The sequence below is a fragment of the Ochotona curzoniae genome, unplaced genomic scaffold (genome assembly GCF_017591425.1).
Source record: "Ochotona curzoniae isolate NIBS_2020 unplaced genomic scaffold, NIBS_Ocur_1.0 scaffold_2453, whole genome shotgun sequence".
NCBI classification, from domain to species: Eukaryota; Metazoa; Chordata; class Mammalia; order Lagomorpha; family Ochotonidae; genus Ochotona; species Ochotona curzoniae.
This window is the reverse complement of record NW_024467094.1, coordinates 5193-68979: the sequence shown is the minus strand read 5'-3', so window position 1 is coordinate 68979 and position 63787 is coordinate 5193. Positions and strand designations below refer to the sequence as shown.

The following is a 63787-nucleotide window of genomic DNA, read 5'->3' as shown; positions in this document are numbered from 1 at the left end:
AGGTGCACTGTCCCCCATCACTCAGTGGGGGGCAGTGATTGAGTTGGGAGGTGAGTTAGAAGCCAGTGCTAAGACACATTTGCTGATTCTCCATGTGCAAGGCAGGATCCAGGGTCCCCTGTCCCAAGGGCAGGAACACACACATGACCTTGAGCGACACAGCATGTTCCTGCACAGGAGTCCCATGCTGTCCCTGAGGTGTAATATCTTCCAGCTTCTGAATATCACCCCATGAAGGAGCCAACCACCAGGTCACACACACCCATCCACATCCGCTGTGGCCTGCAGGGGCCGGCTCCTGACCGTGCCTCTGCTCAGCCCCTCCTGTGGGAAGGACAGAGACTCCCAGCCCCTTGATTTTCAAGCAAGAGTTTATTGCTAGAGAGAACCGCCTGGTGCACTGGGATGAGAGCAGGGTGCTCACCGGCAGGCCAGGAATCTTCCAGCACATCAAGGCAGCCAGTTTCCCTCTGGATGGAACGACGCACCCCAGTCTCTAGTGTGGCTCCCCTTGCCTTGTTACAGAATCCATGAAAACGTACATGAATATAAACCCACAACAGCACAGGTGACCCTGGGACGTGATCTGAGGCAATGGCACAGACTGACCCTTGGGTGGTGCACCTGTGTCCCAGGCCCAGCTTGTGGTCCAAGCCCTGTGGTGACAGGGAGGGGATGCCCAGTTCTTGAGAGATGCCCACAGGAGGATACTGACAGCACCTCTCTCACATGGGAGGTGGATGAGACAGCTCTCAGGAGCTACAGCAAACACAGGAGGTGCCGGGCTTAGAAAGTGTGGACGGGAACGCCCTCACGAGCGGGGCAGGGAAGTGCTCATTGCACTATTTTTTTGATTTTAAGATTAAATGTATTCAAAGTATGGAGCTGGAGCTGTGGCATAGCCAATTAAGCCATCACCCGCAGTGCTGGCATCCTATACCGGGGACAGTTCAAGTTCTCGTTGCTCCACTCCCATCCAGCTCCCTGCCAATATGCCTAGGAAAGCAGTGGAGGATGGCTCAAGTGCTTGAGTGCCTGCAACCAAATGGGAGACCTGGAAAAGGCTGCTGGTTTCTGCGTGGCCCAGCGCAGGGCGTTCCTATCCTGTTGAAAGTTAACCACTGGATGGAAGACTCTCTCTCTCTCTCTCTGTGACTCTGCCTTTCCAATAAATAAACATATTTTTTGTGGTAAAAGAATGCATCTTTAAAAAGTATACAAAGAAAAAAGAATTCAAGAAGTGAATATGTTTCATATTACAGTGGCAAGTTTCTCCCCTTCTATTCCCGGTGCTTTAGCACATAGTGGACAAGCCTGCAGCTTCCCCCCATTTCCCAGCAGCAGCAGCACCGATCACATGAGCATTATGTTGAATGTCGGCCCCACATCCGGACAGTCAGCTCACAGAACACACACCCACGCACGTGGAGCATCCTAGCAGCAAGACCAGCAAACCCGAGCTCAACCAATAGCCAAGGAGTTCTCGCGGAATTGTGCCTTTTGTTCAATGTCTCCTACACAACTTCCTGTTGCGGGCTTGAAGCGAGACCTCCCCTGGAGCAGGTAGGAGTGTACACATGTTACCCAGCTCCAGCTCTTCCACTCTCTTTCTCTGTTCCAACAATAGTCTGACCATGGTGCAGGTTTTCACAGCCCTGCACCCACGCCAGGACCTTGAACTTTCCCAGGCAGTGATGGACTTGCTTAGGTTGTCTGCAAACACAGAAAAAGCAAACACGTTGCTGAACTCACAGAAACCAGCCCTGAGCCCAGCACCTGAAACCCCCTCCTAACCCAACCTCCCACCCCTGTTGCAGGACAGACAGCCCTGAGCTCTGCCCGACTCACCCAGCATTCAATGCAACCCCAGGTGTGGATGCTCGCGGGTGTGTCCCCTTGTGGGAACACCATGCAAAAGATGGCCCATGGTGCTAGCATCCTATATGGGCACTAATTCAAGTCCCAGCTGCTCCACTTCTGATCTAACTCACTGCTAACGTGTCTGGGAAAGCAGTGGAAGATAATCCCAAGTGTTCGAGCCCCTGCATCCATGTGGGAGACCCGGAAGAAGGTCCTGGCTTCTGGCAGAAACAGGCCATTTTGGGTGTAAAACAGAAGATGAAAGATGTCTTTCTCTTTTTCTCTCTGTAAGTCTGCTTTCAAAGAAAAAAATGTTAGGCGCCACCATGGAGGTGTACTGGGTTAAGCAAATAAATACAGCGTTAAAAATTGTGTCTAACTTCAGTGAATTGAAATGGAAAACCTGGAGCAGTGGGAGGGTGTGGGTGGCGCTCACCATGCCACGCAGCCACATAGGGGTGACTGCTGGCCACCACCCACAGCCCCTGCTGCACCCATGGCAGGCAGGGGTAGACCTCATGAACTACGTCACCAACCCAGGGTCTTCCACTTTGGATCATGCAGCCACTGATGAGCACCGGAGCTGCGGCTGGGGTTCACCCATCAGCAAAGGTGCAAACTGGGGCTGGGGTAGACTTGGCAGGGCTTCTTTGGGGTTGCCTTGGATAGGCCAAGAGTCAGGTCTTGGGGTGGGCCAGGCCAGGTTGAGCCTCAGTATCCATTGACTCACCAGGGAGACAGGGCTGGTCGAAGGGGGGGCTGGGTCAGACTGCTACGCCAGCTAGCGCACACAAGGAGCAGATCTGGGGTCCTCCCAGCTGAGGCCCCTGACCTCAGGGAAGATCACACCTTCATGTGGTCCCATCCTGGAGCATTTGCTGCAGGACTGGGCCATCTCATTTGCTGATCCCTCATACAACAATGCTTTTGAAGTTACTGCTATTTTCCAGTTCCAGGGCTGTCTTGCTCCCCCAATTTTGGCAGCCTTGCTGGGCTCCCACGGATGACCACTGGTCACTCCAACATTGTATCACTCCATAGAAAAATCAGCAATTTTTGTAACCTAACATGCTCACTTCCAGCTGCTTCCTGCGCTTTGTGCCATGTGTGTCCAATTACAAACCTTCTAAAAACAGTGTTACAACTTTGGCTTTCAGGAAGGCGGCAGGACTGCCACTTCACATCCCATGCAGCTCCTCGTTAAGGCACCTGCAAAAGCCGCAGAGGATGGCCCAAGTCCTTGGGCCCTGCACCCACGTGGAAGACAGGCCTGGATGTGGCTCCTGGGGTGGTGTGGTCCAGCCTCTGGCTGGTGCCGCCATTTACGAAGCGACCCAGGAGATGGAGGCTCTCTTTGCCTGACCGCCCCCCCCGGACCCCCCCCCCCGTTAACTCTGCCTTTCAAACAGATATTTTAAAGCGCTATGCATTTTCACGCCTGAGAAAATGTCGACTTTCAGCTTGAGCCAGTGGAGTGTTCTGGGTGTCGAATCCACCCAGCCTGTGGAAACGGAGCTAACAACACAAAGGCGTAGCTGGAAAGATGTCTACCCCGAGGGGGAAGGCGGGCTCCCCGTCAGCACAGGAGGGCCGGGGGTCGCCATCTCGGGCCCGCTTGCAGGCCCAGCCTCCCGCACCGCCCTCAGCCCCGCACCCCGCCGCTCTGCGGCAAAGCTCAGGCCGGTGCAAACCGGTTCGCAATCCCTCACGAACGTCCCGCCCCTCCCCTGGTCTCCAGCGCGAGGCCGGGAGCCTCCAGTCCCCGACTTCCCGGCAGGCGGCGCTGAGCCGGACAGACAGTCCGCGCAGCCTATGGAAACAGCTCCAGGGGCCGCGGGGCTAAGCCTCTGACCAATAGCAAGGGCCTTAGCGGGCTTCGCCCCGCCCCTCCTCCTCGCCCAGCCCCAGCTGGGCGGGGTGACGTCATCTCCGCCCCGCCCCGCCCTGCGCGCGCGGGGCTCGGGGGCGGCGCCTGCGCAGCCGCGTCTTTGTCCGGCCGCGCCGCCGCTTTGTTCCCTGCTCCCGTGTCGCGGCCGCCTGGGCGAGCGCCGAGCAGGACAGCCCGGGACCCCGCCGCGCTGGCGTCGTCCTCGCCCCCCTCGCCTCCTCCGCCGCCGCCACCCCCGCCGCCCCCGGTGCGCGGCCGGGCCCTGCCTCCCGCCATGGTGTCCCGGCCGGAGCCCGAGGCCGAAGCCATGGATGCCGAGCTGGCCGTGGCGCCGTCGGGCTGCCCGCACCTGGGCAGCTTCAAGGTGGACAACTGGAAGCAGAACCTGCGCGCCATCTACCAGTGCTTCGTGTGGAGCGGCACGGCCGAGGCCCGCAAACGCAAGGTGCGGACGTGCCCCGGGGCGCGGAGGCCGTGCGCGCGCCTGCGGGAGCGGCCAGGGGACCCTCCCCGTGCCCTGGGCCCTGTCGGGGCAGTCCGCGCACCGGGGACCCCTGGCCACCGCGACTGGGGAGGGGCGGGTCTGCTGGAGCCCCAGGGAGACACCCCCACGTCCGCCAGGGCTGGGGCGGTGGGTGGGCCCGGGGGTCCCGCGCGTCGCAGGTCTGGCCTGTGCGGGTGCCCGCACGCTGCACCCCAGCCTGGGTGCGTGGGGAGACCCGCTGGGCGGTTGCGTGGCGGCCCGAGAAGGTGGGGATTTCGCCTTTCTGCCCCTAGTGGCCTCCTCCTGGAGAAGGAGCGAGTGGGGCGCAGGAGGTGGTGCCCCGTGTCTCGCGCGTTGCCTTCCCCCCACCCCCACGAAGTCGTAACCGGTTAGTGTGTTGGCATTCTGGAAACAATGTCATTTTTTTTTTTTTAAGTCGTCCTGGCCCGGGATGCGTTTCTTTGCTACCTTGCAGCGCTGTTTTGCAGTGGCGCCTCTGGATGGGGTGACACTTGGTTGAGAATGGCAGGGAGGGTTCGCGCTGCGTCCCTTTGTTGTTGTTGATCAGTATTGGTTGGGGAATGGACTGAAATCGGAAGCCGGTCGGGGTCCCTGTCAGCAGCAGAGCGGAAGTCTTGCAAATGAGCACCCTAAAATGGAGCGGTCTGGTGACTGTGGGTATAGGAGCGCACCGCGGGGAGCTAGAGGCCAGTTCTCAGTTTCTGGGGAGGGGCTGTGAAGACGCTTGGTGTGGGGAACGTCTCCCTCCTTCTCCTTTCCTGGAGTCCGAGAGTCGGCTTGCCTAAGGAAGAAGTTGCATTGCTCTGGTTGTTTTGCTGGTTGGTTGGAAAGTGAAGCCACTTCCGGGTGGCTGGTTGGGCAGGGCCTGGGGGGTCGCGCCCGCAGGACCCTCCTCTGTGGCGCTCTGGGGAAAGAGCTTTGAGAAGCCATCTCTGTGAGAAAACCCGAGTGCCCTGGGAGGTTGGCATGTCAGTTAAGTGTTGACGTCTCAGGAGAGATGGGCTTTTGTCATACCCCGTGACAGGTTTTGAATGCGACCGAGGTCTTGCCCCTTCAAGGCTGGCTGGTGGAGAAAGGGCAGGAGCCTGACGCCAGCTGCTTGGGACCACTTACACTAAAACACTTTTAGGGGCCGGCGAATTCTAAAGATGTGTTTCTTACTTAAAAGGTGGTTTTACAGAGAGAGAAGGAGAGACACGGAGACCATCCATCTGCTGGTTCACACCCACAGTGGCTGGAGCTGAGCCCGTCCAAAGCCAGGAACTTCCTTCAGGTCTCCCACGTGGGTACCGGGTCAGCATCGGTCACTGCTTTCCCAGGCGCATTAGCAGGGAGCTGGAGCAGAAGTGGAGCAGCTGGCTGATCCTCTGTTAGCAAGGCATCCCAGATAGGCATCAGTTCTGGTCCCAGCAGCTCCACTCCCCATCCAGCTCCCTGCTTGTGGCCTGGGAAAGCAGTGAGGACGGCCCAAAGCCTTGGGACCCTGCACCCGCGTGGGAGACCTGGAAGAAGCTCCTGGCTCCTGGCTTTGGACTGACACAGGTCCTGTCATTTTACATCCATTTGGGAATGGTCCAGCAGATGGAAGATCGCTCCCTCCCTCCCTCAGTAACTCCTTCAAATAAAATAAATACATTCTCTGGTATTTTTTCTAGATTTTTTTTTTAAGATTTATTTATTTATTTATTGGAAAGTCAGATACACAGAGAGGAGCAGAGACAGAGAGGAAGATCTTCCGTCCGATGATTCACTCCCCAAGTAAGCGCAACGCCCGATGCTATGCCGATCTGAAGCCAGGATCCAGGAACTTCTTCTGTGTATCTCACACAGGTGCAGGGTCCCAAAGGCTTTGGGCCGTCCTCGTCTGCTTTCCCAGGCCACAAGCAGGGAGCTGGATGGAAAGTGGAGCTGCCGGGATTGGAACTGGCGCCCATATGGGATCCTGGTGCGTTCAGGCGAGGACTTTAGCCGCTAGGGCACGCCGCCGGGCCCTAGATTTTATTTTTAATATTTATATAGTTGAGTGGGCTGCATGCCCATGTGGGCCTCTGATTAGGGTACTGAAGTTTCGATTTTTCACTTTTTCTCCTGTGTCTGCGGGAGAGGGGAGCACTGCTCTTTGGGGTCAGACTTCATCAGCACCTGGAAATGGAGAACATAAGTAAATCTTGAAAAAGACAAGAAAATGCAGCTGCTGGAGCATGAGCTGGAACCCGTGTGGGATGTCGGTGTTGCTGACAGAGGGCTGGCCCAGCTGCCGGCCCTGGTAGAGTGTCTTCCCCTGTCCCTCATCTCTAAGAATTCTGCAGTTGTGACTTTTGGTACCTACCGCACTTAGAATGTTCTTGCAAAGCGCACTTTGTTGCTGCGGGACAGGTGTCGACCGCGGCAGCGGTCAGGCTGCTTTCCTGTCCTTAGCGGAGTGTTTTTGATGGAGGAGGGGAGGGCTAGAGAGAAGAGAAAGCGCCTGGGCTGGGGCTGGGGAGGGGCTGGAGGGCACTGTCCTGGATCTGTCCCCCTCAGCATGGGAAGCGGTGGGCGTGTTTCTGAAGAAGGTGCAGGCTCCACGTGGCTTGCGGACCTGCCCTGGTGGGGGAGTTGGTGGAGGCACCTGGGTATTCCCCAGCCCTCTGGCGGCTTGTAAAGAGCAGGTGTCTCCCAGTGGGACAGCTGGAATGGGAGCCTGGCATTCCCTTGTGAGAAGGGAGCGGGTCTGGCCAGAGCTTTCTGCCAGGGCCTTGATTTGCTGCAGGCCGGAGTGGACTCGGTCCACTGTGCGCTTTAATCTGGAGGAACCCTAGGGATGCATGGGCCCGGGGCAGGGGGTGTGTAAAGGCAAAAAACCGAGACGGGTGGTTGAGGTTCAAAAGAGTGCCTACAACCACCAGTCTGGCTCCCAGATTGTGAGTTTTGGGGGTGTTGGTTCGGGGGCCAGGCCAAGGAGGTGGCCTCTGCTTCGGTTCTAGGGCTGTTCCGTGTGGAAGGGGAGGTGGGTTTACGTGGGAAATGGCTTCAGTGTTGCTGTCTCAAGGCGGGGCTCTGGGGATGCATTTCTGGGAACGGATACTGCGGGGTGTGCTGCCAGGCGCCTGCATTTTCTGGCCAGCTGCACTGTGGGTCGGAGACCTTGCTCTTACCCCAGTGTGCCCTCTATGGAGAAATGTCCATCACAAGTGTACCAGAGAGTTGCCCATGAACGACACAACAAAAGCAGTGCCTCTGGGAGTGGAGACCCTGACACTGTGAGCTGTGGAGTGGGATGGTCCCCAGGAGGCTGGTGCGCCCTGGGAAGGTGGGTGTGTCGGTTAAAGTGATAGGGATTGGCTCAATGGCTAAATCTTAGTCTCACAAGTGCCCGGATCCCATGTGGGCACTGGTTTGTGGCCTGGGAAAGCAGTCAAGGACAGCCCGATGCCTTGAGACCCTGCGCCCATGTGGGAGACCTGGCTCTTATCTTTGGATTGGCTCGGCTCCAGCCATTGCTGCCACTTGGGGAGTGAACCAGCAGACAGAAGATCTTTCTGTCTCTCCTCCTATCTGTAAATCTGATCTGCCTTTTTATAAAAATAAATACATACTTAAACAAAAAGAGAGGGAGAGCGCTAAGGTTCTGTTGGGCTGCCCACATTCCCGCTCAGCAGGGATGCAGCTGGCGGAGAGCCGCCATCACACGCTCATTGCCCAATGGCTGCAGCAACTGCTGGGGCTGGAGCAGGCGGCAGGGAGGGGCCCAAGCCCAAAGCCCCTACCAGCTGCCTCCCAAGACACAGGCCACTGGCTGCCATGACCCTGGGCTAACCCAGGCTTCCGCCAGGAACTCATCCTGTGCGAGAGCCCAACCACTCGCAGGGCGCTGGATAAAGTGGAGCAGCTGGAATTCAAACTGGCCCCATGTGGGATGATGGCAGCTTAACCGGTTAGACCACAATACCGGGCCCTGGTTTTTTCTTGTTTGTTTGTTTTTAAGATTTATTTAATTATTTAAAAGGCAGAGTTACAGAGAGAGGGATCTTGCACGCACTGGTTCAGGCCCCAAGTGACCACAGCAGTCAGTGCTGGGCTGGTGTGAGGCAGCAGCTCCTTCTGGGTTTCCTGTGTGGCTGCAGGAGCCCAAGCATGTGGCTGCCTTCTGCTGCTTTCCCGAGCCGAGCAGTCACGGGAGATGCCTGCACTGTACGTCCCGTGCCACAGCACCGGCCTTGTACTGATGGTTTCAAGTGTGTTACTGTAAAGCTTTTCTTCTCACCCCTCTAATAGATGGGTGGGTGGGTGGATGGATGGGAGAGTTCTTACAATTTGGCTTTGAAAAGCTTGGGCCTTTTGACTTACTAACTTTCCCACAGTCTGAATTTTGCTGATGGCAGAAATGGTGCAAGTTCAAAATGTTTTGACATTTTTAGTTTATTTGAAAGGCAGAATGACAGTGAGGGAAAAACCTTCTATCCGCTGGTTCGGTTCATCCCCCAAGTGGTTGCAGCAGCCAGGGCTGGCTGAGCCAAGAGCCTGGAGCTCTGTCTGCATCCCCACATGGGGGCAGGGGTCCAAGGGCTTGGGCCATCCTCCACTGCCCCCCACATGATGCATCAGCAGGTGAGGGGGATGGAAGCAGAGTGACCATGACCCAAACCAACACCCACATGGGATGCCAGTCTTGCCAGTTATAGCTTAGCCTGCTGTGCCAAACCGTCATGCCCTCTAAGTTATCTTTTACCCCTGCCCTGTATTTCCAGTAGAGTGGCAGTCCGGCTGGAGGCCAGGTCAGCCTTGGGTTGACCTCCTGAGCAGGCTCTGAAGGCTGCCTTATGCGGTCCTGATGTGATGGGCGGCCAGAGGCTTGGATGGAAAGGGGGATGGTTGGTCTTGAGGGCCAGAAGTGACCTTCGAGCCTTTTCCTTGCAGCAGAGGCTGCCAGAGAGACAAGAACAGGGAGGGGGTGCTGCCCGTGTGAGCAGCTCTGGGAGGGCTGTAGGCCTGGCAGGAGCAGTGGCATGGAATGGGCTCTCAGGTGTCCTGGCGGCTCCTTACAAACACAGCATCCTGCAAGTTCATGTTGAGGGGAAGAGGGTCTGTACAAAGTGAATTTTCACAGCTGTCTCTCCCCTTGCATAAGAGTTCCTGGTGGTGGGAAAGTATCCTGAGCTTCTAGAAAAGTCGCCAAAGAGAACGCGTGCGGTTTGCCTTCCTGCAAGCGTTACTTTCACTGGATCTACAGTGATGAGTGCCACGGGGCCATATGTGGCCTGGGAAACGGGCGCCAGTGGCCAGGCTGCCGTGTCCCGCTGGCGGAATAATATCCGCAAGTTGTCCATAGTTGTAACAGAAGCATTATGGGAAACTCCACTCCCGGGCCCCCTTCGCGCAGAGCGGAGAGGACGAAGTGAAAAGGACAGTTGAGATATGTATTAAGGAATTTTATGCTCCTCTGGACACGTGGGCTGGCAAAGGGGCAGTCTGTGCCCCAATTACGTAAGGAATGTCCGTTTAGGTGTGTCATTGGTCGGCTGGAATCCCACCAGGCCGGTGACGTAACTGGCTCCTGTGGCCCCTCCTGTTCCGGGCAGATCCAGCCCCTCGCCTCCAGTGCCCTGGGTAGGCATCGGCTTGTCTGCCTGTCTGCGGTGGATTCAGGGTCGCCTGCAGCCACGTCAGCGGTTGCTGCAAGGCCACAATATTTATTGTATTTGTCTGAAAGACAGTTACAAAAAGAGTGAAAGATGGGAGAGAGGTTTTCCTTCCGCTGGTTCACTCCCCAAAATGGTAGCAACAGCCAGAACAGGACCAGGCTGAACTTCATGCAGGCTTCCATGTGGGTGCAGGGCCCGAGGGCCCCAAGGGCTTGGACCATCCTCCACCGCTTTCCCAGGTGCATTAGCAGGGAGCTGGATGGGACGTGGAGCAGCTGGGACTTGAATTGGTGTCCGTATGTGATGCCAGTGTCACAGGTGGCAGCTTTACCCACTGTGCCACAGTGCTGGGAACATAAAAAGAACTTTTTTCTTAGGATTTATTTATCTTTCTTTTTTTTTAAGACTTACTTATCTTTATTCCAAAGTCAAGTATATAGAGAGAGGAAGAGAGACAGAGAGGAAGATCTTCCATCTGATGATTCACTCCCCAAGTGGCTACAACAGCCGGTGCTGCGCAGATCCAAAGCCAGGATCCAGGAACTTCCTCCAGGTCTCCCATGCAGTTGCAGGATCCCAAGGCCACAAGCAGGGAGCTGGATGGGAAGTGGAGCAGCTGGGATTAGAACCGGCACCCGTATGGGATCCTGGCACGTGCAGAGCGCATACTTCGCCACTAGGCTACCACGCTGGGCCCACAGAGATTTTTTGGTTTTTTTGGCTTGTTTGTTTGAGAGAGAGAATTCTTAACACTGGAGCTGCCTCTTGCATTGGTACCTGGTTGTTTCAAGCACTGAGCCTTGCCCACCTGCTGCGTGGGATCCTGGTCTACTTGACTCAGGAAGAATGGTGTTTAATGCCCAGGTGCTCCCCAGGAGCTGCAGGAGCGAAGCCACGGGCCCTGCTGGCAGGCCCTCAGAGCCACACTGCAGAGTGAGCATTGCCACCACTGCCACCTGCCCGCGTCAGCCAGAAAGACGTGTGCCTGCTGAGACATGGCCCCGCCGCACTGGTCCCTGCTCAGCGTTCCGGGGAGAGTGGCTCCTGGCTCAGCAGCAGGCACTGTGGCAGGAGGGATCGCAGCCACGTGCATCTGGTGCCACGGCGGCCGTGCCAGGTGCGCACCGAGCATGTCCTGGGCAGCACCCAGGCCAGGCAGCCAGCACGGGGTGTTAATGGAGCAGCATTGTTCAAGGCCCATGGGAGAATCTGATCCCGGGCTCTTTTTTTTTTTTTTTTTTTTTTTTTTAATTAAGAAAAATTTTTTGATGATTTTTACATAGATGATTAGGGTGCAAGGGGTCACGGGCTAAAGGAAAGTAGGTAAGACCATTGCTTCTACATTCTCTTGCACTCTCTAGGTGCTTCTGCGGTTTAACTTGACAGAATTTGCCCCCTGTGCCAGCATCTTCCATCCGATGCTGCGGCAGAGCCTTACCAACCCACACCCACTCTGGCTTATGCATGCACCAGTAGGAACAGTCAACCCAGCCTGGTCTGCCCCCATCCCAACACACGCTCTCCAGTGGGAGTGGTGGTCCACACAGCCTCCCTACTGGGTTTGCCCCCTTTCCCCTTGGTCTCATGTGTGCTGGTTGGGTGCTGTGGCCCAGGTTGGCATGACCCGCCTCACCTCACCCATTTGCCAGTGGGTGATACAGCCTGGCAAAGCCCAGCCCACCCCTAATTCGAGCTCATGCTGGTGGGGGCTACAGCCTAGCCCAGCCCATCCTGCCCCCAGTCCTGGCCCCCATGTGAACTGGGTTGTGTTGCCACCCAACAAGGCTTGACCCACACTCCATTCTGTCATCCAGATTCACCAATGGGTGATGTGAACTGGCCCAGCCTGGTTGCCCCAGACCTGAGCCAAATACATGCCGGTAGGTACCATTCGCTGGCCTGGCCTGGTCTGGACTGCTCCCTGTCATGGTTCTTTTTTTTTTTTTTTTTTTAAAGATTTATTTTTATTGGAAAGGCGGATATACAGAGAGGAGAGACAGAGAGGAAGATCTTCCGTCCGGTTGTTACTGTTGGGTGTTACAGCCTGGCCAAGCCGGGCATGCCCAGATCCAGTCCACACTTGTGCTGAGGGACACTGCAACCGTGTCCAGACCAGACAGCAGCCCCCACTCTGTCCCTCACACTCACAGCGGGAGCCACAACCCTTAGCTCCCCAGCCAGGTCTGTACCCAGCCGAAGGTCTTGCATGTGCCAGTGCTTGCTCTGACCTAGCTTGATGCAGTCCCTCACCTGTCTTGGCCTTTTCCTGACCCGGCTGTCCCCAATCCCAACTCTCGCTGACAGATGCTGGCATTTGGCCCTGCCCAGTCTGGCATGACCTGCACTCCAGCCTGGTTTCTGCACTTGCCAGTGAGCTAAGGTTTACTCAGCCCTGCCCAGTTTGCCCCATTCCAAAACCAACCCACACGCTTGCCAATGGATGGAGCTACCTGCCCAGCTTGCCCAACTCCCAGGTCTGGATCACATGCTCACCAGTGGGAGCTATGACCTATAGGGGAGTTTCCCAGGTTCCCCCACTCAGCCCATTCCCAAACCCAGATCTCACTGCTCGAGCGGGTGCTAGGCCCTTGCCCAGCATAGCCTGCCCCTCCATCTTGACCTTTGTATGAGCTGGTGGATGTTGCAACGCGGCCTGCCCCACACCCTGTTTTAGGATGCACATGCGGGTGCTGCAGCCTGGACCTGCCCAGCTTGTTCTCGGCCCCTGTACCTTTGAGTGTTCTGTGATTCTGTGATCACACCTAGTTCAGCCCATCACCACCCCAGCTGTTTAACCAGCGGGACTTGTATTTCCACAGGGTTGGGCCCACTTGTCCCCCACAGAATCTACCTCACCCCCACCCCGGACCTGGTTAGTGTCATGGCTCTGCCTGATGTGACCTGTCCCGTGATTTGACAGTCAGGTACTGGGATCTAGCCCTGCTAGACAGGCCCCCAGCCCGAGCTTTCATGTGGGCCGGCATGTTCTGTGCTAACAAGTCCATCTCGGGACTCCCAGAAGGGCTGGGGAATCTATCTGACCCATAAAGATCTTCTGGTCTCTCCCCCTCCAAACCACCAGGTCCAGGTCTCAGTCCCCTCGCTTGCCTGCAAGTACAGTGGCCCTGTCATTGAGTGTCCCTCAGGATTCATTCCTCACCTGCACGTATGGTGGCTTTATCCATGAACGTCCCTAGGCCGTAATTTGATACCCCCTGTCCCCAGAGTTCATCAGGCCACGCTGTGCCCCGCCCATCAGCCAAAAGCAGCCGATGGAGCAGAGGTTGTGGTTCACATGCCTGGCTCCCCGGCTCTTCTTCATCCTAAAGTTTGACTGATTTGAAAGGCAGAGGAACAGGGCTTCCATCCATCCCCTGGTCCAATCCCCAAGTGGGCACAACTGCTGGAGCTGAGCTGATCCAAAGCCAGGAGCCAGGAACTGCAGCTGGCTCCCCCTCCCTCCCGCGGCTGCAGAAGCCCAAGCACTGGGGCAGTTTTCCAGTGCTTTCCCAGGTACGTCCAGATCCTCGAGCGGGAGATCCGGAGAGCCAGGTTCCAGAGGGAGCAGCTGGGACTGACATTGGACCTGACTCTCAGATGCAGAGTGTGGTGTCCCAAGCAGGAAGCTAACCTGCTAATGCCGGCCGTGAGTCCCTGCTGGGCCCTCACAGGACCTTCTCCTTACCCGACCGCTCAGGGACGCCTCCCCCTCTGGGCACCCTGGCCCAGTGGTCTGAATGCCACCACAGTGACATGCCCGGTGACAGTGACATGCACAGTGACAGCTCCTGCCCGGTGGGGAGCCCCCTCCGGACCCCGATCTTCTCCCACCTTGCTTCCCACTCGCAGTCTGTTCTCTCACGGACGATCTGTGGAGGTCACACCTCCTAAGGGGGTAACGTTTGTTCCATAGAATTCCGCAGAGCTCTCAGCTCCGTGCCCAGTCCTCCACGGCCCCCGTGGTGGCTCTCTTGGCATGTGCAGCCAGATGGCCCGCGTGCACAGCTCCGCTTGGGCTCGGTGGGCCCTCCTGTTGCAGAGCCGACCCAGTGAAGGCTGTAGGAGTCAGGCTGCCCCCTCGGGCCCGTCCACGGAGCCACAGCTCACTTCCAACTCGAGCTGGCTTTTATACAGCATTACCATCTGTTGTGCCGTCTGCTTATCCTTCATTTTCTGAGTTTATTTGAAAGGCGCAGCAAGCGAGACACTCACTCTGAGTCACATTCACACACGCACACACAGAACTCGAGTGACGGTGTGGGAGAGTTCCCATCTGCTGGTTGGATTTTAACATGCCCCACAGCCACCACGGTTTTCCCCGTGAGTGGCCAGGGACCCAGCCTCCCAGTCCTCGGCTGCCGCCTCCCAGTGTGTGCGAGAGCAGCGGGTGGGTCTGAAGTGGAGTGGCCAGGGCTCGGGCACAGGCGTGTCCAGCAGCGTCTCATCCATCACGTGGGGGGAGAGCATTCAGTCGTGCGATGCCATGGCATGTTGATCCACTGGTGGGTACTGGGTCCACGCTCAGCACTTTGGCAAGACCGTGCCTGAGTCTTGTCACCAGTTTTACACGGAAAAAGGTGGTTCGGGGATGGCAGTGTCTGTGGCTTGTGACCGCAGCGCCCTCTAGGGGAGAGCAGCGGAAGCCCGCCCCAGTGTTTGCCCACGTGGGAGAGCCGGATGCAGTCCCAGGCTCCTGTGGTCCTTTGCAGAGACCAGGGAACGAAAGATCTTGATCTCTCTCCCTCATCACTCTGCCTTTCAAATCAGTAAATCTTTTTTTTTAATTGAACATTATGTGTATTTGTTATTCCTACTCTGTTTATTAGCAGAAATCCTCCCATGACAAGCTGAAGACGGAGTGTGTACCTGTGTGTACACGTGTGTGGGGGTGTGTGCGTGCACACGTCTGTGGGTACTCTGTGATTCTTCATCAAAGGTGAAGAGTTTATTCGCCCTGTTACTGCTGCCAGGTCCTTCCAGAACTGCCTGGGGGAACCCCTCACAACCCCACCTCCCAGCCCCGCCAGTGTTGGGGCAACCTGTGTGCCGTTGTAAGTCGCCAGTCCCCACTCTGGAGTCTGGATTCTCCCAGCAGCACACCCCAGGTCCAGAGCGCCTGTGGGTGTGAGCTGCAGCCCTGGCTCGTGCGGCTCGTGGCTCACTAAGGTGCCTTCTCTGCATTTCAGGCCAAGTCGTGCGTGTGCCACGTGTGTGGCGTGCACCTGAACCGGCTGCACTCCTGCCTCTACTGCGTCTTCTTCGGCTGCTTCACCAAGAAGCACATCCATGAGCACGCCAAGTCCAAGCGCCACAACCTGGGTGAGCCCCCTGCGCACTGTGCCTTCCCCAGCGGGCTGCGTGCCGGAGGCCTGTGCTGGAGGGCCCAGAGACGTGCAGGTGCTCCCCCTTCGCTGGATGACTACAGCAGCCCAGCGCCGGACCGGGGGGAGCCAGGAGTCCCGTCCGCGTCTCCTGGCTCACTGGGCCATGGTCGGCGGCCTCCCAGGCACATTAGCAGGGAGCCAGATCAGAGGCAGAGCAGCTCCATTCCGGTATGCAAGCATCAGAAGAGTGGCTTAGCCAGCGCCTGGTGCTGACTTTTTTGTTACGTTTTGGAAGTCAGATGTTTGCAGCAGCCAGCACTGGGCCAAGCCCGAGCCGGGAGCTTCTTCCAGGTCTCTCCTGTGGGCACTGCTTCCCCCCAAAGCATTAGCAGGGAGCTGGATTGCAAGTGGAGCAGCCAGTGTTAGAGAGAGTAGCTTTAGCTGCTATGCCACAATGCCAATTCGATTCTCAGCAGTTGAGGGCAGATGGTGGGCAGGTCCTGGCCGGTGGGCCGCCTGGGCTGCCTGTGGGCATGGTGGGCAGGTCCTGGCCGGTGGGCCGCCTGGGCTGATGGTGGGCATGGTGGGCAGGTCCTGGCCGGTGGGCCGCCTGGGCTGCTGGTGGTCGTGGTGGGCAGGTCCTGGCCGGTGGGCCGCCTGGGCTGCCTGTGGGCATGGTGGGCAGGTCCTGGCCGGTGGGCCGCCTGGGCTGCTGGTGGTCGTGGTGGGCAGGTCCTGGCCGGTGGGCCACCTGGGCTGCCTGTGGGCATGGTGGGTAGGTCCTGGCCGGTGGGCCGCCTGGGCTGCTGGTGGTCGTGGTGGGCAGGTCCTGGCCGGTGGGCCGCCTGGGCTGCTGGTGGTCGTGGTGGGCAGGTCCTGGCCGGTGGACCGCCTGGGCTGCCTGTGGGCATGGTGGGCAGGTCCTGGCCGGTGGGCCGCCTGGGCTGCCGATCGTCGTGGTGGGCAGGTCCTGGCCGGTGGGCCGCCTGGGCTGCCGATCGTCGTGGTGGGCAGGTCCTGGCCGGTGGGCCGCCTGGGCTGCCTATGGGCATGGTGGGCAGGTCCTGGCCGGTGGGCCGCCTGGGCTGATGGTGGGCATGGTGGGCAGGTCCTGGCCGGTGGACCGCCTGGGCTGCTGGTGGTCGTGGTGGGCAGGTCCTGGCCGGTGGGCCGCCTGGGCTGCCTGTGGGCATGGTGGGCAGGTCCTGGCCGGTGGGCCGCCTGGGCTGCAGGTGAACAGGGATTAGGCCTAGTCGAACACGCTGCAGAAGTGTGCAGTGTAGGCTCCCACTGGCAACCGTACTGACCAGTGGGCCCCTGGCTGCTTGGAATGAGTAGGTGTCAGTAACGTTTGCTTTGAGAGAGCAGGGAAAGCCGCCACCTACAAAGCCAGCATCCCATCGGGGCGCTGGTTCAAGTCCCATCTGCTCCGCTTCCCGGCTAGCTCCCTCACCCTATGCGCTGTTGTCTTTAAGAACCATTTTATTGCATGAAACAAATATTTGAATCTGAAGCTGTTGTTTTTTTGTCGGGGGGAGGGAGTACTTTTTCCCTTTTTTTTTTGCATTTATTTTAATAATTGTTTTAGTTTTTGCAATGATTACATGGTTAATCGGCATGGGAAGGATTGAGGTTTAGGGAAAATTGGGTGAACTCATTGTTTCCAAATTCGCCATTTCTTCTTGTTGTTTCTGGGGAAAGGAAGAAGATAGAGGGGGAAGCCGCACACGTCCAGTAGATGAGGAACGGCCACCTCACATGGACCCAGGGCTCCGTGTGGACATGCTCCAAGGGGCTTGGATAGTTCTGGAATGCTGTCGATTTCCCCAATCCAAGGGTGACGTCACCCTCCCGGTGTCCAATGACTGACATAGGAAGCCTCGAGTCTCCATTCACCGAGGTTTTTTTTGCTGTCATCGATTGGCTGGGGTAGTTCGTTCTGTTCTCTTTTTCTGCTACGGCACCAAATGAGCTGCCCTGTTCTCCGTGTGCATCAGGGCCTGTGTCCATTGCTCCGGCTTTTTCACTGAGGAGGGCGTGTTCTTGCAGGCAAGCCCAAGGACCCGGGCCAGGGGTCCCAAGCCTCACTGGATCCCCCGTCCCCAGGGCTCACGAACCCTGCAGCCACCTCGCAGGCAGGCCAAGAGACCTGGGCCAGGCAGCCCGTGCCCCTCCAGATTCCCCGCCCCTGGGACTTAGGAACCCAGCAACCCACCCCCTTGCAGGGGGGCCTGAGGACCCGAACCCCCCGGATTCCCCACCCACGGGGCGGGAGTAATTTTCAGTTATCAGTGTGTGTGAGGAAGAGAGATCTGTATTTTGAGCCGCCAGCCTGGAGAGGCGGAGCCTCGGCACTGGCCAGCGTGCCTCAGTTGTCTGAGCCAGTTGGGCTTGCCTCTCCGGACCTGCTGTGAGGCAGGGGTCTGGTCTCACTGCGTGGGCCGTGCGTTGCCAGTCCCTCGCCCCCCACCCTGTTTACCAGGCCCTGGCACACTCGTCGCCAGCCTCTCAACCTGCCAGGCAAGGTTCTCTTCTCCGTGCTGTCTGGGCACTCTGGGCCACATACCCGACTCCAAGCAGGCACCACACCATTGTGGTTCCCAGAGTTCTGTAACTTTAAACTCAGAAAGTACAGTGGACGCCACCCAGCCCCAACCCAGTCCACAGGCACAACATCGCATTCCCTCTATTCGGAGCTCGTCCGAGTTCTGTACGCCGTGTTTCGGTCACATCCACCTAAATTCACTCCCCAGCATTATTGCAGCTATTTGGGAAATGAGCCAGCAGATGGGAGATCTTTTTCTCCCTCTGTAAATCTGCGTTTCCAATAGAAATAAATAAATCTCAACTGCTTTCTCAGGCCATAAGTAGGGAGCCGGATGGGAAGTGGAGCAGCCAGGATATGAACCGGTGCCCAGATGGGATCTTAGCGCGTGCAGGATGAGGACTTGAGCCACTAGGCTGTTGAACCAGGCCCATAAATGTATATAGGAAGAAAGAAGGTATACTAGGGACTGATCACCCAAGCTTTAATTCACTTCCCAAACGCTGCTCACAGCCAGGGCTGAGCCGGGCCACCGTTGGGAGCCAGGATCTGCCTCTCGGTTTGCTGTGTGTGAGGCAGGGGCCCACGGACTTGGGCTGTTGCCTGCTGTCTCCAAGTGCATCAAGCAGGGAGCTGGGCTGGAAGTGGGACAGCTAGGACTCCAGCCAGCATCAAACGGGGGGGTGCAGCGGCCCATGAACCTGCCAAGCTCTGCCACTGTGGGGTTTTATTCATGTCCGTTACCATGTCGAGGACATGCCTGTGCATGCCTGTTTCATGCAGTGTTTTTATCGTGTTGAGTTTTGCAGGACACTTTGCATGGGTGAGAGTGCATTCTGCAACTGCACTGCGTTAGCTGACCGTCTGCCTGGTTGATTGCTTTTCCTGGATCCCGCCAGTCCTGCAGGACGGTTGATGGGTCTTCCTGTGGCCCGCCATCCTGCTGGACTGGTTGGTTGTGTTGTGTTCAGCTGTCCCAGAGCCCTGCCCCTCGGTGTGCCACTGGTGTTTGAACCGTTGGCTCCGTGCTTGCACGGGCATTTGCCAGCGGTCCTTGTGCCATGGCCTCGCAGAGCGGGCAGAAGCCCCTTGTTGCAGGCGTTGGGATGGGGCGCTGTCACCTGTGTGTGTGACGCCCGGAAGCCACGGGTTTGAAGGCTGTGCTGAAGTAGTCTCCTGTCGTGGGCCAGTAGAGGGGACTGTGGGTTTGCAGGAATTAATTGTTCCGTGTGGGCTGGCGTGCAGTTGTTCGTAATGTTCTCTCGGTAAGGGGTTTCACTTCTATTTTTAGTTATTTGAGTCTCCCCATCGTCAGGCTGAATGTCAGCTTTGCCTTTGGTTTTTTCCCCTATCTACTTGAAAGGCAGAGTTAGAGCCGCTCCATCTTCTGGCTCACTCCCCAGATGGCTGGGGCTGAGCCAGGTTCAAGCAGGAGCCTCAGCTGGGTCTCACACACAGGGAGCAGGAACCCGGGTGGCCGCTGGCTAGGACAGGGAGAACAGGGTGGGGCGCACAGCAGAGGGGCAGTGCGCCCACCTGCGTGCAGGCGTGGCCGTGTGTGTGCGCCCGAGTGCTGAGCCCCCCGCCCTTCACTCCGCAGCCATAGACCTCATGTACGGCGGCGTCTACTGCTTCCTGTGTCAGGACTACATCTACGACAAGGACATGGAGGTCATTGCCAAGGAGGAGCAGCGGAAGGCCTGGAAGATACAAGGTGTGCTGGTGCGCGGGGCTCCCGCGCGTGGGACCCTTCCCTCTCCATGATGCCCTACATACCCGGGGCTGAGAAACGCAGGGCCTGGCATAAGGCGAACAGGAGTGTGCCCTGGCCCTCCTCCACTGCCTGTCCCTCTGGCTGCGGCTGCTCGGCTGGGGTTTCCCTGGGCTGGCTCAGAGCCCTTTTGCCCTCTGCTGACTGACACATGCGCACACCGGGCATTGCCCTGGGAGCTGCTGCCGCTGTCTCAGCATCCATGGGGCTGGAAACATTCATTTGTAGGCACTGGTGTCAGGGTAGCAACGCCCGGAAGCCCTGCTCTCCCAGCCAGGAGTCGCAGACACACAGAACCACAGGGTGTTCTCAGGGTACACACACGGAACCACAGGGTGTTCTCAGGGTACACATACACGGAACTGTAGGGTGTTCTCGGGGTACACACACACAGAACCACAGGGTGTTCTCGGGGTACACACACACGGAACCACAGGGTGTTCTCAGGGTACACACACACGGAACCACAGGGTGTTCTCGGGATACACACACACGGAACCACAGGGTGTTCTCGGGGTACACACACACAGGGAACCACAGGGTGTTCTCGGGGTACACACACACAGGGAACCACAGGGTGTTCTCGGCGTACACACACAGGGAACCACAGGGTGTTCTCGGTGTACACACACAGGGAACTACAGGGTGTTCTCGGCGTACACACACACGGAACCACAGGGTGTTCTCGGGGTACACACACACGGAACCGCAGGGTGTTCTCGGGGTACACACACAGGGAACCACAGGGTGTTCTCGGGGTACACACACACGGAACTGTAGGGTGTTCTCGGGGTACACACACACGGAACCACAGGGTGTTCTCGGCGTACACACACACGGAACTGCAGGGTGTTCTCGGGGTACACACACAGGGAACCACAAGGTGTTCTCGGGGTACACACACACGGAACCACAGGGTGTTCTCGGCGTACACACACACGGAACCGCAGGGTGTTTTTGGCGCGTGTGCACACACGCTCTATCCCATCCCCCAAGAGCACCTGCCCCTGGCCCGGTCAGCCTGACCACAGGAGGCTTCAGACAGCCTAGAGGTTACAGGCGTCCTCTCTCAAGTGAGCTGGACAGTGTCACACAGCCCCACCTTTTTTTTTTAAACCTTAGGCTTAAAGAAACTGGGAGAAGGGAGGAAAAGAAAGAGAGAGAGAGAGGCAGAAAAACACTGACAGAGATCCAGAGGAATCCAGTTGCAGTAACTTCTTGCAGGTCTCCCACGTGGGTGCAGGGTCCAAGCACTTGGCCATCCTCCCCTGCTTTTCCAGGCCACAAGCAGAAAGCTGGATCAGAAGCAGGGCAGCTAGGACTTGAACCAGCATCCCTATGGGATGCTGGCGCCTCAGGGGACGGCCTTACCCACTGTCCCGGCGCACCAGCACCCTCAGCATGCTTTCCAGAGGGAACACACCTGGTGGAAGCAGCCAGCAGTGGGAGCCGCTCTCTCCGGGAAGCAGGAAGACAAGAGGTCTTTGGTTCACAGTTCTGTGGGTGCCAGGTCCACGCAGCTCGCAGGCACCCCTGCACTGCCTCACAGTGGGAGCCCCCACGCGTCCCCCTGCAGTGTTCTCAGCTGATGGCGCCCATGCAAAGGAGAAAGAGCCCGGTCCCTCCCTCTTGTGCCCACAATGGTCAGGGCCAGCAGGCCACAGCCAGGAGTCTCCCACGTGGTGGCAGGGAGCTGGGGCCCACATATTGGGGGGCTCCCACATGGGCTCCTTCACCCCTACCCCAAACACTCGCCCAGCTCTCTGATCCCAAACGTGTTGGTGTTCAAACCCGGCCTTGGGTGCATCCTAGGAGTCGGGGAGAAGTTCTCCACCTGGGAACCGACCAAGCGCGAGCTCGAGCTGCTGAAGCACAACCCGAAGAGGAGGAAGATCACGTCCAACTGCACCATAGGTGGGCGGGGCGGGGAGGGTGGCATCACCGCCAGCTGCACCACAGGTGGGCGGGGCGGGCGGCATCACTGCCAGCTGCACCACAGGTGGGCGGGGCGGGGAGGGTGGCATTATAGCCAGCTGCACCACAGGTGGGCGGGGGGCTGCTGAAGGAGAAAGGCCACGTCCATCTGCACCATAGGGGGCAGGGCAGCCACGGAGTGGGGCCCAGCAGAGAAGGGGCTGCAGTCGGGGGGAATGCCGGCGTGTGAGAAAGGTGGAGGGGCAGAGAAAACCGAAATGCCTGCGGCATCTAGGGCTGAGCCAGGTGGGAGCCAGGAGTTGGCAAGGGTCCCACCTGGTGCCTCCGGGCGCCCTGGCCAGCAGCTGGATCCCAGGCACCCCTGTGTGGGATAGTTGCCCACGCGAGCACATGCCACCCTACCCAGCCATCTCACACGGCCTGCTATTACGAAAAAGGCACTTAGGTGATCCGGCCTACGTTGAGTAACCAAGGGATTAGGGGGGGTGGGGTGAGTGCTGCCAGGCTTCGCGTGCCCTGTGAGTGTGTGTGTGAGTGAGCGTGAGTGCAGGCACGTCCTGCGGGTGGCGGGGCTCGTGCCCTGTAAGCCAGCGTGGCAGTGACGGCCCGCGCTGCCCCCTGCAGGTCTGCGGGGGCTCATCAACCTGGGCAACACGTGCTTCATGAACTGCATCGTGCAGGCGCTGACCCACACGCCGCTGCTGCGCGACTTCTTCCTGTCCGACCGGCACCGCTGCGAGATGCAGAGCCCCAGCTCCTGCCTGGTGTGCGAGATGTCCTCTCTCTTCCAGGAGGTGCGTGCTGCGGGGCCGTGGGCAGGCGCTCCCTGGGAGCTGAGGGCCAGCGCCTGGCGCCCCTCCCCCTGCTGTGCGTGTTTGTGCCGCATCTAACACAGTGGCAGCAGGGCTGTACTCGCTGCTCAGATTCAGCTCAGCGCAGGTACTTGATGACAGAGTGGAGCAGGGCCTAGAGCTGCACACGTGGGGGATTCAGCCGCTACTTCTGTTGGCACCCCGCTCCCTGCGGGATGTGGCCCTGGGCCAGGTTCGCCCCAGCAGCTACGGAGCGCTGGCAGCCTCAGACACAGGAGCCCCTGGGTGGAACCAGCAAGAAAGGAGCAAGACTAACTCTGCGACTTTCTAGTAACAACGGGGTATGTAGACGCTTCAGAAAGCTAATGGGAAATTCGGTAAGGGCAGTTTGATTTGGACACACAAAGTGTTGCAGTCGAGGGCTGGTGTTGTGACATCGGAAGTAAGCCACGGCTTGCTATGCCAGCGCCCTGTTGGTAGTGCTTGGGGTCCCGGCTGCTCCATTTCCAATCCAGCAGCCTGCTCTGTGTGCTTGGGTCCCTGCACCCACGTGTGACACACCCAGACGTGGCACCTGGCGCTGGCCTGGGCAGGCCTCAGCATCTGCGGCCACCTGGAGAATGAATGAATGTGTGGAAGATCTCTCTGCCCCTCCGCACTCAAACTCTGACTTGTAAATAAATAAAAGCTTGGAATCCATGCCTACCTTTTTAAATTTTATCTATTTAAAGGGCTGAATAAAAGAGTTCCTCCATCCTTTGGTTTATTCCCCAAATGGTTGAAATGGCTGGAGCTGAGCCCATCAGGAGCCAGGAGCTTCTTCCGGGTCTCCCACGCGGGTGCTGGGTCCCAAGGCTTTGGGCCGCCCTCTGCTGCTTTCCCAGGCCACAGGCATGGAGCTGGATGGGAAGTGGAGTAGCTAAGACATGAACCTGTGCCTGTATGGGATCCCAGCGCATGCAGTGGAACAATTAGCCAGTCAAGCCATTGTGCCGGGCCTGTATCTTTTTCATACTATTTTCTGTGATTTTTGTTTTATTTTTTAATTGAGAGAGACAGGCTTAGCTCCATTCCTCTGGTTCATTCCCCAGGTGCCTGCCGTGGCCAGAGGGGGCTGGGCTAATCCCTGGAGCTGGAACTGAGTTAGGGTTTGCTGGTGAGGGCCGCACAGCTGCCTCCGCAGTGGGCAGCTGGGTCCCCAGGGGATGGCTGTGCCACATGGGCTTGCCCTCTTCTCTCCGAGCAGTTCTACTCGGGACACCGGTCCCCACACATCCCGTACAAGCTGCTGCACCTGGTGTGGACGCACGCGCGCCACCTGGCGGGCTACGAGCAGCAGGACGCTCATGAGTTCCTCATCGCCGCTCTGGACGTCTTGCACCGGCATTGCAAAGGTGGGTTAGGCACCTGGCAGAGGGCCAGGTTAAGGTCAGACCCCGTGGGTTTGCAATGCACTGCACTTTTTCTAAAAAGAGGAAACGGGCTCTGACGTTGCCCTCTGATCTCTGTGACCCATCTCAGGATGGGGTGATCTCAGAGGGCAAGTAGGAGTAGCAGGCACAGAGAGCCCGGGACAGAGCCACACTCTGAGGTCCCCAGATGCCGCAGCCAGTTAGACAAAGGCGGGACCTGCTTGGGAGTGTGTGGCCACACTGGGACACAAGGAGTCTCGAGTGTCCTGTGAGGAAGGGAGGCCCTGTGGCTGCCTGGGCCAAGGCCTAGGGGTCTTGGTGAGTGTGAGGGAGGGGATACCCAGCCACCAGGATGCCCCACTCGGCACACACCTGTTGCCCAAGCTCAGCCATGCCAGGCTCTGGGGGACCCGGCTGCCCTGGGGACGCAGACACTGATCCAGCACCCTGGGCTGCCCCAGGTGACGACAATGGCAAGAAGGCCAACAACCCCAACCATTGCAACTGCATCATCGACCAGATCTTCACTGGGGGGCTGCAGTCGGACGTCACCTGCCAGGTCTGCCAGTAAGTGTGCGGGCACCTGTGGCACCTGCTGGTGCAGTATACTAAAGCCCTAGGCAGAGGCTGTGGGCAGACACTCGCACTCTGCGGGGAGCGGATCGAGTACGGGTTTGATCCTGCAGAAGGAACCCCGGGCGGCTGCCGGCGTGCATGCAGGGGCTGCTGAGCCTGGCTCTGGCCCTCTCAGTACTGAGCAGACTCTGGGGTCTCCACTGTCCCGTGGTGGGAATGGAGTGGGAGGTGGATGTGCAGTGCCCAGGGAAAAGGTGGATCCGAGGGCCTGGGATCAGCGGGCTTCAAAAAACCCCAAGGAACAGCATGACCTCCTGGCTTGGGCAGCTCGCTTCCCGACCATCCGCACCGGGGCCACCTGTCCTCCTTGGGCTCCAGGGTGAGGTGAGAGGAGTGCAGGGCGGACCTCAATGCCTCTCCCTCCCTGTTTCCTCCCCGCCTTCCCACCAGCGGCGTCTCCACCACCATCGACCCCTTCTGGGACATCAGCTTGGACCTGCCCGGCTCCTCCACGCCATTCTGGCCCCTGAGCCCGGGCAGCGAGGGCAGCGTGGTCAATGGGGAGAGCCATGTGGCGGGGACCACCACGCTCACCGACTGCTTGCGTAGGTAAGCAGCCTGAAGGCCCCACCCCATCCCCCGTGGGCCACTTCTGTTGGCTGTCGCTGTGATTAAAGTACTCACAGTGGGGATGGCTCCCACTCAGAGCTGCAGGGGCCTTGGTGGGGACGTCGGAGTAGAGTGCCTTGTGGACGCACTCAGACCCTGTCTGGCCACAGCCCTGAGTGCTTGCTTTCACCAGTGGGTGTGGGAGGGGATGGCAGGCCTGCTTTGCTCCCAGCGTATACCAGTGCCCGTGGGTGCCATCTGCCCCCAACTGCACGTCACACCCTCCCTTGAATCTCCCTCCCCGCTGCTACCCCACTACCCCGCCGTCCGCCCCCACCTCTGTCCTGCAGATTCACCAGGCCAGAGCACCTGGGTAGCAGCGCCAAGATCAAATGCAGCGGTTGCCATAGCTACCAGGAGTCCACCAAGCAGCTCACCATGAAGAAGCTGCCCATCGTGGCCTGTTTCCATCTCAAAGTAGGTCTGACGGCTGGACAGAAGGCCCTAGTGTCTGGGCCCGCACTGCCACCCTCAGCGTGCACCGGCCTCAGTGCGCAGTGGGAGCGAGGAGGGGGTAGCTGATTCCCTCCAGCCGCCTGGCCGGGCATAGCTTTGGGCTTAAACCGAAATACCCCATCACAGCCAGTGGCCTTGCAGGCTGCAAGCAGCTTTGTCTTTTGCAATTTATTTTGTGACTTATCCACATATATATATGTTCATATATATTGAAAAAATAAATTTACAGAGGGAAGGCTCACTCCTCAGATGGCCACAACGGCCGGAGCTGAGCCAATTGGGAGGAGCCAGGAGCGTCTTCGGGGTCTCCCACACAGGTGCAGGGTCCCAAGGCTTTGGGCCGTCCCCGACTGCTTTCCCAGGCCACAGGCAGGGAGCTGGATGGGAAGTGGAGCAGCCCGGATATGGGATCCTGACACTTGTAGGCAGAGGATTAGTCAGTTGAGCCAACACACATGCCTATTTTTCTTTCTTCCTTCCTAATTTACTTACTTGAACGGCAGAGTGATGAGGGAGAGGCCAATTTCTGTGCACCAAGTCACAGAGGAAGAGCAAAGAGACTGGTGCACTCCCAGATGGCCACAATGGCCAAGACTGGGCCAGTGCCCATGTGGGCTGCGGGCACTGCAGGCCTTAGCTGTCCTGCTGAGCCACCGCGCCTGCCCCTTCCTGACTCCTGGCTGCTCTCTGCCGGGTTGGCCTTGCGGTGGAAGGCTGCCATAGGTCACCCTTGCTGTACCCCCAGAGTCCCCCCGATACGACCTATGTGGGCTCTGCCTTGTGCCCTTGCCCCGGGTGGCCGGGGGCGGCTCAGGGAGCCCCCGCTCAGCCCTCACCCTGTCCTTCCCCGGCCACCTGCAGCGCTTCGAGCACTCGGCCAAGCTGCGGCGCAAGATCACCACCTATGTGTCCTTCCCCCTGGAGCTGGACATGACGCCCTTCATGGCCTCCAGGTGGGCACGGGCTGCCTGGGAGGGTGGCTGGCGGCCAGCCACGGCCTCCACAAGTTCTTTGTTATTTTCAGTTTTATGTTCTCTAAGAGGTTTATTTTTACATAAGGGAGTTACAGAGGGAACTCTGAGGGGGAGAGATGGAGATCTTCCGTCCACTGGTTTGTTCCCCAAATGGCCTCAGTGGCTGGAGCTAGGCCAGTCTGAAGCCAGGAGCTTGTGGCCTCATCCAGAACTCCCGCGTGGGTGCAGGGGCTCAAGGTTTGAACCATCCTCCGCTGCTTTTCCAGGCCACAAGCAGAAAGCTAGATAGGAGGTGGTGCAGCCGGGACTAGAACCGGTAAGCATCGGGGGTGGTGGCTTAGCAGGCTGTGACATAAGCCATCGCGGCCCACGTGGTGTTAACTGTGGTGGGGTGAGTTCTCCTTGCACTTCCCACCGGGGTGGGGCTGCACTCAGCCACAGTCTGTCTCAGCTGCACTCTCCCTGAGCAGCCCACACCCCCTCGGGAGAGGACCATGGTGGAAGCACCAGGAGACGTGGCCAGGCGTGGGTACAGGTGTTGGGGCGGGGCTGGTGTCCCCTCCGAGCTGTGCTGAGCAGCTCCGCTTGTTCCAGCAAGGAAAGCAGGATGAACGGGCAGTACCAGGCACCCACTGACAGCCTCAACAACGACAACAAGTGAGTCGTCCCTGCCCTCCCAGAGAGGGCACCCTCCCAGCCTGGGCCCTGGCGGGGCTCCTGGGGACAGGGGAAGTGCACACAGGTGCCGCCATGGAGTCAACCACCCCGCCTGCCTACTGCCAGGTACTCGCTGTTTGCTGTGGTGAACCACCAGGGGACCTTGGAGAGTGGCCACTACACCAGCTTCATCCGGCAGCACAAGGACCAGTGGTTCAAGTGTGACGATGCCATCATCACCAAGGCCAGCATCAAGGACGTGCTGGACAGTGAGGGGTGCGTCCCGGGCATGGGGCTGGAGGGAAGAGGGCCCCAAGCCCCAAGCCCCATGCTGCCCACATCCATGGCACCATTCGGGGAGATGGCCTGATGGCCCAGGCTGTGGGGTCTCACTCTGCAGTAGATGCTGCCCTGGTCTTGGGGGCACTTCCCTGGCCACCTCCCAGCATTTGCAGTGCCTACTTGGCCCTGCCAGGCCCAGCACACCAGCACCCATCTCTCCCATGCCCCAGTTGGGGTCCTGCCCAGGCCAGGCCTGCAGCAGAGCCAGCTGCTGGGAGCTGAGCGGGAGGGCTTCAGGTGGGGGCCTGTGGCCATGAGGACCACTCCTCGGAGAGCCATGGCAGGCAGCTGGCGGCGAGAGTCCTTGCCGAGCCAGGCCAGCACACATGTCTCTTCCCCCCAGGTACTTGCTCTTCTACCACAAGCAGTTTCTGGAGTACGAGTAGCCTCGTCCACGGCTGGCCAGGATGGACGACTGCCACACGTCGGCGACCTCGCAGGCGGCCCCGCACCCGGATCTTCACAGGGTGGCCGCGGCAGTGGCACAATGTGGGTGGGCTGTCCCTGCAGTGCCCTCACCCTGCCCCGGCCGCATACACCCAGGGATCCGCAACAGTGGACAGACGGCCCAGGGCTCCCACCAGCCCGCGTCACACTCCCTGCATGTTGGAAGCGCTGGCTGGTGCTGTCCAGGGTTTTCTAGAAATAGGCTTTCCCGACCCCTCCCTCCTCTGTTTCCATGGTGATGGGCCATGGCAGAGCCTCGGGCACCGAGTGCGGCCGGTTGTGTGCACAGGGTGGTGGCTCCCCCGCCCTCCCCGTGGGCTTTGCTTCCTACTTGGTGCTGTCTTCATGGCTGCCCTTCCAGAAGCTTCTGGGCCCAGGGTCTGCTGTTTGGTGGGTGGGTGGGTGGGTGGGTGGGTGGTCCCATTGGTCTCCTTCCTGGATTTTTCCCCCCTGGTTTTATATCCCAGTCCTGTCCATGGTCAGGGTTGCTGGTGGCTGGGGTGGCCGCCAGGCCGCTCGTGTGTTGCTGCGGGAGTGAAGCAGCCAGGCCGGCACCCGCCTGCGTCCCGTGCTTACGGGGGCCAGGATTTGCATGAACACGTCATTTCTCGCGGATCAGATTCTGAAACATTTGAAGCTGCAGAAGGTGTCCTCAGCTAAAGGCCAGAAGAGAATGGGCGGTGAGCCCCCGGCTGGGTGGGCAGCGCAGGGCCAGTGAGTGCCCTTGGCGACTGCAGCGTTGTCACCTGCACCGCGAGAACTTGCCGGGTTGATCTCCCAGTTCATCTCCCTGCGTTCAGCGAGGCCACAAGCTCATCTTCTGGCAAGGAAAGGCACCCTCCAGGATGCTTCTGGAAGGGCCTGCCTGCCGAGTATCCAGGTGCGGGGTGGTCAGGCCCACGTGCTGGCCTGGGGCTCTGCAGCGGGGCAGTCCTGGGCCCTGTGTTGCTGACCCGTGTCTGGGAGCCAGGAGGCCCCTTGGGCATCTGTCATTACCTGTTTCTGAGGTGCTCAGCATCTCCCAGCAAGACGAGTGGACCCGCCCTTGGCAATGCCCTGAGGCACCCGGAGGGAGCAGAGCCAGGCTTGCTTCCGCATGACCCCAGACCTCCCACACCGCTCTCACATTCCGCTCACTGCGCGTGCTTTCCGTCGTGTGACGTGCCGTGCCCCTGCCAGTCCCAGTGACCGTGTGTGCTCCTCACCCCAAGAACAGTTCGCCCTGATCGTGCCGTGCTTGGAGCAGCCCCTGGCGTCCCATGCCCCCTCCCAGCTTGTAGTCTATCCTCTCATAATAAAACTGCATCTCATTGAGACCGGCCCCTCCTGGTGGATGCGCCCTCCTCAGGGGCGCCAGGCACCTAGCCCAGCCATGGGCTCAGCGCTGGGCATGCCACAGCACACAGAGAATGTGTGGGTTGTGCAGTCCAGTGGGAACCTTCTTTCCCTCCATGGAAGCATCTGGAAGCCATGCTGTGTTCCTCTCAGTGACACAGCATCTGAGTTGGAGCCACTGTTGCAGGGGGTGGTCTCCCCAAGCCAGTAAGTGGACAGGAACAACCTAGGGTGGCACTGTGACATGTGCCATGCCTTGCACCCCAGCCAGCAGTGGGCTTCAGCTCAGGCGTGGAGTGTATCCTGCAGAGTCAGCTAGAGCTTCCGCAGGGACACGGGCCTGCCCCCTGGGACAGAAAGCCAAGCTGAAGGCAGAGGGGCAAGGCAGTGCCCTGCCACCCCGTGGGCCTTGGTATGGGGAGTGTGACTGCCCACCCTGGGCCCCAGTGCAGCTCAGACAAGCAAGCAGGCATGGGGACAAGGATCCACAACCAGCAGGGTGTCCACTGAAGGCCGACAGTCCTGCAGGAAGCAGGGACACAGGCCTTGAGATACCCACATGACTGCTACAGCCAGCGTGGGGCCTGACCCAAGCCAGGAGCCTCATCGGGGCATCCCGTGCGGGTTCAAGAACGCAAGCACTTGTGTTCCTCTGGGTCCTTTCTACAGGCTCTGCGTTTTTAAAGGTCATTTCTAGAAAGCCAGTGTTCTGGTGCAGTGGGTTAAACTGCTGTTTGAAATGCCGGCATCCTGTATCAGAGAACTGGTTCAAATCCTAGTTGCTCCACTTGATCCGGTTTCCTGCTAAAGTGCCTAGGAAGATGGCTCCTGTGCGTGCCTGGCCCAGGCCTGCGTTGTCACCTTTTGGGAAGTGAGTCAGCATGGAAGATCAGCCTCTCTCTGCCTTTCTGTCGTTAAGATGGATGAATACTCTACTGAAGATTTCATCTTACTGGAAAGGCAGGTCAGATTTACTGTTAGAAGGGGAGACGGATCTTGCATCTGCTGGTTCACTCTTGCGAGTCAGTCATGTGGGTGCAGAGTCCAGGGCTTTGGGCCATCTGCTGCTTTCCCAGGCCATGAGCTGCATGGGAAATGAAGCCAGCTGGGCTGGACCCAGTGCCCATACGGGATTCTGGCTTTTGCAGTTGGAGGATTAACCTGTTGAGCCACTGTTCTCCCATTTACCTTTTTCTTACTACAGGGCAGCGGTGGGCTAAGCCCTCCCACAGTGAACTTCTGAGACCATGACTGCTGCCCTTTCCCAGCTGAGGGAGTGAAGGCCAGAAGGGTTTAGGCAGTTTCCCAGGGGTGCTGTGAGCCAGGACAGGCACTCAGGTGGGTTCTTAAATCACTACCAGGAAAGTTAGACTTGGGGCAGGCCTTGTGGCATGGAGAGTAAAGCTGACACCTGTTCAAGTCCCGGCTGCTCCACTTGCAATCAGCTCCTTACTGATGTGCGTGGGAAAGCAGTGGAGGGTGGCCCGGATGCTTGACCCCTGTCACACCAGCTGGAGCAGGTGTCAGGTGGACATGCCAAGCCAGGCTCTCCCCACAGCATAACTGGTAAGGTTCCTCAGGGAAGGGGTCTCCCTGCAGCCTGCCCAGCACTGCCGAGACTGGACCAGGACCTGCTGCAGTGCCCGGGGTGCGTGGCTCCCCTTTGCATCCCTCACAGACTGACAAGGCCCCCCCGAGCCCACACCTGGGGCGGGTGACCTGGCGACAGCTCTTCAGACACAAGTGTTTGTTTCACAGGGAAACACTACCAAGAAGAGTTCCTCCTCAGAAGGCCGCTCAACAGTGCCCCTGCCCGCCTGCACGGGCTCCCCTCCTGAGCATGCCCCCTTGTCCACCTCACAGCCTGCTGGGAGACACGCACATGGGCCCTGCTTCCCGCTCTTCCAGGGAGAGGCGTGCCATTTGTGTTTGGGGAGAAACGGGCCCCTCCCGTTCCTGTTCTGACGTCTGCCACGTGGGCCCTCCCTGCAGCCCATTCTCAACGTTCCGAAATGAAAGAATGGTAGAGCCTCCGTGGGGACCCGGTTGCTCCTGCTCAGCTTCCCCCAGACCCGGTGATTCCAGCAAGTGCCTGGTCCACGCAGAAGGTGCAGGCCTGGGCTCAGCAGACTGTGGGATAGAGGGGGTTGTCTGGTTCCACCAAAGGGACTTCTGGGAGCTGGGCCAGCAGGTGCACATGGCTTTATTGCATGGCTCGGTGACATCACAGGCCGGTCGAAGTGGCCCACCTCTGACGCTGGCGTCTGCAGCAATCTGCCTTCAAGCGCCCGGGCTCCCCTCCCGGGCAGGTGAACACACAGGACCAAGGCCACCATCTGGGGCGCGCACGCACAGCTGCAGGGTCCGGGTGCCAGCGTGGTGTCCTTGGTTCTCTGCACCCACGTGGCCGGGCGTCTTGGGCGCACCCGCGCTCTCCTGGGTGGGCGCCCTGCGCTCGGGGAAGCAGAAGCTGCAGGTTTCCACCGGGTCGGGCGATGCACTTGTGGCGGGGCCAGCTTCCGTCGTGGGATCTGCAGGGGCAAGGTGAGAGGGCGTGGGCGGCGATGCGGCTGGGTCTGCCCTCTCCCTTCCAGCTGTAACCTCCCCCGGGTAGGGCGCCTAGAACCGCCCCAGGCTGGCTTTCGCGCAGGTGGGGTTTGCAGCCCTGTGTGCCCAGGCGGCCCCCAACGTGGGGGTGGGCGTGCGTCTCCGGAGCACCCTGCGGCCGCAGAGCTGCCTGCCAGGGACCTCTTCTCGCCTTGGTGTTTAAACACGATTTTGCCAGAGAGGTTTTTGCAAAATGCTGTCCCTCGAGACAGAGGTGGCCACAGGGCCAGGGCGGGGTCCCAGGCTCCCAGCTCTGCATGCACTCACCGTGGGACCACTTGGTCTGAGGTCTGCACCGCCCGGCTAGGGACTGGCAGGAGAACTGGTCCCCCCTCCTCCTGAGGAAGCAGGCCACCGCCAACAGGAAGCAGCAGATGATGGCGCACAGGCAGATGCCAAGGGTGCTGTAGACCAGGGCCAGCTGCTGGGCGCTCAGCCTGGACCCTGGGGGTGCTGCAAGGCACGCGTGGGGTAAGACCCCGAGCTCAGGACCTGTCCTCACCGCCTGCTCCTCAGACCAGCAGTTGTGGAAAACCTGATCCCTCTCCCCCCACCCCACCCCACCCGTGGCCCAAACAGCCCAATGCCCCACCCCTGCTTATGCATGCCCAGCTTCCCTGAGAGGCCCCTCAGTCCCATACAGGACCTGCAAGCTGCCACGTCCCACCCAACTGTCAGCCCAGCCCAGGGAGGTGCAAACCGGGAAACGGAATCAAAGGCAATGATTTGGTGCTTTAAAAAAAAACGCAATCCATGCACAAGGAGGTTGTTCAGGTGCGTGGACAAAGGCGTACACGGCACACAAAAGCAAGGCGTGGGATTCATGCCTTTTGGCACCAGCAGAAAGGTGCTTTCAGCGAAGTGTCTACACACTTTCCGAAGGCCCCAGAGGACCGGGCTAATCTTGGAGGTGGACAGATGGCCAAGACAGACCCATGGGTGCCACACCAGAAAGGACCCCTGTTCTCAGCCCAGCCCCTCCTGGGCCATGCATGGGAGGCCACACTGGGCCCTGGGCTGCAGGACAGGGATGCTGGGCTCAGCACTACCCAGATGTGATACACCCATGACCGCCTGTGTGCCCGGTACAGTGTCACACATGTGAGGCACACGAGGAATCCCACAGCTGACACTGGGGGCGGGGCTGTGCCAAAGCATAACAAACTCAGCTGTCACCGCAGCATCAGCACCCCAGAGGGCACCAGTTCAAGTCCCAGCTGCTCCACTTCTGACCCAGCTCCCTGCTTATGCTTGGAGAAGCCGCAGAGGATGGCCCTTCGGGGAGTGAGGGAACCAGCAGACTGAAAATATCTCTGCAACTCTGCCTTTCAAATAAACAAAACACATATTAAAAGAAAGCACAGAACTAGGAGTTTGTAAGGTGGCGGGGAAGCTGGCAGGACTCTGGGTCAGTCACCCTGTTTCGACTGGACAGGGAGGAGACGCCTGTAGCGAGGGTAGGCCCTGGTCGGGGTGCAAGCTGCAAGCTGCGGTGACTGTCCCAGCTTGGTCCATGTGCCTGCGACAGCGCAAGCCGCCCACATGCAAGCAGCAGAGGAGCCACCCATGGCCTCCTTCCCTCGGTGCCCGCTGCCACCCAGGGACTGCGCTGGCAGGAAGCCAGAGCTGGGACAGGGGCGTGCCACATCAGGGGATGGACGATCCCCCACCCCCAGTTCACTCAGTCGTTAAGGGTGTTATCCGTGACCTTGGCCACTGCCTTCTCTCGGCCCCGCCCTGAGGCTCACCTCTGCAGGTCCTCGGGGGCAAAGGGGCCTGACCACAGGCGTCTGTGAAAAATCGGCATTTGTTCTTCCACCTGCCCCCTCCCCTACTGCCACCTGCAAATCCAGTGCAAAGGAGCCCGCTTCAGAGCGGCAGCTGCTTGGCATGGCCACCAGGGGGCGCGCCCAGCACAAACCTAAGCCACTTGGTGATGATTTTCTGTGGTTGGTTATTTATCCCTGGCCTGGCAGCGTTGTGGCATGGCACCTGCACCGCCAGCATCCCCATGTGGGCACTGGTTCAAGTCCCAGCTGCTCCTCTTCCCATCCAGCTCCCTGCTGATGGCCCTCCACTGACTCCATGCCCCCTGAGCGAGGGTATGCCATCTGCTGTGACACAAGGCTTGGGTAGGGGTCCTGCTGGCTCCTGTGTGGAGCCTGCCCCCTCCGCCCAGGCTGGCAGCCCTCCACGCCCCCTTCCCCCAGGCAGGGATTCCTCAGAGACCCACCCTCCTACCTCTGGCACCACAGTCCCACCTTCCCCCACTGCTCCTGCCTGCCGCCCAGGGACACACTCCGGCCCCACCCCAGCTCTGAAACACCCTGGCACCTCTATTTGATGCGTACATTTGCCAGGAAAGACAGAGACCATGAGAGAGAGAGAGAGAGAGAAATCTTCCATCCACACTGCTTATTCCCCAAATGCCCACAGCTGCCAGGGTTGGGCCAGGCCATCCACCTGCGTGCAGCCATCACCACGGCCTACCAGGAGGTGCGCTGGTAGGAAGTGGAGCCGGGACTCAAACCTAAGGGTGCAGGTGTCCCCAGCAGCAGCGGCAGCGTCTGAAGCTCTAAAGGAGCGGTGTGACCAGATGCCAGCATGCTCTGACCTCTGACCCCCTGTCTCCCAGACTAGGGCTCTGAGAAGCTAAGCACATCACCCAGGGTCACACAGCCCACGGGTCCCAAGCTTCTTCCCCAGTCCATGCCACCGATGCACCTGTCACTCCCAGCCATTGGGTCCGTCACATGGTGTCCTCTGCCCCCAGCCCTCGGACAGGTCACTGTTGGCTCCTGGCTAGGGCCTGCATGTGCAATGCACCTCAATTCCAGCTTCAAACTCGGCAGTGTCCAGAGCAGAGAAAGCAGAACAGGCCCTAATCTTGAGCTCCTGGAGAGATTTGGGGGGGGGGGCAGGACCAGAGGCTCTGGCTGTCTCCAACACCCCCTGAGCACCCACACATCCAGGCCAGCGAAGGCACAGGAAAAGGGACATGGCTGCTGCTCAGGCACAGGATCCGGCCCACTGCCACCCGCCTTCTGAGATCCGGGGGTTGCAGCTCCCAAACACGACAGTGTGGACAACCTTGGGACGCAGTGCACCTGCCGTGTGACTCCAGCCAGTGAGAAAATTCCAGGACTCAGTGTGGGTCGGACTGAGCCAAAGGCAGAGTATAAGGGAGGCTCCCAGCTGGGCAGTGCGTGTGGGGAGGAGAGACGTGGGTCCGAGCTGTCCCTATGGAGTGCCATCATCCAGGCCTGGCATCCCGAGGGTGACACTGACAGAAGGAGGACACACACAGAGATGAAACTGCTCAGCCCACTGGGGGCTGCAGCACCCATGCTGAAGGTTGCCTCCAGGGCGCCAGGCCTGTTGGACGCCATCTGCTCTGATGCCACGGGGCCAAGGGTGGGCAGCAGAGGCTGCAGAAGATCCGAGGGAGTCCTGTTCAATGCTTGGCACCCAGGGGTGCCCTGCTCAATAGGGACCTCCTTGCCATGTCCATAAACGTTTTCTGATTCTAAGGAAACTTCTGGAAGGAATATGAGGTGCAGGTAGACAACAGATGCCCTCCTGATTCAGTGCTCACACAATAGACCTGCTGCTGACTCAGGGGCTCACACAGTAGGCCTGCCGCTGACTCAGGGGCTCACACAGTAGGCCTGCCGCTGACTCAGGGGTTCCTTGCACAGTAGGCCTGCCGCTGACTCAGGGGTTCCTTGCACAGTAGGCCTGCCGCTGACTCAGGGGCTCACACAGTAGGCCTGCCGCTGTCTCAGGGGCTCACACAGTAGGCCTGCTGCTGACTCAGGGGCTCACACAGTAGGCCTGCCGCTGTCTCAAGGGCTCACACAGTAGGCCTGCTGCTGACTTGGGCTCCTTGCACAGTAGGCCTGCCGCTGACTCAGGGGCTCACACAGTAGGCCTGCCGCTGACTCAGGGGCTCACACAGTAGGCCTGCCGCTGACTCAGGGGCTCACACAGTAGGCCTGCCGCTGACTCAGGGGTTCCTTGCACAGTAGGCCTGCCGCTGACTCAGGGGTTCCTTGCACAGTAGGCCTGCCGCTGACTCAGGGGCTCACACAGTAGGCCTGCCGCTGTCTCAGGGGCTCACACAGTAGGCCTGCTGCTGACTCAGGGGCTCACACAGTAGGCCTGCCGCTGTCTCAAGGGCTCACACAGTAGGCCTGCTGCTGACTTGGGCTCCTTGCACAGTAGGCCTGCCGCTGACTCAGGGGCTCACACAGTAGGCCTGCCGCTGACTCAGGGGCTCACACAGTAGGCCTGCCGCTGTCTCAGGGGCTCACACAGTAGGCCTGCCGCTGTCTCAAGGGCTCACACAGTAGGCCTGCTGCTGACTTGGGCTCCTTGCACAGTAGGCCTGCCGCTGACTCAGGGGCTCACACAGTAGGCCTGCCGCTGACTCAGGGGCTCACACAGTAGGCCTGCTGCTGACTCAGGGGCTCACACAGTAGGCCTGCCACTGTCTCAAGGGCTCACACAGTAGGCCTGCCACTGACTCAGGGGCTCACACAGTAGGCTTGTCACTGACTCAGGGGCTCCTTGCACAGTAGGCCTGCTGTTGACTCAGGGGCTCACACAGTAGGCCTGCCGCTGTCTCGGGGACTCGCAGAGCGAGCCTGTTTCCGCCTTCCCAGCAGGTTCCCGTCACCTGCCACCTGCGTTCTTCTGCTTGCCTCTTGCACACAGCCTGCTGACAATTTTTCTTCAGTTTTTGTTTTGTTTTGTTTTGTTTTTACCCCAGATGACACCGTCTCTTGGCCGTCAGTTGGGGCCCCGGGGTTTCCTGGACTGCAGCCTCTAGCGGCCTCCCACGTGCTCTGACACCTTGCATGCTGGTCCCCTCCCCTCCTCAGCCCGCAGTGACTTACCTGGAGCTGCCTCCAAGCCGCCGTGCTTGGACCCCTGGAACTGTCCGTCTGCCCTGATTTCCGACTCCCCGCTCTGCTGCCTTCTGAGGTCTGGCGAGAGGTTCCCCCTGTTCCTGAACTTGCTCTCGCAGAAATGCTCACACTGCTTGGGGTGCTGCCCGCAGATCGGGGTGCAGCTGATGCAGTCCCTCAGCAGGTGGTCATAGTACCTGCCTTGCTCCTTGCGGCAGCTGAGGGACTCTGAGATGGGAGGGAGGTGTTACCGGGTGGCCACGGCCTGCAGGACATGGCCTGCGGCTGGGGCCTAAAGGACATCAGCGTTAAAAACAAATGCAAAAAAAAGCAATTCCCAAAGACCCCAAGTCTTCCTGTAGGACTCCAACCGAAGGCTACACATTGTCCTCCAAGTGTCGCTCTAGCTGCATCGCACGTATTTCATGGGTATTTTTCGAAAGTTCAAAAAAAAATTGAACTTTTCAGTATTATTATTATTTTGGGGGGGTACTATAGATTCTTTAAAAGTGTATTTCTTAGTTTTACCTATATGTGAGGCATTTTCTTCAGATACCATCAGGTGAGCTGCTGCTTACGGCACCAACACCCCACATCAGAGTATTGATTCATATCCCGGCTGGTCCCCGTCCCATCCAGCTCCCTGCTGTGGCCTGGGAAAGCAGTGGAGGACGGCCCAAAGCCTTGGGACTCTGCACCCGCATGGGAGACCCAGAAGAAGCTCCTGACTCCTGGCTTCATCTCAGTCTAGCCCAAGTCGTTGCAGCCATTGGGGAGTGAACCAGTGAATGAAAGATCTTTTTTGTTTGTTTCTCTTTCTCTTTCGCAGGTCTCTCTGCCACTACACCTTTCAGATAAATTTTTTTTTCCTTAAGGACTTTTTAGTTGTCTTTTAATATATAGATTCACATAAATTCCTTTTTATTTTTTTTTTAAGATACAGCTATTTATTTAGAAAATCTGAGATTTTTCACACCCTGAGTCATTTCCCAAGTGGCTGCAACAGCCGGTGGTGGGTGAGGCAGGCCAAAGCTGCAAGCCAGGGGCTTCATGCGGGTCTCCCACATGGGTGCAGGGTCCCAAGGACCTGGACCACCCCCTGCTTCTTCCCCATATGTGTTTTCAGGGAGCTGGGTCGGAAACGGAGCAGCCGGGACTTGAACAGTTATAGTTAGGCGAGGTCAGCGCTGCAGGCAGAGGCTTCATTGGCTACACCACAGCACCAGCCCTGACAGTTTGTCCTTTATGAGTGATCTGTTTCACATTGCCTCAACTGATAAACTGTGTGAGCAAGGCTGGGGAGGGGGGGGAACAGGCGAGCCAGGCACCTTGGATGGCACCTGGGCGACCAGAGCTCAGAGAGGGTGCTTAAGTTCCCTGAGGTCACACGGCTTAAAAATGGGGACGCCAGGATCGGAACCCAGGAACCACTTCCCATGAATGGATCTCGGAGTGTGTGCAAGGACCTTGCAGCCTCGTGTCACCTGAGAGGGATGACGCGTCTTGAAGGACACTTAAGGATGGCCCCAAGGCAGCCTGGTGTGGACATCTGTTTTCTCTAGCCTCTGGGATGTGGCTGCAGAAGCTGCACGGGGTCTGCCTTAAGGACGGTGCCCCTTTCACGTAGAACTTTCCAGAAGGAAATGGTTTTCCCTGGGAATTCCCTGGGCCAGCCGCTGGAGCTCAGGGACACGCCGCTGACTTGAGCTTCCCTCTGGGCCCTCCCCGAGCTTGCCTGTCCTCGCTTCCTCCCTCCTTGCCTTATGCTGATTGAAAAGCTCTCCCTCCAGCACGAGGTCTGAAGCATGCAGGCAAAGAATTTGTGCGGGGGGGCCGGCTTAAGCCACCGCCTACGGTACCAGCATCCCGTAGGGACACCAGTTCAAGTCCCAGTGGTTCCACTTCTCACGCATCCATCTCCCTGCTAGTGCACCTGGGCGAGCAACTGGAGACAGCCCAAATGCTGGGGCCCCTGAACCCATGTGGGAGCTCCTGGCTCCTGGCTTCAGCCTGGCCAACCAAGGGAACATCAGTGGAGAGCGCCTGGGGGGGACAGAGAAGGCAAGGTGACTCCTAGAAGCAGGCCTGCCCGCCGGAGGGGTACCATGGACACAGAGCCCTGCTCTGTCGCCCTGCGGTGCAGCAGGTGGGTGGGGAGGGGCTCTGGGAGAGGGGAGGGAGCTGGGGCCACCCCCCTCCCTGGGCTGGGGCCCTTGGACTCACTGCAAAAGGCCACACAGGTGCGCTGGCTGCGCTGGCTGCACAGGGGCTTACAGGAGACACAGGTGTTCAGCAGGGGGTCCCAGAACTGCTCTTCGGGGCAGGGCCTCATGGCTGGCCCTGTCCACAGGCCCTGTGGGTGAAGCTGAGAGATCAGAGTGTGAGGGGCAGCTGGGGGGCGGGGTGGCCAGGGCCAGCTCTCCTGCTGCTGGTTGAAGGAGGCAGGGGAGGGCAGGGGATGGGGGCACAGCTCCGGCTCATGCACCCTAGAGACGTTTTATTTTCCAAGCCTCAGTGAGCCATGCCCTGCTTGCTCCCTGCTGCCCATGCCCCTGCCTGCCTGCCAGAGGAGCCCTACACCTGACACCCCTGATTAACCTTCTGCTACCCAGGGAAGGCCTTTACTGCCATGCCCACCACCCGTGCCCCCCTCGGTGGCCCCCTGAGGGGTCTCACAGCTGAGGTCCCTGCAGGAGCTCATATCCACCACATCGTGACCGAGCCTTCAGGTCACACTGGTGTGTGGCTGTTTCTGACATGCCAAGTGCCCGTCCTATGCATCTGCTTGGCAGGCACGTGCGTGCACCTGCACCTGAGCATCATGGCGCATGTGGAGAGAGAGAGCTTCCAGCTCCTGAGAGACAAACCGCCTGACCCGCCTGAGCGGCCCTCGCCTGCCCACAGGACCACCTTGGCTCTCTGCAGTGGCCTCGCTGCTGGCCCCTTCCCTTCTACCTCCCCGCCCCCGCGGCGCCCTCCCAACCCTTGATTCTGACGCTCTAATTTATTTGAGAAGCAAGCAGACAGAGGGTGCTGCCCACTGGCCGACTCACTCCCCCAAACGCCTTCCCAAGGGGCCAGGGCTGGACTGGGATGGAAGCCGGAAGAAAGCCAGGAATTCCATGCGGGTCTCTGGGTCTCCCCCGTGTGCACCAACACCTGCCGCCTTCCAGGACCTGCGTTGGCAGGAAGTGGGAGTCAGGGGGTTGGCGCTGGAGCCCCCACAATGGGGACGGGGGATCTTAACCCTTGTTCCTGGGGTCTTCCATGAACATGAGCAGAGAAAAGCTCCACGGCTTCTATTTCTGGCTGTCCCCAGGTCACCGGTGGCACACGCTGCAAGTCAGGAAGCCTTGGGGACACCTTGCATGCACTTGCCTTTTCTCTTTCCTTTTTTTAAGACTTATTTTTATTGGAAAGTGGATATACAGAGAGAAGGAGAGACAGAGAGGAAGATCTTCTATCTGCCGGTCCTTCATCTTTTGTTCTTTGGAAATCACGAGTGAGTGAGCTGTGGGGCCTCCAGGATGCCAAGGCTGTGTGTCTGCTCCACCTGCTAAACATCAGCTTAGCTGGCAGCCACTGCCTCAAGTTCCTATCTGGGAGCTTAGTACTTGTCCGGGGGAGCCCATGAGTTCTGGCACCTCTGAGCCGGTGGCGTGCAAATGGCCTCAAGCCCTTGCAGGTTCCTGGGCACTGGAGCCAAACTGGACAATTGGGGCTTTGTCCTCCGGCTCCTGGGCCTGTGCCCTCTGATTGTTTCTCGCCCCTGAGGGACGAGCACGGAGGTGAGTGGGCATGACTGGGAAAGCTTTGTCAGCCTACCAACTGACCAGCAGAGATGAAAACACCTAGGTGTCTGGGACCACACGTGACTAGGGATGCACACTGTGCCAAACATAAAAAGTCTGGAAAAATCGAAGGCTGGCTGCAATTCTGATCCCTAACAAGATCCAACAATACCTCCAAAAGAATGAGAAATTAGATGTATAGAGTTGCCAAAACACAACCCTTAAGACATCTAGTTCTCAAAGCGTACCAAGGAGCAGAAATCATATAGCATGTGTGTAGGAAAGACATGCCTAGAAATCGTCTCCTAGGAAATCTCTTTGTGGGAGCCCTGGTCACTCTTAACACGCTCCGTGAGCTGAAGCATCTGAGGACAGGGCCTGGCGCAGTAGCACAATGGGTAAGCCTGCCCCTTCAAGCACTGGGATTCCATATGGGCGTTGGCTCGTGTCCCAGCTGCCTCACTACTCATCCAGCTCCCACTTATGGCCTGGGGAAGCAACAGAGCATGGCCCAATGCCTTGGGACCGTGCAGCTGTGTGGGAGACCCAGAAGAAGCTTCTGTACTCCTGGCTTCGGATCAGCTCAACCCTGGCCATTACAGCCATTGGGGGAGTGAATCAGTGGCTGGAAGATCTTTCTCTCTGTCCCTCCTTCGTTTTGCCTTTCCAATAAAAATAGATAAGTGCGTCTTTTTTAAACAGATTCAGGGCACCGGGTGTGACGAACGTATCACTGTGATGCAGGACATTTGTAGGGAGGGAGGCCGTGTCTTTCCCAGGGAAGAACAGAGATAAACAAGAGCTCTGCGTGCCTCCTGCTCAGGTCTGCTGACAGCCTCGCGTGATTCTAAAAAAAGCCTCTGAAGGAAAAGGAAACCAGCCAAGATTCTGAAACCGAGAAAGCTAATAACTGACACAGCTCACCACGGGGACCATCAGCAAATCTTAGCAGTTGGCAGAAAGGCCTGCTGAGCTCAAAGACACGGAGGAGGAGAAACGGACACGGGGCTCCATCAAAGGGGCCAACGCACGCGTGTAGGGACTCCGGAAGGAGAAGAGAGAGAAGAGCAGCGGGTGGGAGGGAGAAAGCTGAAGAAACACTGCTGCTGCTGGGGCCAGTGTTGCGGCACAGCAAGCTAAGCTGCTACCTTTGGCCGCCAGTTCAAACCCTGGTTCCACCAGTTCCAATGCACAAAAAGCAGCAGAGGATGGCTCAAGTGCTGCCACGTGGGAGACCTGGAGGAAGCTCCTGGCTCCTGGTTTCTGACAGGCCCAGCCCCTGCTGTTGCTACCATTTAGGGAATCAGCAGAGGAGAAAAAAAAAAAGTTCTCTTTCTGTCTCTCCTTCTCTTTGTGTGTGATTCTGCGTCTTGAAGAAGTGCAGACCCAAACCAGGACATAAGAGTGTTGAAAAGAGCAGCAGGTGGCCAGTGTGATAGACAGCCGACTTCTCCTTGGAAACCACAGGAGCCGGGCGGCAATGGGATGACCCAACATAAGAAACCAATCAAGCAACAGAATGGTCTTCCCAACAAAATGCTATTTGGGGATGAGGTCAGCCAGCCCCGGCTCTAACCTGTCTGCCCCTCTTCTGATGGAGAAGTTTTTCAAGTCGCAATTGTTATGAACGCTGTGGAAAATAGTAGCTGTTGGAATCAGGGGTAAAAATGATGCCGCTTGGCGGTAGAAAAAATAAAGAAAGCTCTAGCAAGTGACTTTAAATGTTGGTCGGCATTTTGCAGTGGCAGTGATGGGGCTGCAGGTGGATGCGCGCTCTGCAGCAGATACTGCAAGGAAAGACGCTACCAACTTGAGGGCTAACGTTGGTGGTCACATTCCACCAAACGTCCTGCAGACAGAGTGGCCACGTAGACCCCCTGCCTGCCCTCTCTCCAGTGCTGCTGGACATCCGGGCTGCAGTTTCACGCAGGTTCTTACAGTGGAAATGATGGTGTGTAACTCTACAGGCTTGACCCGTGAACTGTTTCACATGGTTCTTGGGGCTGTGCTATTGGCAAAGCCAGATAGGTTTCATAAACAGAAATAGAAAGAAGTGACCTGCTGATGATGTCGTTGAGGAAGTTGCCAAAATAGTTGACAGTAACGTGGTGAAGCTGAGGAGGAAGTTTTTGAATCAGAGCTCAGGTGGGTTGGTGAAGTGAATAAGGGAGAGATGAAATTGTTCCCAAAGATGTCAGGGAACAAGCAGAGAAATCTGCTAAGGAGTCTTGAAAGAGAGATGACGGGAGGATGACAACGTGTGACATGTCTACTGCTGCCCCCAGGTAACAGTCGGCCTGTGGATTAAACATAAACCATTGATCATTTTTCATTGCATTTTTGTCTTGCTTTCTAAAAAAGTAAAAAATCAATACTACTGTAGCAAGGGAGGAGAAATGAGGACACTTCTGGACCCACAGAAGCAGAGGGAATGTGTGTTCCAGGCCCCCTGTTCAGAGTCCCTCATGCTGAAACACAAGCACCCCAGACAGGCTCCTGGGCATGAGAAATGCGGCAAATGAACACAGAACCCAACAGTCTTCAAGAAGCCGATGCATTAAACGGCGACTACACACCTGCACTCATGCACACGGAGGGAACACGCGGCCGTCACCACGGTGCAGAGAGCAGCCCTCTGCACCCCAGCTGGAACTACCCAAACAAGACTTCTCTATGTTTAAGAGGTTAATCGTCATCTTCAAGGTCACCACCAAGTACATGACTGAAAAATATACTGAAAAGGACCCCCCCAAAAAATAAATAAAACAAGACATGATGGACTTGAAGAATAAAACACATGGAGAAACAGCAACAGTGAATTCAACAAGCAATCACAATGCACGTAAATGAGCCAAATTCTCCTACCAAAAGGTTGAGATAAGCAAACTGGGCTTTTAAAACCCAGAGGAATCACCTGTCGTGACCCATAAAATAGTTATATCAGATCACACCTCACAAAGAGGATGAGAGTAAAAGGCTGGAACAAAGATCATCGCATTGCAAGAGTGACCCAAGAGAGATGGATCAGCCATATCAGTGTCAAACTAGACTTTCGATTCAAAGAAAGTCGTGAGACAAGTAAGACAGAGAGGTGTAAAGACACAGGAAGATATAACAGTTATAAACACGCATGCATTTAACGGCAATGTCACAAAACTTCTGCCACAAAAATAGGGCTGCAGATGGTTCTCCCCGATACTGAGCTACTCCCGTACCCCACTCTCTGAGACGGGACCGTCAGACAGATCAAGAAATAGGCTTGAGCAACCCTGTGAACAAACAAGACCAAAGAGACGTCCACGCAGCAAACAGCGTCACACACACTCTTCTCTCGTGTGCAGGAAGCAGTCCCCGGGGTTGACCAGCACTCAGACCTCAGCACACTTAAAAGGACTGAATCACTCCAACGGGGCTTCCTGGACACAACAGAACACAACCACAAATTCACAGCCAGAAGGAAACCAAGAGCGCTCACTGTTGTTTGGGAATTCTGCAATACATTCCTCCACACCCAAAGATTCAAAGAAGAAACGATCAGGGGCGTGAGAGAACAGCTTGCTACGAAGGACAAAGTGCCGTGACATCATGAGATGAGAGCAGAGGCAAGAGGGGATGTCACGTCAGTGTGCATGATCAAAGCGCGGAGATTCTCAAGCCATCACCTAAAGATACGTCTTGAAGAAACAAAGCATGAGCAGCGAGCTAAACCCAACACTAGCCAAAAGGAAGACAAAAGGCAGCAGAGGCCAACAAAATACAGAACGGAGACGTCGCCAAGAAAACCGACAAAGCCAACCAGTGCTGCTGCAAAAAACGTTAGCAAAACAGGCAAAGCTGGAGCTAGACTGACTCAGCAAAAGAAAGAAGACTCAAACGACTCGGGAACATCACTCCTGATTTTACAGAAAAAAAAAAAAAAATCCTAAGAACCTGAACAGATGCACACCACCACCTGGCAGAACCTGAAATAACAGGAACACACGCTCGACCTGAACTGACACATGAAGAAGCAGAAAATCTAACTAGACCGAACAACCAATCACTAAAGACCAAATCGGGCGTCAGGAACGTCTCAACAAAAACCCACTCAGAATTAGCACTCGTCCTTCACTCAAAGATCAGAAGGAGTGAGCGCTCCCCAAACACATCCTGGAGGTAGATACTCGCAGTAGCACAGCCGGATAAGAAAACTGCAGACTGGGCCAGCGCAGCAGACTAGCAGCTAAAGTCCTCACTTTGTGTGCACTGGGATCCCATGTGGTCACTGGTTTTAATCCCAGCTGCCTTGCTTCCCATCCAGCTCCCAGCTTGTGGTCTTGGAAAGCAGTCGAGGATGGCCCAAAGCTTTAGGACCCTGCACCTGCATGGGAGACCCAGAGGAGGCTCCAGGCTCCTGGCTTCAGTTCAGCGCAGCTCTGACAGTTGCAGTCACTTGAGGAGTGAATCATCGGACGGAAGATCTTCCTCTCTGCCTCTCTTCCTCTCTGTATATCTGACTTTGTAATAAAAATAAATAAATCTTTTTAAAAATAAAACTGCAGACCATTCTGTCTCCCACAGATAGATGCAAAACTCCTTGGGGAACCCTGAGCACCCCAGATCTAGCAGCCAGCAGTGGCAGTGTGCAACCTAGGGATGCCAGCAATGCATTGTGGTCCAAGGAAGAGGCAGAGGGCACTTTCTCACCTCATCAGGTGTGCTTGACAAATCCACACTACTGCAGGACCAAAAGCTTTCAGTAGATGAGACAGGAGCTCCTTCAAGATGACAAAGGACACACTTGAAAGCCCCACACTGACATCACAGGTGGTGATCAAAGACGGGCCGGCATCCTACACGGGCAGCAGTTCGCATCCCGGCTGCTCCGCTTTTGATCCAGCTTCCTGCTAACGCAGCTTGGGAAGCAGTGGAGGATGACCCAAGTGCTTGGGGCTCCTTGCACCCGCATGGGAGACCCAGAAGAAGTCCTTGGCTCCTGGCTGCAGCTGTTGACGGAGAGACCCAGCAAGTGGAAGCTCTCTCCTTCTCTGTCTCTTGCTGAACATCTTCTGAAGTATCTTACTTAAAACGCTTCTTCTGGTTTTTCACTATTCTGTTTTATCATTTGAGAGATGGATGGAACAGGGCCCGAGCCAGGCAGAGAGAAGTGCCACACAGGCTAGCGATGGCCGGGCCTGAACCGCACCGAAGCCAGAACCTGGAACTCAGTCTGTGGCTCCCATATTTGTGCTTGGCACCCGACTTCTTGAGTCCTCCAGGAGCTACATCAGCAGGAAGTTGGAGGATTTGAACCCAGGTCGCCATACCTGCTATGTTTCTTGACATATTTGTGTTGTGTGCACACACCAACACTTAGAAAGAAAAATGAAAGGCATGGTGCGGTAGCCTAGCAGCTGAAGTCCTCACCTTGTAAGCGCCGGGATCCCATATGGGCGCCGGTTCTAATCCCGGTGGCCCCACTTCCCATCCAGCTCCCTGATTTTCTCAAAGTCCTTTCCCTGGTGATTTAGGAGGAATTTGCCACAACTTCATCTGGGGGCCCGGCGGCATGGGCTAGCAGCTAAAGTCCTTGCCTTGAATGTGCCGGGATCCCATATGGGTGCCTGTTCTAATCCAGGTATCACCACTTCCCATCCAGCTCCCTGCTTGTGGCCTGGAAAGCAGTGGAGGACGGCCCAAAGCCTTGGGACCCTGCTCCCGTGTGGGAGACCTGGAGGAAGTTCCTGGCTCCTGGCTTCGGATCGGTGCAGCACCAGCCATTGTGGTCACTTGGGGAGTGAATCATCAGACGGAAGATCTTCCTCTCTCTCTCTCTCCTCCTCTCTGTATATCTGACTTTCCAATAAAAATAAATAAATCTTTTTTAAAAAATTCACCTGGAAAAATCTTAGAGCAACACCGGAGGGAAGCAGAGGATGGAGTGGCCACACCCAGAGCCTCCATTACCCTGCAGCTCCACCAGGAGGGTCCACAGCACACCCACGCCAGAAGGTCAGTATTTGCCATTCGCATCGCTGAGAAGGGACACATGTGGAAGGCATAGAGGACAGCGCTGTGGCATAGAGGGCCAAGCCTCCACCTGCAGCACCAGCACCCTAAATGCATCCAGCTCCCTGCTCGTGGCCTGGGAGAGCAGCAGAGGATGGCCCAAGTGCTTGGGCCCCTGCACCTGCGTGGGAGACCCAGATGGAGTTCCTGGCTTTGAATCAGCCCAACTCTGGCTGTCGTAAGCCATTGAGGAGTGTATTGCAAGCAAAAACAAATAAATCTCTTTAAAAAAAAAAAAAACAAACCCGCAGGCGTAGGGAGAGCCGGACACCGCGTGCGTCATCATTGCGGAAATGCAAATCCTGGCCACACCTACTCTCACAGCATCAGTGACACAAGGGGCGCCTCGGGTGTGGGGAGGCCCTGGACCCCTCCTAAAATACCCTGGCCCCCTCCTATAATGCCCTGGCCGCTTGGACTGCAGCATGGTGCCCCCCCGCCCCCCCCCGAAGAAGGCCAGGCAACACCTCTGTCCCCAAGAGCCACAAAAACACTCCCCACCCCAAACTTGCACGCAAAGGATCCTAATAGCCCAAGAGGAACAACACCCGTATGTCCACTGTCTGCCCGGTGGACCGACAGCACAGGGGTCCACCCCCTGGAGTGACCCGAGAGGCGCTCATTCCCAATGCGCCCTGCTAGCGCTTGCTGCTCAGTGGCATTCGAAATGGCACAGCGGCGTGAGAAGCTGTTCATCCCGGACAGGAACTGGGTGCATGGCGGGCAGGGAGCGGGGCGGGAGGCCTGTCCCCTGGGATCCTTCCCTGGGGCGCAGCCGCGTGACTGCATGCACGAAGGCAATGGGTGCCATTCAGGAAGAGGTCTCTGCCTCTCCAGCCGCATGCGCAAGGTGCGGAGCGTGCCGGCCGGCAGGGAGCGAGCTGAGCTATCCTGAAACCACCAGACCAGACAGGGTCCAAGGGGCCAACTGGGGGAGTCAGTGGCCGGCCGAGACCCCAAGGCGGGGAGCCCCCACGGCCAGAGAGAGCAGAAGTTGAAGCAGAGAGGTTGGCTTGGTGGTTAGGAATGAGGGGGCCACACCCTCTCTGCTTGCAACCCACAGGGCTCGCCTCTGACCCCCAAATTAGAACACAGTCCAAAGGGATGGTTCTTGCAGACCCCCCACCCCACCCTGCACCGTGCTGCCTTCCGTGCTTGGGCATGGATGTGGCTGGGGGCCTGCCTGGGGACCGAGGTGCTCCCCGCTTTGGATGTGGTGAGCACAGCATGCGGCCCTCTCTCACGGTGTCTTGGGTTCTACGTGCAAGTGTGTGGAGGAGAGCCACAATTCTGAGCCGCATTGGAGCAAACCTTCAAAATCACCCTGCTCAAAACACTATGGAATCGTGTGTGTGTTTGGGAGGGAGTGGACCATCCTGGGTCTTCCGCAAATAAACAGCAGGGCAAAACCAACAACAATGAGCAAGGGAGAGAGCTGGCATAGATTAAAACCTACACCCAAGGGCCCCACGGGGATTGTGCCAAGACTCCAAGTGGGACGAGTCAGCCAACACACACACAGCTAGTCTAGCTTTTCAGAAACGGCAGTGGCGTGACGTGGGGTGGGGGCTGGGAGGAGAGGGAGTCCTGTGTTTAAGAGACGAGCCACGAAGTGTCAGCGAATCCTCCGCTGTGATGTTTGGAACTGGCCTCGGAAGGCTCCAGCGTGGGGCCGGCGTTGTGACGTAGCAAATAAACCACCGCTTACAGCGCCTACGGCCCAGCTTAGAGCGTACAGACTGGGCCCGGCTGCTCCGCTTTCCATCCGGCTCCTGCTAACGCACCTGGGAAGGCAGTGGAACTCGCTCCAATGCTTAGTGCCACCCACATGGGAGATCTGGCTGCAGCCCCTGGTCCCCACTGCAACCTGGTCCAGCCCTGGCTGCCGGCTACAGCAGCCATGTGTTGGCGAATGGAGGGATGAGGTGAGCCAGCACCTGGACGATCCCGCTGTCTCTCTGTTGCTTTTCAAAATAAATTAATAACTCTTGATTAAAGATCTAGTGCGGGAAGGAACGGCGGCAGAGACCCCACAGCCCGACACGCACAGCGCGTGGCCCCAGCATAGCTGCCCACCGAGTGCAGAGACTGGGGGCGGCTCCGGGCCCTGCCAGGCATGCCCCAGCTTGCACACCCGGCCCACCATGCACACCTGACCCCTGGCAGCCCCTGCTGTCCGCCCCAGCTACTCACACCGCTCCGGGCGCCTGCCTGGCTCCTGCTGTCCCGTCTGCGGCGGCCCAGGCCACTCATTACTCAGGCTGTTTATTCTTAGCTAGAGATTTGATTAGTGCTGGGCTCTGCACTTCCTGGGTTTTCCCCTCGCTCTGAGGATGTAAATCAGAACCCCCCCTCCATACACACACACACGTACACAGCCCCACTCTCCGTGCTGGGCCTGCGCAGTGGGAGCTGTCAAGGGGCCCCGGCTCCGGGAGCTACGGCTGGGGGCTCAGCGCCAACCTGGGCCTCCAGTTGGTCACACTCCACCCCACCCCAACCCGCCTCGGGTCCTGGGCCCCTGCCCCTCCCGCATATGCCCCAGCTGAACCAGCTTTCCCCACCCCCAACCCGCTCCAGCGCCATTTGGGGCCCTATGGGCTCCCTGCAAAACCTTTTCTTGCCTCATCTGCGGTCTGGGCAGCCTCCTGCTCTGAACGAGGTGTCCCCTCCTCCAGGAAGCTGCCCCTGACTGCCCCCAGTCCATGCCATTACGGACTCCTTCAGCCCCAGATTTTCACATCCGTCAAAACTGAACCATCACACCCAGGCAGCCTCAGCTGGAATTTTGACCCTGCCACAGACCAGCCGGAAGCCTTGGTGGGAAGTGGGGACCTGTAGCAGCTGGGTGAGCTAGCACAGCCAGCTTAGAGCAAGCTGTTGCCCCAGTTTTCCTTCCCTGATAGTGGAAGCATAGGCCATGCCATGACCCGACAGCTTCTGACTCCAGGGATGCCCCCTGGGCAGGGCAGGAGCCTGGTGACCATTCCTGCCAGTTCTACAGTGGCTGCTGTCAGGGGAACTCAGCTGGAACGTCCCCTCGACGAGGGAACACAGAGGGACTGCCCAGATGGCCAACAGTGTCACCTGTGATGACACCCAGGGGCGTAGGGGCATTATAAACCAGACACAGGAGGACCAACATTGTACAGAGCTAGCGCTGTGGCTCGGGGGGGCTAAGCAGCTGCCTACAGTGCCAGCATCCCATCTGGTCACCAGTTTGAGTTCCCCTGCTCTGCTTCCCATCCAGCTCCCTGCTATTGTGCCCAGAAAAGCAGTGAACGGTGCCCCAAGTACTTGGGCCCCTTCACCCATATGGGAGACCGGGAAGAAGTTTCTGGCTCCTGGCTTCAGATCAGCTCAGCTCCAGCTGTTGCAGCCATTTGGGGAGTGAACCAGCAGATGGAAGAGCTCGCTCTCTCTCTCTCTCCTCTCTATAAATTGACCTTTCAAATAAAAATATTTTTTTAAAGAAAGAATGAGATCTGCAAAGTTGCCCCAGCACATGCTGGAGCAGAGAAAGCAGCTCACAGCACAGGACTCCAGGTATACAAGGTCTTCCGGCAAAATCAAACCAAAACTCAAACTAACAAATCCCGCATGCAAGGTCGCCTGCCCGTGTGATCAGGGACTGCGTGTCAGGAGATCGCGAGAAGCCCACATGGTGGCAGCTGCTACTTCAAGCAGGGCAGGAGGACACGTGGGGGGGCCACATGCAGAGGAACAGGGGGGCCCTGTGTGAACCATTGTTTTGTTTTGTTTTATTGGAAATGCAGATGGGCCAGGCGCAGTGGCCTAACGGCTAAAGTCCTCGCCTTGCACACACTGGGATCCCATATGGATGCCGGTTCTAATCCTTGCTTCCGATCCAGCTCCCTGCTTGTGGCCTGGGAAAGCAGTCAAGGACAGCCCAATGCTTTGGGACCCTGCACCCGTGTGGGAGACCTGGAAGAAGAAGTTCCTGGCTCCTGGCTCTGGATCATCGCAGCACCGACCATTACGCTCACTTGGGGAGTGACTCATCAGATGGAAGATCTTCCTCTCTGTCTCTCTTCCTCTCTGTATATCTGACTTTGTAATAGAAATAAATACATCTTTAAAATAAAAAGGAAAAGCAGATATACAGAGAAAGATCTTCCAACCGCTGATTCATTCCCCAAGTGTCTGCAACAGCTAAAGCTGAGCTGATCCGAGGCCAGGAGCCAGGAGGTTCTTCTGGGTCTCCCATATGGGTACAGGGTCCTCGGGCTTTGGGCCATCCTCCACTACTTTCCCAGACCACAAGCAGGCAGCTCGATGGAAATGGAGCAGCCAGGACAGGAACTGGCATCCATATGGGATCCCAGCGCATGCAGGGCAACGACTTCAGCAACTAGGCTACCATGCCAGGCCAAGGATATAATTCTTAGAGTGCACAGAGGGATCCACGGTCAGCGAAAGTAATTTTTATGCTTCGTTTTGAAATATTGATTTATTAGAAATTGGTGGGGGCGCAGGCAAGTTGGGGATAGATTTTTAAGTCTTCTATTTGCTGATTCATTCCCAAAGGTTTACACCAGCCAAAGTCAGGCCAGGCTAAAGCCAGGAACCAGGGACCTTGGGCCTCAAGTGTCAGGGCTGTCCGATGCTAGCCCTCAGGTGCATTATAAAATAGCTGGCTCAGAAGTGGAATAACCAGGCCTTGAACTAGGCGTTGAGATGGGTCATAGTATCCCAGACAGCTGCTAAACTTGCTGAGCCATAACACCTGCCCTAATGCGTGTGTGTTTTAAAAACATTTTAAGTTCACTTGATTTTGACACTGACATTGGCTGTTTCGACACTGACATGTAGATTAACGTGTCGGAGAGCAGTAAGCCAGCCCCAGCCAGCAGAGTCGAAGGACAGGGGACAAAGAGGTCCCCTTGCCACAAGGTTCTCCCCAACCGGCCCCAACGTTTGGAGCAACCGTGTGCCCTCGTGTGGGACACCCATGTCCCATGCCTGCATGGAATCCTGGCTCTGTTCCCCATTCCCGCGTCTTGCTCGTGGACACCCTCGGTTCCTGCTCCCCGTAGGGGAGACCCAGAAGGAGCTCCTTGATTGTGGCTTCTGTCTGGCCTCTCTAGCAACTGTGAGCATGGAGGGAGTGACTCAATGAAGGGGACACTCAGCCTGCCTCTGTGCCTCCCGGGTAAATAAAATCTTTTAGATTTATTCACATATTTGAAAGGTAGATGAGAGTGCGACAGAGAAATATCTAGCCTCTGCAGGTGCACTCCCCAAGTGGTCACAGGAACCAAGAATTCCCTCCTAACTTCCCATGTGGGTGCAGGGACCCAAGCATCTGGGCCATCGTTTGCTGCTTTCCCGGGTGCATTAGCAAGGAGCTGGATTGGAAACCAAGCAACCAGGATATGAGCCAGTGGGAGGCTGGCACTGCATACAGCGGCTTCACCTGATAGGCAAAGACACCCACCCCCCAGAAGAACAATTTTAAAAAGAGATTCCAGGAGTTGGAATTGGAATACCGCGAGTTAAGCTGCTGCCTACAACGCCGCCATTCCCTGTCCGATCCAGCTTCCTGCTAATGCCCACGGGGGATGCGAAAGATGGTCAAATGTCTGGGCTCCTGCTGCTCACCAGGGAGACCCCAATAGGAGTACCAGGCTCCTGGCACACTGGCCTGGAGTTACAGCCTGGCTGCTGCCATCCGGACAGTGAACCAGCAGATGAAGTTCTTTCTGTGACCACCTTGCAAATAGAGCAATCAATACATCTTCTTTGGTGGTTTCAAAAGAGAAATAAAAAGGAGCCAGCATGTGGCACTGTAAAAGGACAGACAAAATGCAGGCTGGTGTGAGGGCACGGGAGCTGAAGGGCAGGGCCGCTGCCCGCTGCGGCCACTGATCACCAGGGCTCAGCGGGGCCCCAGCAGGTGCAGAAGGTTTCCGAACGTCATTTGTGAAACCAGCCCCTGTGACCCGTCTCCTCCCCCGGGGGAGCAGACTTCTAATTTTAGGCGCCCTAGTGAAGGGTTAGGCAAGTGTGGGACTCAGAGCTTGCGACCTGGGTAATACGTACCACGAAGCAGCTAAATACCACTAAGGCCAAAGGCGCGATAATAATAAAGTGGTTTTCTCCCATCCAGACTCGCTACACCTGCTGTTCCCACCATACTCGGGATGTAGACAAATATGTCGTTTGTGACACATGCCGCCCCCCCCACACACACACACACACAGGTGCTGGGTGTTGCTGGGTGCTCCGTTCCCTGTATCCCCCCCCACCACCACCACCCAGCACACACACCGACTGTTGGCTTACACAAGACAAATATAGCGCTACATACGCTGCCAAATCAGAACTGATCTTTTTCCTTAAGATGTAGTATTTGGAAGGCAGAACAACAGAGAGAGGAGACAGAGAGAGGTCTTCCATTTGCTAGGTTATGGCCTCAATGACTAGGGCTGGGCCAAGATGGAGCCAGGAACCTGGAGGTCTGTGCGGGTCGAACACATGCATAGCATGGGCCCAAGCACTCGGACCATCTTCTGTTGCCTTCAGCAGGGAGCTGGATAGGAAGTGGAGAAGCCGGGACTTGAACCAGTGTGCACAGGGGCTGCTGGCGTTGCACGTTGTGCTTCTACTTGCTGCACCACCACGCCAGCCCCAGTTGGGATTTGTCCTCCCCTCTTCCTCAGCTGCTCCCAGGGAATGTGGGAGGAGTAGAGAGAGGTTGGTGGGCACTCACCTCCTCCCAGGTCTCACTCCTGCCTGACCATCCGGGGATGCCTGAGGGCTCCCCACGGGGGATGACTGGGTGAAGGGGCGGGGGACACTGTCATCTGGCCTGTATTCCCGGAGGAGACCACCCCACTCTGCACGGGGGAGCCAGCAAGCCGTGGCTCAGTGACTGTGCTAGACAGAGGTGACAGTTCCCCTGCCCCCTGGAGGCGCAGCTGTGTTACCACCTGTGAGCCTAGAGGAGACAAAAAAGCAAGAGTGTCCAAAAACGGGAGCTTTCTTAGAAATACAGAGAAAGCGCCCTGCTTCCCCGCCACGCGGCTGACAGGTGCGGCGCTGGCTGGCTGGGGGCCCCCGCTCATTTCTCGGAATCGCCAGCAGCCTTGCCTTCCCCTCCCCCCAACCCCCAGCAGCCCCAAAAGAAAAAAGTTCCACCAGAGGAGCGTGCCCGGGAGTCCCCAGCCTGCAGCGGGGAAATCTCGGTTCTTTTCTCTCGTGAAGAATTTCCCTCCTAACTGGAAACTCGGAAGAGAGAACGGCAGCGCCACAGCCTCTCGCCTCGCTGGGCTCAACATCTCTCACCCTCTCTCTCTCTCTCTTCTCACTCTTATCTTTCAAATACATAGACACATCTCTCTTAAATAAAACAAAACAAAATTCATTTTTCTTTTCTGTTTGACAGTAGATTTACAGAGAGAAAGAGACAGAGAGAGAAAGATCATCCATCTGCTGATTCGCTCCCCAAGTGGCTGCAATGGCTATAGCTCCAAAGCCAGGAGCCAGGAGCTTCTTCTGGGTCTCCCATGCAGGTGCAGGGTCCCAAGGCTTTGGGCCGTCCTCTGCTGCTTTCCCCGGTCACAAGCAGGGAGCCGGATGGGAAGTGGAGCTGCCAGGATTAGAACCAGCCCCCAAGTGGGATCCTGGTACTTGAATGGGCTCTCCTTTAGACAATTAAACTATTGAGCTGGATCCAATGTATGTCTCTTCCTTAAAGTACTGGTTTATATTTTTGTGTTTATTTCATTTTAGCTATCTATTTAAGATTTATTTGACTTTAAAGTCAGAATTAGAGAGAGAGAGAGAGAGGAAAGGAGAGACCTAGAGAGAGATTTTCCATGCGCTGGCTCACTTTCCCAATGGACACAATGACTGGAGCTGAGTCAGAGCCTCTTCTGGGTCTCCCACGTGGGTGCAGGGGCCCAAGGACTTGAACCATCCTCCACTGCTTTCTCTGGTCCTGGGAACAGACCTACATCAGAAACAGCAGCTGGGACACCAGCTAGTGTCCATACAGGACGCCAGCACCACAGATGGAAGTTCAGCCAACTGTACCACAACTGCCACGTACTAGCAACTGCCATGCCCTGCCCTCCCCCCCTTTTTTTAAAGTAGCAGCTGATTTTGATACAAGTACTTATGCGGGGATTTAAACTATGTTCTGTTAAGATGCATTTTCCATGCATCATGGATTTTTGAGGGGTATGAAGACAAAGTCATTCCTCTAACAGATTTCATTTGAAAGGCATGAAAGGCAAAGGCAGATACAAAGAGATCTTTCCCCAAGCGCCCCCCTGGGTTTCCCACGTGTGTGGCGGGGACGCAAGCCCTTGGGGCCACGCCCTGCTGTCTGCCAGCGGTCATATTAGCAAGAAGCTGGATGGGAAGCAGGGGAGCCGGGACTTGAACCGCAGTCTCCGAGGTAGGATGCAGGGGTCCCAAGCACAGGGTGGCTTTTCCCAGCTGCCTCTTCCTGAAACAGAACGTAGCTGAGGGTCACTGCATTTTCTTTTTTTTTTTTTTTTGTAATTATTATTATAAAATTTTATTTTGACATTCTTTACATAGTTAATTAGAGTGGTCACTGCGTTTTCACCTGGGCGGGGTGGCGGAGTGACTGAAATGCCATCTGACTCACCCCCAGCTGCCTGGCACAAAGATACCCCCTCCCCACCCCCCACAGGGAGAGCTGGGTTGGCCTGAATCAGCTGTGCTGAGCGCCCTGCCTGGGGGCAAGCACAGCTCACAGCATCTTCTGCTGGAGCCAGGCTGGCGGAAGTCTCCCCTGGGGAGGGGGTGGGTGATAATGCCCGGGGGCGGGGGCAGGAGGACGTGGGCTCAGGATCGGAGTAGGGGCAGACCTTGTGGCACAGCGGGTTCCGCTACCACCTAAGACACCCTGTCCCACAGCAGGGTGCCAGGTTCCAATGCCACCTCCATTCCGATCTAGCAGAGCAAAAAGCAGGTGATGGTGGTTCAAGCGCTCCTGACAGCCACGTGGGAGGCCTGCCTGGAGCCCCTGGCACTGGCTCCTGCCTTCAGCTGAGTCCAAGTCCAGATCTGGCTGTAGTGGCATCTAGGGAGTGAACCAGTAGATGAAAGATCTCTCTCTCTGCCTGTAACTCCGCCTTTCAATGAAACATTTTTATGTTTTGTTTACAGCTTTTTATTATTACTATTGTTTTATGATAGAGTTCCATAGGCCTTGGGATTTCCCTTACTCCTACCTCAAGTCCCCAACCCCTGCCCACTGAGTTCCCCTATATTATGACTAAAGTATAGTTCTTCATACACAGTCACATGTCCATCATTGCGGGCATGGACAATGGCAGAGTCCAGCACCCTATTGTTGACAGTTTCCTCTAGTTAACAGTTTCTTTGGGAGTCCATCTTTGGACTGGGAGTAGAGATGCATACTGCATTGTATCCTCACATCTCCATTACACAGTTACTGTACAACCCCTTAAATGCAAAGCCACAATACAAAATCAACAACAGGAAGAAAAATAGAAATCTACAACACCTGCAAGTACAGTGACCCTGTCACCGAGTGTCCCTCAGGATTCATTTCTCACCTACACACACTGTGGCTTTATCCCTACGCTGTAATCCGCCACCCCCAAGTCCCCAGACCTCATCGGCGGGCAGCCAGCGGGCAGAGCCTGGTACCGATTGGCGCTCTGGCACCTGAGCCAAGATGGCCCCCCACCCCCGCTCAGAAGCAGCCAGGCTGGGCCACGCCCCCCCACCCCGACCAGCCTTAAGTGGCTAATGGTGTTAGGGGTCCTGCTTGTGCCCCCAGTCCTCCAAGCCCTCCAAGTCGGAGTCAAGATGGCCAAAAACATATATATTTTAAAGATTTATTTTTATTGGAAAGGCAGAGTGAAGGAAAAAGAGAGACATCCTCAATCCGTTAGCTCACTTCCCACATGGCCTCAACGGCCAGAGCTGAGCCCATCCAAAGCCAGGAGCCCAGAGCCTCTGCCAGGTCTCCCACACAGGTGCAGTGTCTCAAGGCTTTGGGCTGTCTTTGACTGCTTTCCCAAGCCACAAGGAGGGAACTGATGGGAAGTGGAGCATCCAGAACATGAATTGGTCCTCCTCTGCCCAGCGTGTCCGTGCCGTCTGTGCTGCCCACCTGGGCATCCGCTGGAGCAACACTGCTTCCTTCAACCCAGCACACCGGGGCTGGACCATTTTCTCACAGATAGGAAAGCAAGGGACCCTGAGAGGCCATGCCCACACACAGATCCCGAAATGTGGCGAGATCCTTTATTCTGTTGAGCTGTTCCTGTGCCAGGTTTCCAGGTTGAGCCTGGTGCTCTCTGCCTAGGAGAATTCGTAGCACAGCCTCACGTGGAAATCAGTCTTGGGACGAACACCCTGCGCCGCCCAGGGGATGACAAGGAAAGGATGACAAGGGAAGTGACGCGACTGCCAAGGGAAGTGACGCAACTGCCGAGGGAAGTGACGTAACTGACAAGGGAAGTGACGCAACCATCCTTTGAATTCCTAGAAGCAGACGTCAGGGGATGACCCTCCACTCTCAGCCCCGCCTTACCCATCACCGATGGTCAGAACCCACCACGCCCCACTGCACTTGCCAACTCCGATCTCCCTGCTGAGCCGCTAACTGGTCCAGCCAGCCGGAGCTGCCAGCCTGTCCACTCCCAGCACCCAAGCTGCCCCAACAACTGTGAGTCATCACTGAGCACACCACCGGAGGCCACCGCGGCCACAGCAACTCCCACATCCAAATGCTGGTTCAAGTCCCGGCTCCTCCACTTGCCACCCAGCTCCCTGCTCACACACGGGGGAAGGCAGCTGAGGGTGGCCCAAGTGTGTGGGGTCCTGCTGGGAGACCCTGTGGGATGGAATTCCAGGCTCCTGGCTTCAGCCTGGCCCTGCCTAGGCGATCATAGCCATTTGAGGAGTGAACCAGCAGTCAGATCGCTCTGTGTGTTTGTTTGTCATTCTGCCTTTTAAACAAATCAATTTTTTAAAGCCATAAGTCAGATTTTGAGCTAGCCTCCACAGGAAACGCTCTCCTGCCTTCTTGTGCTTAAACTCTTTCTCTCTGCCTACCACTAAGACCTCCCTCTCTCTCTCGGTTTTCCATTAATAGTGTTTCGTGTCTGTGGATTTTTTTTTTAAAGATTTATTTTTATTATTTTTTTATTGGAAAGGCGGATATACAGAGAGGAGAGACAGAGAGGAAGATCTTCCGTCCGATGATTCACTCCCCAAGTGAGCGCAACGGCCGATGCTATGCCGATCCGAAGCCAGGAGCCTCTTCCGGGTCTCCCACGCGGGTGCAGGGTCCCAAAGCCTTGGGCCGTCCTCGACTGCTTTCCCAGGCCACAGGCAGGGAGCTGGAAGGGAAGCAGGGCTGCCGGGATTAGAACCGGCGCCCATATGGGATCCCGGGCGTGCAAGGCGAGGACTTTAACCACTGCACCACTGCGCCAGGCCCTGTGGATTTTTTTTTGTTCTATTTATCCTGCAACAGTTGCTTAGTGATTCTCAAATGCATGACTCCATGGCAAAAAAATAAATTCTTAGCCACCATTTTTTAAATTATTACTGCCGACCAGTCATTTTTGAAAATTCTTTTTATTTGAAAGGGAGGGTTCCAAAGAGAAGGAAAACAGATAAAGATCTTCTGATTCACTCCCAAGCGGCTGCAATGGCTGGAGCTGAGCCAGTCCGAAGCCAGGAGCCTGGAGCCTCTTCTGGGTCTCCCACGCGGGGGCAGGGTCCCAAGGACTTGAACCATCCTCTGCTGCTTCCCCAGGTGCGTTACAGGGAGCTGGATGGGAAGTAGAGCAGCTGGGACTTGAACCAGCACTGCCATGTGGGAGCCCGTGCTACAAGTAACCCACTGTACCTCAGCACCAGCTTCACTAAGTTTTTAGCTCCACAACTTCTTCTTCTGTTTGTTGCTCTCCTCTCTTTCTTCCACTGGTATCTTTCTTTTTTTAATATCTTAGTTTATTTTGAGAGCAGGTGGAAGGATTCCCGCATATCAGTAGCTGGCTTGGTCTCTCTCTCTCTCTCTCTCTCTCACACACACACACTACATCCATTGTCCACTCCGGAGTGTTGCATCTGGCACAGTTATTGTCCTGGATATTTGAGCGCCGGTTCGAGCCCCACCTGCTCCACTTCCCATCCAGCTCCCTGCTAACGCACCTGGGGAAGCAGTCTGGGATGGCCCAAGGACTTGAGGAGCCCATGCACCCACATGGGAGACCTGGGAAGAATTCCTGACTCCAGCCATTGCACCAATTTGAGGAATAAACCGACAGATGGAAGATATTCTCTCTCTCTCTCTCCCCTCTCTCCTTTTTCCCTTTCAAGAAAACCAATCTTCAAGAAGAAAAAAAGAAGGCCCAAGTTCAATCCCGGCTGTTGCGTGGGGAGGGACAAAGCACTGGGGACCCCTCTCCCCCTGCCTTGTCTCGTGTCTGGCTCTCCCTCTGCACAGCTCTGCCACTGCTGTCCACCATTCCCACGAGCCTGTGGGACAGCCTGATCTGGGAGCTTGGACCCCCAAAACATGCAGCTAACAAAAAGTCCCTCTCCTTCATGGCAAGTGTTGTCAGATATTTCCTTTTGGTGATGAAAACTCTACCAGCACAAGTGGGAACCTTTCTATGTCAATTCCGGAGGCCATCTGAGGGACGGTGCTGCCCATGGCGGGTGAGGGCCGTCTGGCTGCACCAGAACGAGGGGGACATGAGACAAGGCAGGTGCATGAGCGGGAGATGTCTCAGGCGAGACAGAGCAGGTCTGCAACCAACCTGGCCCACTTTTTTTTTCTTAAAATAATATATATTTTTTGAAAGGCAGAGCTACGGAGAGACAGAGAGAAGGACCCTCCATCTGAATGAGTGCAATAGCTGGAGCTGAGGTGATTCAAAAGCCAGCAGCCAGGAGCTTCTTCCAGGTCTCCTGTGCAGGTGCAGGGACCCAAGGCTTTGGGCATCCCCCCCACTGCTTTGCCAAGGCACAAACAGGGAACTGGATGGGAAGTGGAGCAGCTGGGACTCGAACTGGCTCCCATATGATATTCTGGCACTGCGGGCAGAGGCTTAACGTACTAGGCCACAGTGCCACTGGCACCCAGAACACTTGTATAAGAAATCCCATCCCTCATTCAAGAAAGTGGAGGCCTCCTAATTCAGTCATCACCCCAAGCCCTGCCTTCCTGTGGTGTCACAAAGGCAGTGGAGTGCTAAGCCACAGGGAGCGGGTGTTCCACCTGGTGGGTGAGCCCAGGCTACAACGCCACATCCCACACCGCAGCTGCATTCCCTTCGTGCTGCTTCTGACCCACGCTGCGAGACAGCCGGGATGGCCCAGGGGCTGGGTGTCTGCCTGGGTTGAGCCCGTGATTGCAGCTCAGACCTAGCCCAGGCCCAATGCTCCTTTGGGCATTTGAGGAGGAAACCAGGGCCTGGGCACTCACTCTTCCTCTGTGTGTGCCGTCCTCCAAGATTAATAATAATAATAATAAATGCTCCCACAGGAGTCAGACTGCGGCTCCCTAGCTGGGGTCTGAAGGGCTCGGGTTGGCTTGGCTCCCCAAACCAGCACTTGCCGGGGCATCCATCACGTTGCAGGAGCAGCTTCACAGATCACAGGCTGAGGGGACGCAGTGAGGAGGAGGAGGCAGCCGAGGGGGCGCACCGCAAGCCGGAGACCTGCAACATGGAGGAACCGGCTCCTCGGGGTGCCGCTGCCCAGTTAAGGTAGCTAGGGTGCTGGCCGCAGCTGTGGCTCCTGTCAGGGGCAAGACGCAAACCTGCCTGAAAACTGCGAGGACTGTGGTGCCCTCTGCAGGACATCCCCCCTCACTGCAGCTGCTGCACAAAGCACTGCTCACGCCTGTCACCCCACAGCTGTCAGGGTCACCCCGTCACAGCCACACCTCACACCACACCTGTCACAGTCACCACGTCACAGCCACATCTTTCACACCACACCTTGTTAGAGTCCAGGCTAAAGCCCCCCGGACATCAGGGTGCAAGCCAGTCAACCCCCAGAGAACGACAAAGAGTCTCGCTGGTAATGCAAACAGCAAACAGTTTATTGCGCCAGTGTGCTGGGGCCAGACTGCATTTGGGGCACGCAGGCCAGCCAAGTGGGACGGTTGGACCCAGAAAAGCCCAAGACAGAAGCTTATATAGGCCCTTTTGGGCTGGGAAATACATCAAAAGTAACAACCTTAGACATGTTCATTTTTATGGCCTTCAGGCACAGGGAGCCTGTTCTGTTCCCATATCCATTATCTGTATGGCTCATCCCATTCTCACACCCTTATCTTCCTCCTGTTCCTGGGACCGGAGAAGAATTGTGCCCTTGCCCCCCTGCACCTGGGTTCACAAAGTTGCAGGACAGCAAAGAACAGATTTATCACTAAAGCGGAATCCTCCCAAGCTCCAGGCGCCTCCTGGCCTGGCAAAGTAGCAGTTTTCTCTACACAAAAGAACCTCACACTGCCCGACAATAGCATTTTACCCACACTCTGACACCCTCGCACACCACACGGTCACGGTCACCCCATCACAGCCACCTCTCACACCACACCTCACACCACACCTCACACCACACCTTTCAGAGCCACACCACATTTCACATACACACCCATCACACCACACCAGTCACAGCCATGGTGACAGAGAGGGCAGGGGTCCATGGGCACAGGGACCATCCTGACGCTGGCAGAGGCCATGCTCTCAGGCCAGCTGTGCCCTGGGACTGTGCGCACCTCAGGGTGCAGCAGACGACCTGGAAGAGAACAACAGCCTGCCCCCACCACACCAACAGGAAACACACAGTGCGGCCCTGGGGCTGCTGTTGTCCATCCATTGTCAGGATTGGCAATGGGCTGCTCAGCCAGGACACAGAGACACGCGGGTGGTGGCCAGTCCTGCCCAGCTGCAGCCAGCTCAGCCTGGCCCCTGTGCAGTTTGTGGAGTCTGAGCCCCCTGTTCCCCTCCAGGCCACAAGCACGTGGCATGAGGGCCAGCTTCAGAATGATCCTCAGGAGAACGCTCCGCCCCCTCTCCGTATCCTCCAATCCCTGGCCTCTCCCGCAGCCCCGCCTTCCCCATGGCCAGCGCACCCTTTGGCCTGACACCCCTTACCACCAATGTGCTCAGCTCTCCCCTGGACAGTTGAGTCAGCTGTGAGGATTCCCATGCAGCAGGGACACTAGCAGAGGAGGAAGAGGATGGGTGAGGAAGCAGCGAGCATCCCAGGGCCGGGGCTACTCTGGAGAGACGGCATTCAGGTGACTGTGGCTATGGTGTGGGTCACCGCGTGCCCTAAGCCCCTTTAGGAAATCCCAGCATGCGTCCCAAACGTTATGGGGTGACAGAGCAACCGCCAGGCTCTGCTTTATGGCACCAGTTCCAGTCCTGGCTGCTCCACTTGCAATCCGCCTGCCTGCTAATGTGCCTGGGAAAGCAGCGGAAGATGGCTCGGGAGCGTGGGCCTCAGCCAGCCACATGCCTTGCAGATCCACACACTGAGCCCAGCTTCTGTCTGGCGTGTCCTCAGGAACTCACACGCTGCGTGGTCCATGCTGCTGTGTCCTTCCTCCGCAGCGTGAGGCAGGCCAGGCAGAGAGCAGCTGTGACTGCTGGTCCTTGGGTGCCAGTGGGGGATAAACTCAGCCATGTGCATGGGCCTCATATTGGACGGCCCCTTCTCTGCCCCCCTGGCCTGGGCCTAACCTGCCTTCCAGGGGTTGCACCAGACCTGGAGGTCAGCAGGTGTGTCCCACGGGGTGGGAGAGGAGCTGAGTGACCCTGCGTTCCCTGCTCTAAGGGACACACACCACGTGACCTCGGGCCAGGCTTAGTCCCACTCAGCTTCAGTGTCTCCTGCCAAGTTGGAGATGGGGGAGACGGCAGGTGAGGGTCAGCAGGTGTGAGATGTATGGAGCAGCTCTGCTCCCGGTGGGCAGTTTCACTCTGATGCCCCGACCACCTGGGTTGCCCCAGAGACCCCCCTCTCCCCGCCCCTACCCCTAAAATCAAGGCCAGCATCATCCGATAGCTCCCACTTCCCACTGCTCTTTCCTCTCTCGGGAGAGGTTGGGGTTTCACACAGAACAGCCGAAGGCCCAGAAATAGCACTGAGCCACTCTCGGGCTGGCCTTGGGGGCCCCAGGAAGGAAGTGAGAGAACAGTAGGCCCGGGGTCCTTCCTGCACCAGCCACCGGCCGCTGCGTAGGGGTGGGAGTTGTCTGCAGGGCCGCCCCGCTCCCACCAACTGACTGCAAGGTGCTGTCCCCCAGGCGCTCACTTAGACTATGGAGGGGTCCTGGCTCTGAACACGCAGGAGGCAGAACAGCCAAGATGCTGGGCTGACCCTGGCCTCTGTCTGTCCAGCATCGTTCCGCCCCTAGCTACTTCCTGGCAGGAAACGGGCCCAGGGCTCCCAGGAATGAACATGACCGTGGACGCCCGCCGGTCCTGCTCCAAGCACAGGGAGCAGCGAGCACCGTGCGGTGTCTCCACTCGCGCCCGCCTTCAGCCTAGAGTGGCCACAGCGTGCTGGAGCAAGCATGGGAACGTGGGAACGGGCTTCAGGGCCCAGGAAATGCTGGCCGACTCCACAGAGGGAGGAGTGGGACTGCCAACTGCCAACGGGTCTTGGAGTTGACCTTCCCTGGAGCGGGGTTCTTGGATGCATTGGTTCAACAGCTGAATTTGAGCATGCTGCATAGACGGGTCTCCTTGGGTACCAGGCCCGTCGGAGGGTACTCCCACAGGTACCAGGCCTGTCGCAGGGTACTCCCATGGTACCAGGCCTGTCACAGGGTACTCCCATGGTACCAGGCCCGTCGGAGGGTACTCCCACAGGTACCAGGCCTGTCGCAGGATACTCCCACAGGTACCAGGCCTGTCACAGGGCATTCCCATGGTACCAGGCCTGTCACAGGGTACTCCCACAGGTACCAGGCCTGTCACAGGGCATTCCCATGGTACCAGGCCTGTCACAGGGTACTCCCACAGGTACCAGGCCTGTCACAGGGTACTCCCATGGTACCAGGCCCGTCGGAGGGTACTCCCATCATGGTGGGAGTGTTTCTGCTTCAGACACACAGACCATGAAGTATGAAGGAGGAAAGTCAGAGAGCAGGAGGAGCAGGAGGAGCAGGAGGAGCAGGAGGAGGAGCGGGGGGAGGAGCGGGAGAAGAAGCGGGAGGAATGGGAGGAGGAGCAGGGGGAGGAGCGGGAGGAAGGGGGGGGAGGAGCAGGGAGAGGAGCAGGGGGAGGAG

General features: G+C 57.3%; 2 protein-coding genes across 2 annotated transcripts; one reads left to right on the top strand and one right to left on the bottom strand.

The window, feature by feature from the left end:
* Window positions 1-3973: 3973 nt before the first annotated feature.
* Window positions 3974-28186, top strand: LOC121170159 (ubiquitin carboxyl-terminal hydrolase 22). The gene is made up of 13 exons (XM_041001121.1): window positions 3974-4193; window positions 15064-15196; window positions 19347-19460; window positions 21330-21431; window positions 22077-22246; window positions 23511-23658; window positions 24138-24243; window positions 24703-24861; window positions 25212-25338; window positions 26239-26330; window positions 26946-27008; window positions 27135-27284; window positions 27694-28186. The coding sequence occupies exons 1-13, from the start codon at window positions 4023-4025 to the stop codon at window positions 27734-27736; spliced, it is 1578 nt and encodes a 525-aa protein (XP_040857055.1). The 5' UTR covers window positions 3974-4022; the 3' UTR covers window positions 27737-28186.
* Window positions 28187-31312: 3126 nt separating this feature from the next.
* On the bottom strand, window positions 31313-45169 carry LOC121169931 (tumor necrosis factor receptor superfamily member 13B-like). Its single transcript, XM_041000773.1, has 5 exons — window positions 45127-45169; window positions 38873-39014; window positions 36638-36877; window positions 32007-32192; window positions 31313-31663 (listed from the first exon to the last, which is right to left on the bottom strand). The coding sequence occupies exons 2-5, from the start codon at window positions 38979-38981 to the stop codon at window positions 31413-31415; spliced, it is 786 nt and encodes a 261-aa protein (XP_040856707.1). The 5' UTR covers window positions 38982-39014; window positions 45127-45169; the 3' UTR covers window positions 31313-31412.
* Window positions 45170-63787: the final 18618 nt, after the last annotated feature.

Coding starts and splice junctions, on each gene's coding strand:
- LOC121170159 (XM_041001121.1), top strand. CDS start 4,023: ATGGTGTCCCGGCCGGAGCCCGAGGCCGAAGCCATGGATGCCGAGCTG. Junction 21,432..22,076: donor CACGTCCAACTGCACCATAG/GTGGGCGGGGCG, acceptor TGCCCCCTGCAG/GTCTGCGGGGGCTCATCAAC. Junction 26,331..26,945: donor ACGCCCTTCATGGCCTCCAG/GTGGGCACGGGC, acceptor CGCTTGTTCCAG/CAAGGAAAGCAGGATGAACG.
- LOC121169931 (XM_041000773.1), bottom strand. CDS start 38,981: ATGAGGCCCTGCCCCGAAGAGCAGTTCTGGGACCCCCTGCTGAACACC. Junction 36,878..38,872: donor CACCTGTGTGGCCTTTTGCA/GTGAGTCCAAGG, acceptor CTCCCATCTCAG/AGTCCCTCAGCTGCCGCAAG. Junction 32,193..36,637: donor CGGCTTGGAGGCAGCTCCAG/GTAAGTCACTGC, acceptor CGTGCCTTGCAG/CACCCCCAGGGTCCAGGCTG.